The sequence below is a fragment of the Pseudonaja textilis genome, chromosome 4, assembly GCF_049901715.1.
Source record: "Pseudonaja textilis isolate UNSWEBS1 chromosome 4, rPseTex1.2, whole genome shotgun sequence".
Taxonomy (NCBI): Eukaryota; Metazoa; Chordata; class Lepidosauria; order Squamata; family Elapidae; genus Pseudonaja; species Pseudonaja textilis.
The window spans coordinates 15,675,404-15,727,452 of NC_141993.1; the positions used below are offsets into that span (position 1 = coordinate 15,675,404).

The 52,049-nt window shown below is 39.5% G+C and overlaps 1 protein-coding gene across 1 annotated transcript; it reads left to right on the forward strand.

Annotated features, from left to right (window-relative positions):
- The first annotated feature begins 6,287 nt into the window (after positions 1-6,287).
- Positions 6,288-49,587, forward strand: HK1 (hexokinase 1). Its single transcript, XM_026713547.2, has 18 exons — positions 6,288-7,061; positions 17,529-17,691; positions 23,205-23,353; positions 27,635-27,754; positions 28,906-29,001; positions 30,051-30,150; positions 30,235-30,418; positions 31,364-31,519; positions 32,943-33,176; positions 35,388-35,692; positions 37,008-37,156; positions 37,261-37,380; positions 39,618-39,713; positions 40,195-40,294; positions 40,914-41,097; positions 42,747-42,902; positions 45,276-45,509; positions 47,148-49,587. The coding sequence occupies exons 1-18, from the start codon at positions 6,999-7,001 to the stop codon at positions 47,290-47,292; spliced, it is 2,754 nt and encodes a 917-aa protein (XP_026569332.1). The 5' UTR covers positions 6,288-6,998; the 3' UTR covers positions 47,293-49,587.
- Positions 49,588-52,049: the final 2,462 nt, after the last annotated feature.

Here is a 52,049-nt window from a genome sequence, read left to right on the forward strand (position 1 = left end):
TGGCTGATGGGGCAAGAAGACCACACTCTTATCCTAACTGTCTCTTGGATCTCTTAGCTGCAGTTATAGTACAGTTTTTAATAATATTTTAATTTCTGCAGCTTTAATGTTTCAATATTCTATCGTGTTTCTCATATAATAAGGCCGGGTCTTTTTTTTTTTTTTTTTTTGAGCCCTGAGAAAATGGCTAGGCTGTCTTTTCGGGGGTGACTTAATTCCCCCCCCCCTTGCATCTTTGGGCAGGCGGGCAGCGACGGCTTGGATGTTGACCTCGGTGTTGGTGGGGTACTTCATATTGGGGTCAACGCAGGCAGCACCATAACCGGGTGTGCAACAAAAGTACTTCCTAACGGCAAGCCCCCCCATCACTCACCCCCATTTCCCATGTTTTAATATAGGCCTTAATTTGTGGGGAGGGGCTTAATTTCATTTCATGCCTATAAAACATGCTGGGACTTCCTATTGGGGGAGGCCGTATTGCTGGAGAAACAGGGTAATTGTGTTTTACTTGCTTTATAACTGTGAGCCACCCAGAGTCGCTGTATAGGGGAGATGGGTGGCATAAAAATTTAATGAATAAAATAAATAAATATTCTCCCAATGCTTTAGGGACTGCAGACTTGGAATCTGAGATCTCGTAATTCCAAGTCGATCTATTCTAAAAGACGCTAGGATGAGTAAGGCTGGAGTAAAGAGGTCCCTGAATAAAGAGATATAGTTCCTGCTTTCTTAGTAATGATCGCATTTGGCTGACTTTTTAGTGGAGCCATTTGTTGCCCAGACAGACTGAGTGGTGATGTGAATTAATTTTTGGACAGGTGCCAATTTCGCCTGGTTTAGCTCAAGGGCCTTCAACCTCCACTTTTGTGCTGGCATAAAGCCTAAAAGTTTAATCTTGCACTGCGTCTGTGGTGTCTAACACATCCTTGCTCAAAGAACAGCAACAGTTTTGAAGAGGAGTCTGTGCAAAGGAAAAAAAAAACCCACCACAAGCTACCCCCTGCTTATAGTTAGGCAATTTGACATTTGGGAGATGCATATACTGGGTTCCCCTAAATGTTGCAAGTCTTAAATTTGCTTTCCCCAAAAGACCGTTGCAGACCTGCCAACTGTCAGGGTGATGGCCCTCTCCTCTGGTGTCACATTTCTGAAAAGAACTCCTTGTCCTTCTCACTAATATCACCAAAATAGTTTTTCCCATGATTGCCATTCCAGTTTGGATGGGTGTGATCTTTCTACCCACTGAAAGAACCCTTCAAGAGTTGCACTGCCGATAAAAATCTCCTTACGGGAAATGTGAATAAAGTACCGAAATCTGTCTCACGGTGGATTCTTACATTTTCCCCTCCATCTACTCTGGTGCCTTTCAATAAAGTTATTGTATTTTTTTTTCCAGGCATATGCTAACAGAGGGTATGGGTGAACTTGCTGTCACTTTTTCAAATTGCTTATGATTCTTCCATTTTAAAAGTACAAATAAATATGGGGCCTCTTTCTTCCACATACAGTTACTCTGACAATAATTTTACACCACATTTTATGCATTCCATCAACATAAAGATCATCTCACCCCTGGAGCATATGACATAGGTTCCAACGTATCCACCTGGTTTTATTTCCCCTAAAATAAAGGATTTCTCATTCCCCCTTGGTTGGTTTTATCATGGTCTTTTCTCGAATCTGCAACTGTCATAATCTGCAGAGAATCACCAAACTGGGAAGTTATCCATCTTATCTGTGGAATGCCACTAAAAGGAGGAGCACAGAGAAACAGAGAAAGTGAGAGAGGTTTTCTAATTGCACTGTGAAATTGGGGTAAATAACTGTAGCAATGGCTACCTTAAGTCCTCTGATAAGGGGTGAAATTTAGGAGAGAATGCTTTCCTCCAAGGGATTGTTAGCAGAAGATTTACATCTACATTTACAACTCAGAAAGAAAGGCTTTATAGTTCAAATCTGGGCATGCTCCCAGGCAGAAAAATAGATTAAAAAATAAAAACTGAAGACAAACAACAGCATGGCTTTGTGATTACAGTGCTGTTGACCACCTAAAATCCACCCACCCAATGGCTTTGCAATAGCTTTGGTTTCTTCTTCATGCTTACATTATAAACACAGTAGTTTCTCACTTAACTGATGACCAGGAAGTGCATTTTTGAAAAGGAGGTTTATGAGTTTAAAGAGCTCTAGAAGTGATTGTTCAGGCTTTGTCTGCCTGAAACTTTGCCAGCTTTAATATTATGTTCTATACAAAATGGGCTCATTTATAAGCTTAAATGAAGCTGCCAAAGGTTTAAGTCAGGGATCCCCAAATTCTTCACTCATAGACCCCTTCATGAAGGTTCACATTGTTAAACCCTAGAAAAACTGTATTATGCAACGGATAAGAGGAAACATTGATATATGGAAAAGATACTCCCAGTATATCACCTCTGGGAGGAATGGTTTCCAACTGGGTTCCAGGCAAAGACGATTTCCCAAAATTGATTGCAAGAGACCATGTAAGTTGTAATACCATTTCATGGAGCAAACAGATCAATACCATTTTTAATCAGGAAATGGGAGGCCTATTCAGACATAGGTTATTGCTGAGGCTTTCAATTGGTGTAAAAAGGTTGAAAGCCTGTGATTAAATACTGGAATTTCCATACCATGCTGGCTGGGGAATTGGAATTCCACAGATCTTAAACTTTCCCAGACTGAAAAACACATGTCTGATGGATACAGAATAATATTGTGCTTGAATGCTGCTTTCAAAACTCTATATTTATCAGACCATATGAACATGTGAGTACAGCTGAGCCGTTAAGGACGTCTAGAGACTGCAAATAATTACAATTCTATATAAGTTACCTAAAAACATTATTTATCAATATTAACTATTTACAGCTGAAACAATGTATCTTTTTCATTTGTTGTATTTTTTTTCTCTTTTTAAAAGATAATTTCAATGTGTTTTTTTTCCCTTTTCGTTGACAATGTGTGCATTTTCATTTTTGTGTTTTAGTTTTTCTGTCACCATTTTAAAAGCAATAAAAGAATAGAATCATAGGGCTAGTTTTCCAGTCTCTGCCCACGTAGAAGACCTTAGTGCATTCCGGACAAATGGATGTCCAATATGTCCTTAAAAAACCTTCGGTGATGAAGCACTTACTTCTGGAAGCAAGCTGTTTCAATGATTACCATAATTGTTCTCATTGATAGGATTCCCCCCCCCCCTTAATTCTAGGTTGGATCTTTCTTTGATCAGCTTCCATCCATTACTTCTTCTCGTGTCCACAGGTGCTTTGGAGAATAAGTGAATCCCCTCCTGCCTGTGACAGCTTGAGTACTGGAAGACAGTTACCATGTCACCCCAATCCAAGAATAAATAAAGTTTAAAAAAGAAATCCATGATATCGAACCTAGAATTTTACTCAAGTTCATCCAAAATACTGCGAGTAAGAAATGACTGCCTAATCTAAACTATATTTAAGCCTAGAGTGTATTCCCATATTTAGTAAGTGCTCTAAGTGCTTTGTCACTCACTTTTATCTATGTGGGAACGTGCACATTGTCACATACTGTCAAAATCTTATGACCTTAAGAACCATAAATGCCTCAAGCCAGTGTTTATCTATGTTTCTGAAAGTAGGAACCCTTTGGGCCAAATTACACAAGGATGGTAGACATCAGCGATTGGATTTTTTTGATACTTTTACTTCATTTCTTTAAAGCACCTGCAATGAGGCTTCTGAGTTGGCTTAAAATATGGGGCAATGAAGGGAGAGCTTAAAAAAAAAATTAAGCATGCTTTTTTTTCTTTTTCAGAACTACCTTACCAGCCTAGGAAGCTGCTATTTTGTTCCATGACAAAAGAAAGCATGTAGCTAAAAGAAGGGCCCAAGACATCATTCAAAACGATGTTTTTCAAACTTGCCAACTTTGGAATGTGGGGACCGGCTCCCAGAATTCCACATCCCGCTTGATTTAAAACAAAAGAGGAAAACAGTTCTAAAGAAATCTTCTTCCAATCCACTTCAGTGATGACTAAAATAATCAATCATGGATATTCACATTCCACATCATTCAAAGTTTGGTCCTAAAGTAATTTTACTTTTAGTCCCACCCTTCCTTCCTACCCAGTTGACTGAATCCACAGCTGGAAATCCTAAATACTTCATCTGAATGAGGTTCTGTGGCTGAAAACCCAAGACTTTCACCCAAGTATTTTTCAGAATATACTTTTCTACCAGATGTTTTCTGAATGTGTGGAAATCCAATATTCCTAAATAATTCCTACCTGCAATCATGGGAACTAATGCCCTTTTAGCTTTACATTTGGAGAACATCGGATTGGGGGGAAAAATAATTTTTGGGTACAGATCTACAGTCAAAATGCCAAAAACTTGCCTATGTGCCTGTGAAGGAAAATAGCTTCAGCAGAAGATGTAGGGTGTGACCAGAGTTTAGCTTAAGATAGGCAGCCATATAAATGTTTAAATAAGTAAAAAATAAAACAACAGCAGGAGAAATTTTGGGTGAAGGTTTGAATTTGTAAAAAAAAGATGCAAGTTCGTTTTTTTTCCTCCTCTGATTTCCCTACATTTGCAGTTAAAGGCAAGGCAGAATGCAGAGTATTAGCGAGATCTCCCATTACATGACTTCTCCTGCAGTTATAACCTTGTGCTGGGCTGTCTCAAATATCTAGGAAATGTGTTAAGAGGCCACCAATCTGGGGAGGGTGCCTCTCTTATTCATATGGGGAATGTTTTTTGTCATCTGAGCAATTGTTTTCTCTCTCTCATGATCAGGCTTTCTTTTTTCCCTCGTTCTTTAGAGCCCGAATGGCAATTCCCTCATTCTTTCTTTTCACTAAGGCCATCAAAGGCTGGAAGTTGGTCCTCTTAGAAGAGGAGGGAGCACAGGAATGTGGTCCAGCAGCTATTAAACATTAACTACATAATTAAATACTTGAGTTGGGCAACACTGACTGTTGCCTGAGAAATAAGGAGTGCTACTTTTGAATGTATTTCCATAGAGAAATTTGAATAGAAACTTTATTGATTTAGTCATTTGATCATATCAAAAGTGATCTATACAAATATATGTTATTCCAAGGAAAAAAATTAGGACAAGTCACTCCTACACTTAAATGTTCTAGCCTTAAAGCTAGTCTTTTATACAGTAGCAACAAAAGCCAGAAACAGAAAACTCTTGACTAATGTAATTTCTGCAACTCAGTCCTAAACGCAGTTGCATAGACGTAAGGACAGAAAATTCAACTATAGCGCATGCTCATGCCACTAAATGCTTAGATGTCTTCAGTGTCTTTTTAAAAAGTGTTCAAATCCTGCACAGTAGTGTTAAAGCAAAATAGAGAGCAATGATCATGGCAGAAATGGCGGCTCTTTGGTACACACCAATCCACGCTCATTTGACAGCAGATTGTGTGATTTTTCTCCGGCAGCAGTGGCAGCGAGGATGATCAAAGCAAAAATGCATTTCTTCAGAAGCCCTTTCTTGGGATTCAAAACCAAATCAAATTGGGAAATGATGATCCTCAAGCAAACACTCCGGAAAGTCAATCTTAAGTTGGAGTGCGAAAACGAATGCAAAAATCACAAAACTCATTTTGTTTAGCTCAGGGCTAAGAAATCCTCTCTGGAGGAACAGGTAGAGATGTTAGTCTGTGGTGGTTAAAAAAAAAAAAAAAAAAAAAACCAGGCTCCCGGGGGTACCTTTTCTGACTAACATCTTTTGTTAAAAGACATAAGCTATCCCAAGTTGCTGCTGGTGAAAGCTCAAGCCTTTCAATAAATCACGTTAGCCAGAAAAGATGCTTTGCTAGACTTCTACAAACACACAGCTCAGTATCGAGCATCGCTGCTATGACACAGCAGATTGTGTCGGAATCAAAACACTGGTGGGTTGAAAATCTGTGCATGCGTGCCTCAAAAAGTGGGGGTGCAAAAACGGGATAGGGAGCGGATAGGCCCGCACCTTTACAGGGCTAGCTATTTATCCGTGGGCAACGTTTTTAGATTTTTACTCCGCCTTTCCTCCAGGCTCTCGAGGGATCTCACGTAGCGGATTTCCCCAGGGACCGAAAGCGCGATCCCCACCCAAAGCCCCCCTGGCAAGAGGAGGACACCTCAAGGCAACCCCCCCCCCCCGAGTCGGGGAGGGCCCGTTTTGGCGCCATTTTCCACCTTCTCAAAGGCGTCCCCGTATTCCCCCCCTTCCCCCCCTCAACCGGGTCGGTCCAACGGTCTAGAAAAGGCGCCAGGGTGTGTTGTTTCCCGGCCGCCTTTTCCTCGGCGAGCTCAAGGAGGAGCGTTATTTTTTTTACGCGCCGGCCTGGCTTCTTCCGGAGCGGGGGAAAAAAAAAAGGGCGCAGGAGGAGAAGCGAGAAAACGCCTCTGCTTGTGGCGGCTCAGCTCCCTTTCCCCAGGGGATCGCCGTGGAAGCAACCTCTCCGGCTGGCTCGGGAAGGACGTGGGGGACGTGCGGGAGAGGAGATCCCTTTTTCGGGGATGGCCGGAGGGCCCTCCTCCCCTTCCTGCTGAGAGAAGGAGGCGACGAGGGTCCGCCAGCCGGAGAGGCTTCTTTTTTTTTTTCTTTTTTGCCAGCCCTGCCGCCTGGCCATCTCGCCCGGCTCAGCCAATGGCAGCGCAGGAAGGGGGCAGGTTTTCGACTTAGTCACTCTCGCGTGGAGGAAAAGGCAGAGAGAAAGGAGCATCCTTTTTTATTTTTTTATTTTTTATTTTTTTAAATTCTCCTTCCCCGGCGGGGTCGAGGACACAGGACCGCTGGGGTCTTTTTTTTTTTTCTTTTTCTTCTTCTTCTTCCTCCTCTTCCTCTTCCCCACCCCACCCTTTCTGGTGGTCAGAGAGCCGGGAAGCGGCGCGCCTCCTTCTCCATCCTCCCGGGCCAGCTTTTTTTGGGGGTGGGGGGTGGGGGTTGCCTTCTTCTCGGGGCTGCTGTCCGGCGAAGCCGCCTTCCCTCTCATTTGCAGGATGATCGCCGCTCAGCTGCTGGCCTATTACTTCACCGAGTTAAAGGATGACCAGGTCAAAAAGGTAAAAAAAGGCGCCGGGTCGCAGCTCCGCGGCCTGGCGCGGGAAAGGCGCTTTTTGGGGGGGGTCAGGCTCCCTCGTGCGCACCTGCCCTTGGCCGTTGGTTTTTTTTTTAATGCACCTGGGGAAAATGAGCTCCGTCGCTTTTCGGGGCGGGGAGGGGAAGGCGCGACGGAGCAAGCCGAAAGAACCGGCCGGCTGGCAGCCCCGCTGCAGTGTCCTTGAACGGGGGATGTAGGTGTCAGAGCGGCGATGAGTAACGCCGCCGCCGCCGCCGTCATGGTTCGCCTCCTTCCCTCCCTCCCTCCCTTCCCGCTCAGGGCGGAACTTTTCGAGCGGCTCGTCCACGAGGGACGGGAGGATTCAGGGCCTAAAGGTTGCCTCCTCGCGTGCAAAAATCAAGTGTCCGGGCAAGGAGGCTGGCCGGCGAGGCTGATTTTAGCGAGTCCCTCAAGATAATCCCCTCCGATACTGAGCGGGAGCGAGGCTCGGCGCCGCCGCCGTCCCCGTCCCCCCCACCCCCCAAGTGTGGCTCGGCGCCTGCCTCAAATTTTGGTCACCTCCTTACGGTTCTGTGGTGAATACTAGTGGTATTAAAAGTGGCGACCCCACAAAAAGGCTCCCCGAAATAAAGCGACCAAAGGCGGTGACATGACGCCCAGGTGGAGGTCGTTGGATACAAAAATAAAAGGGGTAAAATTGTAGACCCTCATCTGCAAAGCTGTGTCAATAATTACCTGAAGTTGCCTCGGAGAACTAAAATTTCGGTAGTCCTAAAATTTGCAAAATATTTCCAGACGCTTAGGGATTGATAGGCTTCGGTTCAGGTGTAGGGCCAAGCCTTTTTTTAATTTTTTTTTTAATGTTTTAAAAATTAAATTTTAATTTTTTTCTCAGGGTTGAGGCACACTGCAGGCTTGGCAGAAAATAACTACTGTATTCTATTAGGAATGGGAGGTGAGCAGTTCTGTATTGGAAGAAAGTGCCACCGATTCCTTAAGGGAGGAAGTGATCCTGTGCTATATTGTGACTTGCAAAAAAAGGTCCTATATGAACTCAGAGCAAGTTTTATTAATTACCAGTGGCTTTCATTTGATGATATTTAGGGTATTTTGTGGCAATCACTTTCTTAATGGTTTTTAATATGAAATTGAGATCCACTTTGGAGTTCTTAAACGATTTTTTTCTCCTAAATGATAACTTGTAGCTCTTGCAATAAGGAAAATATACACAGACAGCAATGGCAGGAACAGAGGAAATAGTTTATGGCCAGGGTGGGGAGCCACTGTGTTCTGCCTGTATTTGTACCTTGTACAGTAAATACCTTCTTCCTGGTTCTTTTGTAGGAGGAGAGTCTATGGTAGCAAACAGTCAAGACGAAGGTTATGACCTTACGCCTTTTAGTAAAACTTGCTAGTTAGAAAAGAAGCTACCAGATTCCTTTGGATTCCATTTCCTTTTTGCTTTATTAAAAATATCTGTATCACCTTTTTCATGCTTCTGCCCCTGCCATCTCACAAATCTGCAAAAAACAAAATAAAGGCAATACTTTAAAATAAAGTAAGTGAAGCAGAAACAATGATTTCATCTGCTGTTGTAAAATATTGGTGGATTTTTTTGGTAGGAGAATGAACATATTTCATCTTAGTACTAAGAAAAATAATTGGTATTAGTACTAAAAATAATAGGTAAATACTCCGCATTTAGCTGTTTTGAATTGAAAACTATACTTTATAATAGACATAGTACTATAAAAGTAGTAGTAATAAAGTAATACTAATTGAAAATAAATCATCTGTCTTCTTGCAAAGAATATTGAAAAGAACCACGATTCTTCATAAAATATAAAGCAGGTCTTAGTTATTAGAGGTCCTGTGCATATTCAGAATTCCTACATTTTGCTGCCTTGTTGGAAAAGCGAACTCATATTCTAGATGGAGAAGTTTTAGATGATCAATACTAGATGACTGTGATAACTTGTGACTCTAGTGCGTTGTATGTGTAAGAAAGACAGAAGTTGAGATTATACGTTATATTAAACAATGGTTTGTTTTGTTTTGATAATGATTTTCTGAATACATTAGACTGATTTATATGTCAATGCTAAGCCATAAACTATGGTTTTCAAATGTAATATTTGTTTAGACAGAAATTAGAAACATGAAGAACTTCACTGAAACAAAGAAAGATGGAAGCAAGTCCAATTTTGATGGTTGATGTTAAGACAACCCCTTAATGTTCCAGAATTCTTCATAAGAAAAAGAATTTGCTATGTATGACATTGTGGGAAGCCCCTCCCCTTCTAGAAGACTAAAATATTTTGGAAAATATTAAAAGAGGCAGAGTATTATATTTCCCCAAAGGAGAAATGAAGAAACATGTTCTTAGAGGCAGAAAGCACCCCTAATTTCCTGCATAGTAAAACAGCCTCCAGCAGAAATCTTTAGAGTTGGTGATTTTGGGCTCATTAAGAAATCCTGGGCCAGCCTGTTGACAAACAAAACACCTTCACCTCCAGCAGTGGGATTAAAATGTACATCCTTATTATGTCCTAAAAGAAGGTAACCTTTTAGGACATAATAAGATTAACCCACCACTATTAAAATAGCAAAAGACACCAGGCTCACTATATTGCACAATCCCTGCAGCATTTCAGAAATGGTATAAAAGTCCTTGCATTCATCAAGCTAATTTGTCAGCTGTCCCTGAACTGCACACCGTGGTTTTTGCTTATCAATAAACTTTCTTTCCAGTCAGCCTCCCATTTTATTTCCAGTGCCTTTCTCCCAGCTTGGAACTGAACCAGATGGATTTTTCTTCCTACAACATGATTTTATTTTATTTTTTTATCTTGCACAGAATTATATGGTTGATAAAAAAATACAGACAAATGAGAACATTGATGTTTTAAGCAACTATAATAAGAAAGCCACTTGAATTAGGCATTCATAGAGGAGCCCAGATGAGATGGATGTGGGATACAAATTGGAAAAACAATTTCTTGAGCACTAATATTTGCTTAAATTCTGATAGTCGCTAGCCATAGTTCCATTGTGGATGGAAGAATTGTCAGTATGCTATTCTCCTGCCAAATTGTAAAGGTTAACAAAATAGTTACCTGCTGCTTTAAAATCATTGTCTTTGTTCTCAATTCCTCAATCACAAAAGTCTGCCTGTAAATCTAAGTGAAATAAGGACTTTAAAACTTTTACAAGATCTAGATTGAGCATGTACAAGTTGTAGCTGGCCTGTAGTAAATTCCACTTTGTCATTAAGGAGAAACTTCCTAACAGTGAGGACAATTAACCAGTGGAACAGCTTGCCTTCAGGAATGTGGGCGCTCCATCACTGGATGTTTTTAAGAAGAGTATAGACAATCACTTATTTGAAGTAGTATAGGTTCTCCTGCTGGAGCAGCGGGCTGGACTAGAAGACCTCCAAGGTCCCTTCCAGCTATTCTGTTCTGTTCTATTGACTGAAGATGGTAGAAGTTGGTTAAAACTACCTTCTTGAGTCTTTCAGCTGTTTGGGCAATCTGGTTGCAGTAGATGAAGCATTCTTCCATTTTTGTTGGAATCTCATCAGAACCAGATGTCCAGGTTTTATTTAGGATAAACAAATACTGATTCTTTTGGGATGGTTGAGGGTTTTGGGGTATAGTTTTCTTTTCCAGATGACAGCTGAAGGATTTTCCTTTGCTGTCCATCTTGGGGGAGATTGAAAGAGCTGGAACATCCCAGCAGTTTGATACTCTCAGAATACTTCGCTGTGTTCATGTTTCATGTGGCAGCTGAAGTGGATCAAGGCGTAACCTACAGTTCGTTCCAAGATTGCCTTAAAACTTGGCAGCACCATGTAGACTATTCGAGTCAGTAGATGCTATAGATCGATAGAATCATAATTTTTCCCTGTTGTATTTAGAAAAGTTGTAATGTCCGCAAAGAGATGGACCAAATGGAATTCCAGTTTCTGTATGGATTTCAGTGCTGTCACTTTCATGCATTTGGATGGCCAACTGATACTTCATGGTGTGGATGTTGATTGCTTGGTGCAACAAGGAAATGCTGTTCAGTTGAGTGCTGTAAATAAATAAAGGCTACACCAATGCAAGTCATTGACTTTATGTTACTACATGTGTATGTTTTTGGACTTCCCCAGATAGCTTCTTCAGACAAGGAAATAAAGAGCATACACAGATATTCTACATTAAGTTCATTTGACCATATAGCTAAAGCAACAAAGTACAAGGGGCAAACTATGGAGCAATAAGGTATAGCTAGTCCTTGACTTAACAACCATAACTGAACTCAAAATTTTCAGTGCTAAGCAAGGCAGTTATTAAGTGAGTTTCCCCCACTCCCCACTTTTTTTTTTGATTCCATGGGAATGCTGCAGTGGTCATAGGTGTGAAAATCAGCCATAAGTCACTTTTTTCAGTGCAGTTGTAATTTTGAACTGTTGCTAAACATATGGTTGTAAATCAACTACTGCTTGTAACACATACAGTGACCTTAGGTTTAGTCCATGTAATTATAGATTGTCTTCCCCTTCTATGTTTCTTCATCTTGCCCAAGTACTATTTTTTTTCTAATCCATCATCTGTTTATATCACATGGTGACCTGATACTGTATGAATTTTTGCTTGTTGATCGTCATCTCTAGGGAACAAACAACCTTTATTAGTTCCAGGATAGATTCTTGTAGTCCATGGTGCTTTAATACCCATCTCTAGATCCATAATTCGGTCTGTCTTCCTTCTCTTGTTCTTTTTTAGTATCTTCACAGCTGATCAAAGGGAAACCATTGCTTTAATTACACTGATCCTTCCCTTCCCCCTACAAATGTCTTTTCCTTTATGACCTCATCTAAATTTGTTGTTGCCTTCTAGGTTTAAACTCCTTTTTATTTCTCCAGCACGTTTTCTTTTTTATTCATCAACTGAGTTTACTAAGCAAGTTGGTTGATATGTTTTTGCCTTGAGTTAAACCAGTTTGGGTTCAGCCATCATAAAATTCTTCTTGTTGCCTAAAGCTTTTATGTCCTATCTTTGGCTTTCAAGATAACTTGTTCTATAAGACTTTCATCTTTTCTTCTTTGAAATTTGTGGAATATTTTCCCACTCCAGTTTTAATGTCTCTTTTATTTCCCCAAGCTCTTGGACTCTTTTTTTACGTGAGTTAAGAATACTGAATTTGGTTCCTTACATTATCCTGCCTGTGTTTCCTTAGGTCAAATCTTGCTCCTGTCCTTAACTTTTGAAGTTTAACCCTGTATATTTGACACCACAAAATAACGTAAGATAAAATCTATTTTGAACTCATTCTACTGAGTGCTCCTTCAAGATTTTCAGCAATGGGTGTGACATTCAAATAAATAAAATTATCCTAGATATGCCCTTGATTTAATTAAGAGTTGCTGTAAGAAGAATTTTACATTTTCAGGATTCTTTTCTGTGAGAACTGTAGATCCTGCTGCATCTAGACAATTATTTGAATTTTACTTGTGCTAATAAACTCTTCCAAGCTGGAGCAAAAATATGTGCCTTTGCAAAGCAAATAGTATTTCTTCAAACCGATTATATTTAGAAATTCATGCATCAGTGCACAACAAAAATCCTGCAAGTTAGTGTTCCATTTCTTCCTGCATTCAGGGATGGTAGAACACGGTATGTAAGCTGATACACAACAGACTTCGAGAACTTTTTGTGTGAACTACAAATAGCCAAGTCACTGCCTTATCTGGTGCTTTCACCTGTACAGGTAAGGCCATTAAGGCTCCTAAGGCTAAATAAAGACAATTAAGTCATACAGCCTTCTCTAATTTTAGTTAGCTGTGCAACAAGTTACTTAAATTCCAAATGACTAAATGTATTTTTCAGGAAAGCTGAAAAATGATCCTGTTGACTATTTATGTAGCACATGTAAACTCTCGGGAGTTGACTTCAATTCCTAGTCACATCATGGACATACCCTTGTTTTCTTGGCAACAATATGGAAGAAAGTTTACCATAGGCTTGTTTTTTAAAGAACATTACTTTCCAATCTAGTTTATAGCTTTGGAATTTTCTCCCATCTTAAGTAATTGTTTGCATCAAATATTAGAAATAGTTGACAATATTGCAAACCTGGATATTGTTTTCTCTTATTTTTGCTTTTCTTGCTTTCTCAGATTTCTTAAGTTTGAAGTTTCTCATCAATTTTCAGAATTTGCTCTGGACAATTTAAATTTCTGAAATTCTAAATTCTCACACTGAACATCAAACAAAACTCTTTCTGGTTCTCAAATTCCAATTCCTAGGACATCTAAGATTTTTTTTCTGTCCTGCTTGAGCTGGTGCAATATGTCCAACCCTATCATCTCAGCGGCAGTGCTGAAATGTTACAGAGATGCCATTTCATTAAAAAGAAAAGTCAAGGGTTGTTTTTTTCTAGTTTGGATACCTTCTCAGTTGTCATGATTTAGTTAGAAAGGTGTCTTCATTTAAAGCAAGCACTCATTTACTTATTAGTTTTGCTTCTTAATTGGATTAAAAGAGAATCATTTGACAATTGATGCTTGGTGTTCACTGTGAACAGAAGGAAAAAAATTGCACTTTCTTTGGTAGAAGAGTACTACAGTTTCAGACCAAATATAAAACATTTGGCAAGGTGATGTTTTGGGCATGAGGTAGTGAGCCAAATAGATTCCTAAAATAAATTCTAAAAACTGGCATTCCAAACACTTAGTGTGTAGTATATTGGAAATACATGAATTATTTTCCCTGCAGCAAAGACAGTTAATTGCACAGTTACGTTTTGATTTGATTCCACTGTTGCAACACAAATCAGTGGTTACACACTTGGATTCCAGGATTTTAATCTTTATTGATGTAATATAATAATAGGCAAGCTACAATCAGCCAACATCCTATGTAATTTGGTTTTAAAGTTTAATGTAAGGAATAAAAAGCAAAAACAGATATGTGGACCATGCAAAAAAATAATTCACAGGAAGGCAGTTTTTTTGTTAAGTTAACAAACTGTTAATTTAACAGTATGTAAACTTTCAGTCTCTAAGAAGTCTTTCTTAAGGATATAGAAATCCTGGAAAGGAGAAAAAGAAGAAAAATGTGTATTTGGTCTACTCTAAGATGTAGTTAATGCAGATAATTGCAAAATGCCAAGCTTGCTGCCATGTAAAATATGCTTCCATGGATGCTTCTATAATTTTGCATTCCTCAAGATTAAAACTGGGCTGGTTGTGCAAAAAATTGCATAATGCTTTCAATTGTGTCCCAGATAAATTACAACAGAGATTTCCCTTTTTTTATACAGTATATTTGTGGTGAACAGGGAACAAAATTCTTCTCTTGTGAACTCAGAAACCTGGTAGGACCTCTTGAATTTAACATGAAATAGCTAAGGGTCTGTGTGCCATCCCTTGCGCTCTCTTCCAAAACACAGTCCAAGACAGATTTATTTCAGATCTATTTATTTAATCTGTTGTGAATGACATCACTATTAAAGGCATGAGTCTAGTTAGCTTAAACCTTCCCTGTCTTTCATGCCAGCAGATGGCCTCTAGTCCTTTCTGGGAGGGATGCCAGGTACTGCATTTGGGGTACAGTGCTGTGATAGCACAATCTTTTCTCTGAAGGCAGGTAATTCTGCTAAAGTACAGTTCTGCTAGTGGGCCTTTGAATCTTGATCTCTGCATGCATTGTAATGAAAATCATTTTGCTAATGCCTTCAAAGCAACTACTTAGCCCAGTGTTTCTCAGCTGTAGCCACCTTCAGATGGTGGACTTCAGCTTCCAGAATTCTCCAGCCTCCAAGGGAATTTGTATTAGCTTAATATAAATAGGATTATAGGGAAGCAAACTACATTAGTTGAGCAAGCATGGAAAAGTATTTCTGACTTTGCTTTCCAATTGCTCCCTCCAAATCATTGGAGTATGGCCCAGATTTAGGATAGATACTTAAACTCCTGGTCCATTTTTAAATAATATTAATTATTGCAAATTACAGCTTCAGTTTCTCAAGAACTATCTTATCCTCTTGCTGGAGTATGTTTAGAGATTTCTTTACGATATTGAAAGTAGGGGCTTCTCTGTGAGAGTGTTCTCAATTTCTTCTCCACCAGGTTTCCTTTTTCAGTCTATTTACATTTTCAAAGGAGTTACATAACTCTTTATTTTAGTTCTCCTTTTATTGATTTTGCTGTTTGCTCTGTGTGTCATGGGCCTGAAAGCACTAGAAGAGAGAATCTGTTTAAGTGGGTCTGTATTTGATTTGGTAGTCTGATGGCAGACTACTTAAGCATTTGGAATACATGGGAGAAAGTACTACAAAGTAAATGCTTAAATACAAACATTTTAAAAGCACATTGTTGAATGGGAATGTTGGACTGAACACGAGGCATCAAATGTCTAAAACAAGATATTGCTTGTAGAAAGTTGGTAGGGGATTAACGTTCTTTCATATGAACCTTTTTTCATCCAGATGTGGATTTTTATTGTTTGAAATACTGGTTAGATTTAGTAGGTTTTATCTATGTCTACCCAAACAGTTAAGGAGAGCAATTTAAAGTTCTTTGGAAGATGCAACATCAGGACCAATTTTGTTCCTCTGGATCATGATCATGCATAGAAAAAAGTTTTTTAAAATGCTGATAAATGTCGGCTGAAGCCTTTAGAGAGATTAAAAACATTAAGGAAAACTTGATCATTAATATGCTTTGTCAAGATTAAAATGGAATCTAGAATTACTATGTTTCAGAGAACTGCTGCAAATAGCATTAATAGGGCTTTCTTCATTTCTAGCTGTTGGATTACACAGAATGCTACCTTTTATTATTTCTACCTGCTTAATAATATCTGTGAAAGATGAGCTGTTTGGTTCCCTCCAGATATTTTGGGTCATACTGTATTCTGCCCAACTTGTCATCTCTTTTGCTACTTGAGATTGATTTGAGTTGAAGTCCAAAATGCTTGAGAGGAATTAAGTATAAATCATTTAGGGAGAACTGCTTCTCATCATGTAATTTATAATTCCAAATCTCTCCATGAATCAGGATAGTTCTATGCGTGAGTGTAGGAGATGATAATTTTCACACTTGTCCATTGCCCAGGAAACACCTGTTCTTGGAGTTACAACTGCTCCCTCCCTATGATCTCATTTCAGGTGCTTGACAAGCCGTCCACATTTATAATGGATTGCTGCATCCCACAATCACAATGATTGTGATTTGCATTTTTGTTATTGGTTTTCAGCAAAAAAAAAAAAATGTCCGTTTGGAAGAATGGATTTGCTTAACAACCATGTGCTTCACTTTACAACTGTGATGATTTGTTTCATGACCATTGTAAAAGGATTATAAAATTGAGTGTGGTCATGTGTAGGAAGTCAGCCCTCCCCACCCCAAAAGAAAAAAAAAGAAAGATTTCCTAGGATGAAATCCTTCACTTCTCTCCACTACTAGGAAAACACTCCAGGCAGTATGTTTTATGAATGAGATACTTTTGTATTTATTGACAAAACTGGAGTATTCCATTCAGTATCCATTTAGAGAAATCCAGGCCACAAACAAACCACTTTTAGCCACAGCTCCCCCAGGCTGGAGCTGATAGGATTAAGAATGAGCCCAAATTCTAAGGACAAGATATGAACTTTAGGACATAATAGGATTTACCCACACCATTAGAATAACAAAAGACACAAGGCTCACTACATTGCACAACCCCCTGGAGCATCTCAATCACAAAACCTCAGAACCCTATAAAGATCCATCCACTTGCTCAGCCATTTGGTCAGCCACCCCAGAAACACACTGCTGTCATTGAAGTTTCTGGAAACCAAAGAAACAGAGACCACCTTTCCTTGCAGCCAGCATCCATTTTATTTCCAGCGTTTTTCTCCAGGCTTGTAACTGGATTGGATTTTGCTTTCGACACTGATATCAGCCCCTGGTCTTCTTTACTCTGTGAAATGTCTGTAAAGAAATTTCAGCTAGATCGTTTTCAATTTTGTTTTCTGATTGAGGGTTACACTGATGGCCATGTGTATGTTTTGCCTATTTATTTTTTTCTGGACTCAGTTTAAGGTGGTCTTGATAGTGAAATCTGAACTTCTTAGAACCAACCAATACAGAGATGCCTTCTTTTGTTTACATTTAGCTGAGAACCTCACTGTTTTGTCATTCCTCTATCATTAGGATAAATCTACATTACAAAGAGAATAATTTTGAGCTGCTGCTTTTCAGCTCAGGAATTTCCTGAAAAGCAAGGGGGTCTTATTTGTATATTGTGTTTATTTTCCTGGGGTGGGGCATAAGTGTTTTAATTGATGGAATTGGAGATTTGCAATGAATATTACCTGCTCTAAGCATTTCGTCTACAGCATGCCATACTTCAGCATTTTAAAAAGATTTAAGTTCAGAAACAAAATCACACAAGGTTTGAATCTTCTGTGTTTTTCTCTGCCTCCTATATAGATTGATAAATATTTATATGCCATGCGGCTGTCAGATGAAACTTTGCTGGATGTTATGGGTCGCTTCAGGACTGAAATGAAGAATGGCCTCTCTAGGGATTTTAACCCAACGGCCAGTGTAAAGATGCTGCCTACCTTTGTAAGATCTATTCCTGATGGCTCAGGTAAGGGTTATCACTCTTGGGATGTGGCTGCTAAAATTCTTCATGAAGATGGCTTCTTAAAACAAATCCAATATTGTTCCTTCCCATATAGTGAGATCTGACTTGCGGCCATAGTGGTCCTAATGCAAATAAAACTAAGAAAAAAAGTAATACTAGTAGCATGATAAAAAAGTTTCCAGTCTAATAGAACATGTTATTTACCAAAACATAAGTTACAACTATTTGTATAAGTTACGACTATTCATTTGAAGTTAGAGTCACCAAAAAAAATGATTTGTGACTGGTCCTCACACTTACGACCCTTGCAGCGTCCTCAGGGACATATGATCAGAATTCAGGTGCTTAGTAATGTGCACGTATTGACAATAGCTGCAGAATCAGATTGGAGGAAGCTAACATGAATAATAGTTACATTAATAATAAATACAGAATTTGATAGTAAGGTTGAAACATTATAGCGTATTCATTCACAGGTGCAAAGAATGTCACATTTGCCACGATGTCATGAATAATATAATTTGCAAGATGGCAGGATGATCACACATCTTATACGGCTTTTATGAGATGTTTGAGTATATCAGCCATTAATTGATATCATGTGCATAGACAATCTGCGGTTTTAGCATCCTTCCTCTCTTCTTACTTATCACATGATGTAAACTCTCACTTCTGAGATATTGGCAGACCACACTTTCTATTAAATCATTGTGCATACAGTGCACAATGGATAGTTCAAATTACAATTTGCTTGCATTTTAAGATCACAAGACAAGAGCAGGTGGGAAGAGGAGAAAAACAAATTTCGGGTTATAGGCAGATAATACAAATTAATTCCTTAACACCTGATCATGATTTGCCTTTACATTGGAATGTCCTTTCAAGTGTTTTGCTAACTGGGCATCTGATTTCCATTTTCAGGCCGCAGGTTAATTTACTAGCTATTACAGAATCCCCGTTTGTTTAAATTGTACTGGGACTTGTTTACATTTGCTGAAAAAAAGGCACCATCTGTTCCACTATTTATCTTTGAGGGCTTTTTTTTTGTGATAATGGCTTGTTTTTAAGCAATCAATGGACTACAGTGATAAAGTCTATTTGTGCACTTGGCATAATGTGAAGTACTTGTCCCTGGCAGTGTCATTTCACGTCGTTTGATCTCCAGAAGTGCAATACGATGCATTGGCACCTGGAAGAATTGTGGTGATGTCACATATGTTATGTTGGCATCACAGAAATGAGGGCGGGTCATACAATTTTCATCAGTTGCAATTTGTATGACGATGTCATGACTCACATGACATTCTCCCTGTGACATCACTCATTCTCCCTGTGAATGTTCAGCTTGGAAGTGATGCTGATCCGACAAACATTGTGTTATTGCTTGGGAAGGTGTGCTTTGCACTCCTTGTTGAGTTTGAGAGAGTGCTTGGCGTCAGACCTCCCAAACAGATGGCAGCATTGTGGCGTTACATGAATTCCTTGTTGGCTTTCAGATTTTGCACAGCTTGCATTGCTCCTTCACTATGGCTGGGGGTTAAACAGCACAATTAACTACTCTACTGAATAACCCCACTTTCTGGATTTGCATAATAGATTGACCTGTAAATAAATTGGGTTTGCAATGCACACTAGGAGATAGAAAAAAAAATCTGAGATGAACATTGATCATGTTTAGCTGCCTGTTCGAGTGTATCTTGAAGTGTCTTGTTTAAGCGAATGTGTGCAAATTTTGTTTGTAAGTCAGGCTTGCTTTGAAATGAGGGTAAGATAGGACTTGTTTGAAAACTGGGTAGGGCAAGATAAAAGATTTTTCCAGGTCAGGCTGTACAGTTTTGTGTTTCCTGTTGAAAGTAGCAGGAACTACAATGTCAGAAGGGCTTCTGAAGGTCACAGAATAAAAATTTGGGAGTTGTTTATAACTTTCTGATCTCAGGTTGGGTACATCTGTGAGAATGTCTACATTCTTCGAAAAGGGAAATTTAAATGCAGGGGAGTACATATGAAACACCTATTCTTGAATCATTAAAGCAGACTCATCTTTTGCCAAGTTCACCCGGTTGCTTTTGAAGCTATTCCCTGCTGTCTCTGGAGGTGATCATATCCATTTGAAGCACTTGTGCGATTGCCTTAATGATGAACAAATCTCACTACTGTCTTTTCGGAACACCTCTTTTGAAGGATATACGCAACCATAACCTGTTATGTGGGTGGTTCCGATGTTTTGGAGATTGCTAATAGAAAGTTGTGGCATTCTGTGCATTTTGGCCCTAATATAGGGGGTCTTTTCTAGAATTAGGCAGGAAGATTTAGATAAGGCACAGCCCCTCCTTGCTGGGAAGCAGGATGATGTCCTCTTAGAAGTGTGAGAAGTTTCTTCAATTCTAATTTGATTAGAAAAGAGGAAGAGGACCTCAAGAGTGATAGAGACCAACGGCTTTCATTTGAATGAATGAATGAATTAATGAATGAATTCTTTATTGGCCAAGTGTGATTAGGCACACAAGGAATTTGTCTTGGTGCATATGCTCTCAGTGTACATAAAAAGAAAAGATACATTCGTCAAGAATCATAAGGTACAATACTTAATGATAGTCATAGGGTACAATAAGCAATCCAATCATACTAGGAAACAGTCAATATAAATCGTAAGGATACAAGTGACAAAAGTTACAGTCATACAGTCACAAGTGGGAGCGGATGGGTGATAAGGTGTGATGAGCAGTTTAATAGTGATAGTAGTGCAGACCTAGTAAATAGTGGGACAGTGTTGAGGGAATTGTTTGTTTAGTAGAGTGATGGTGTTTGGAAAAAAAATGCTCTTGTGTCTAGTTGTTCTGGTGTGCAGTCCCCTATAGGGTCGTTTTGAGGGAAGGAGTTGAAACAGTTTATGTCCAAGATGTAAGGGGTATGTAAATATTTTCACAGCCCTCTTTGACTCCTGCAGTATATGGAATGGAAGGCAGGACGATAGCAATTGTTTTTTTTTAAGTCTGTCTTGTTGGGTTGCAGAACCAAACCAGACAGTTATAGAGGTGCAGATATAGACTCAATAATTCCTCTGTAGAACTGGATCAGCAACTCTTCTTCTGCTACTCATCAATGCTGCCTACAAGGGAATCCAAACCCAGAATTCCTACCACATTTTTCAAGACTGCAGGGCAGGGAATATTAGCTGGTCCAGTTCAAGCTGTATCATGCTGGCTCATGTTTTGAGTCTATATTTCAACTCCCTAATCTTGACTATTCCAAAGCAATATAAAACAGTTTTTTGGCAGACTGACATTCTCCCTGCATAAATCATGGTTTCTTTTGGGAGGAAGGAATTACTTGGAATCTTTCAGTCTATTTTTGGCAATTTGTTTAATTTCAGTCACTTAGTAGGTTGGGATGAAGAATTTTTGAATCTTTGGGCAAGATGTAGCAAGTATTGACATCCTTTTTTGTGGGGAAACAGTTTCAATAGTTTTACAGGTAGTCCTCAACTTACAGTCACAATTTAGCCCAATATTTCTGTTGCTAAGTGAGACATTTGTTAAGTTAATTTTTCTGTTGCTAAGTGAGACATTTGTTAAGTTAATTTTCCCTCATTTTACGACCTTACTTGCCACGGCTTTTAAGCAAATTGTTACAATTGCAGTTGCAAAGTTAGTGACACGGTTGTTGAGTGAATCTGGCTTCCCCATTGACTTTGCTTGTCAGAAGGTTGCAAAAGATGATCACAGGACCTTGGGACACTACAGTCATCATAAATATGAGTCAACTGCCAAGCATCTGAATTTTGATCACATGACCTTGGGGGAATGCTGCAACAGTCGTAAATGTGAAAAACGATTGTAAGTCACTTTTCATGTCATTGTAACTTCAAAACTCACTAAACAAACTTAAATTGATACTTAATGCTCTTTCCTACATTGGATTTATAAATAAAACTGGTTGATGTTTTAATAATTGAAAGGAATATACAGATAACAGACCTAGAAAGTGATTTGGATAGTTTTCATATTTTGATTTACAAAGATGTTTTGTTCAGGTTTTGAAAGGTTTTGTGAAAAGGGCCCAAAAGTGAAAAGGAATCAAGGTCTAGGACAGTATTTGAATGGATTAATGATCAAAATTGTTAAAAGTAAAAGGAAGGAATATAAACTTGGTTTATTTAATTAGGGTTAAAAGTAGATACATTGTTATCCCTGGTAACACTTAATGGATTTTGGCTGACCAAGGACTGGATGATGATGCTTTAAAGATTTGTTTATAGACAAGAGAGAGGGAAAAGAGTTTATTTATTGTATTTTAAGAGAAAGTGAAAAGTTTCTAAAATTGTTTAAATTTATTATGAAGGGGGAAATAATTTCTTCAGACCAGCGGCCCCCAACCTTTACGGCATGGTGGCCTGGCAAGGGGAAGGAAACTGGCCAGGTGCAAGTGATGGGCTGGCACGCATGTGCATGGGCGCTCTGAACGGCGTGCGCAATTTGAGCTGCATGCATGCGTGTGTGCTAGCCAACAGCTCACATGGCCCAATAATGAGACTCCTCCTCCTCCTCCTCCTCTTTTTCCTCTTCCTCCTCCTCCTCTTCCTGTATTATTTTTTTCTCTTTCCTTTCTATTTTTTTAATTAGTATTGTTGTAATTGTAATCCTTAATAAAAGTATTGTTAAATCCTGATATAGTGCTATTCCTGGAAATATTAAATGTGGTTCCTCATTTGGTAACTTCATAAAATGTTGTCCACCAGCAAAATTGATTCTGATTAAATTATGCAGTCTTTGGAATAACAGTTGAATATGTTTTTTTATTACTATATTTTCTTCTATCTCTTTTATCTTGGAATTAGATACTTTATTTTATTTTTTTATATGGTTATAAGATTAAACAATTAACTATCCATTTATTTTGTTGTTGTAAAATGATAGCAGGTTATTTTAAAACTGGGAAACTAGTCTTTAATATTAAAACATGCTTAATATAATGGAACACTTTATTTCATATGCATTGGAGACCTCTGAGAATATAATCTTAGTTAAAATTTCCAGGTGGTTGAAGATGCTGGCTTATCAAAAGAAAATAGTTAAAGGAGTTTGTACTTAAAAGGGGATTATACTTAAAAAAGAATTACAAGTCTTTCCCAGCTGGATTGACATATTAGCTGGAAATTGTATTCCCATCATATCTGTGCTTCTTGTGAGCTGGTGAAGAGCCTGAAAATTTCTGGGGGAAGCTGAAATACATTGAGTGTATAATCTTTTGTATTTGTCTATCTTGTTACAATAATTATGTTAATTGGTAATCTTAACTTCAAAATGATTCAAGATTGCCTATTTCGGTCCTATTAGATAGGCTTGAGGGAAATGTTCTCAGTTGATATATCAAGATCAAAAAATGATAATTTCCTAGGTTAGAAAAGATAAGTAGATCTGCTTGTGTAGCCCACTAATGGTATTTTACTTTAAGGGGTGGGAAAATTTAAATGCCTACTTCTAATGGCTAAAGTGACACCTGTTTCTTCCCAACAGAGAAAGGAGATTTCATTGCTCTGGATCTTGGTGGGTCTTTCTTCCGAATTTTGAGAGTGAAAGTCTCGCGTGAGAAAAAGCAGATGGTGCAAATGGAAACGGAGATTTATGAAACGCCTGAAGATATTATGCACGGCAGTGGAACACGGGTAGATTCTTCTTTAAGTATATAATTAACATTCTGAATACTTCCCATGTTGCTTGTTATGTTGAGTTCATCTCTTGGATTTTCTGATACTTAATTTTGAAAGGAAAAACAAAATTAATTTGTTATTTTAATATTCAAGGAAATGGAATATTAAAAATCCTAAAACATGTTTCTTGACAACTTAAAAAATATATTTTGGGATAAATTTCCTCTCATCATTTTCTTGTTGAAAAAAATGTGCTGAACTCCAGATTTTATTACAAAAAATGTCCTTTTATAGTAATTTCCTATTACAAATATGGCTGTTTAGCATAGAAAAGTGGAATGTACATCAAATATGCAGTGAAAGCTAGCTGAACTAGCAGACAGACATGTCTCTATGATGAGTGTGGATATATTGGCATAGCTGTGAGTTAAAATATATATTTTTTATTCTGTTTCTTCATATGTTTTTATATCCATCTTTATTTTTCTTTACTATATCCTGGGATGGGTGAGTATGATTAAACATTTTAAAGATGTGACTGTTTAGAAGAAAATGTTTCACTACAGTGCTACAGGTAGCAATCCTTTGATGCTTACTTGAGAATAAAAAATTAAATATTTTCTAAAGTTGAACTTGATTCCAATAACTTCATGGATACATCCATGTGAATTTTGGGGGCAACAGAGTAGAAATACCTATACTGGTTGCAGAATTCTGCAGTCACATCATTGCAATTTGTGCTGGTTGTTTGGTGGTTTCTGTCAAAAAGATCTGTTTGTAAGAACGGGTTCGCAGTTAGGAAAGCTGAGTTGCTTAAAGACCATGGACTCACTTAATGACTGCTGGATTCAGTCAACTTATAACCATAATGACTTACAACCAAAAATGTATATTGTAACTGACCAATTGTGGTCATAAGTTGAAAACTATCTGTATTCCAACTTATAACATTACTTGAAAGGAATAAGAGAGATCTAACGTATTTATTAAAAGTATTGGCTGCTCAAATATTGTAATAAATATATTTGATCTGATTTGATTAAAAATAATAATAAGCAAAATATAAACAAGGTTAGAGGCGCCTGAACATATTGCTTTGGTTCAGATGGTATAAGTAATAGAACAACCATAGGCAAATGGGTGTGTTTGCACTAACCAACTTTTGTGTTTAAGCATGCTGTGTGAACCCAGTCAGTGGGTGTTACAAGGGAGTTTCTACAAGAGGGCCAAAGCAGTCTGTTTTAGGGAAAGAGGTCAGCAAGGAGTAAACTTTATTTTCATATCTAATTCACCTTTGCCTGATTGCCATATGGTAGATCTTCTCTGTTTATTTTTATTTTTTTTACCAAAGGACTTTTCTGTCTTGATCCCTATGTATACATTTTGCAGCCAGCAGCTCAAGCTGCGGACATTATATGGATGGTTGGTGAAGCCAAGGAAGGCAGGAGAATTCCTCCTACTTCCTCCACTTAAATCTCTTATGTAAGTTAAAGAATTGGTATCTGCTATCACTGATGCTGCTTTTTTTTTGAAACCTACATGACACCATCCATTGCCATTTCTCTTCCTTTTCCCAAGATGTACATTCATGATTGGGGTTCTGAGCCCTGGCAGCATGGCTGTTGAGCCTAAAGAACGATGATTTGGCCTCTGGCATTCTTTGGCATTGCTAATGCAAAAAATTCTTCGTTTGAGACGATTGATGCCAAGATTATTTCTGTGTTTGTTGCTGACTGGTTGCTTCCAGCATGATCGTGGCAGAATGAGAAAGCATCTTCGATGGTACTATGATCGAAGATTCTGATTTGCGTCATGGGTTGTTGGCATCACGCAATTTGTTAGTTAGCAAGTGCAACAGCTAAATTTTCAGCAGTGACTTAAAAGCTATGTTAGCGGATGAACTATAATAGTGATGAAAACCCCTTTGGACTTGGTATATTAAAAAGTGCCTAACTTGACATCACAGCTTCCCCCCTGAATAAAAGAGAGACAATTCTCTATCTTCCTACCCCTACTATACAATAGTATATGGCGCACTGTCTTGGACATTGACACTAGGTTACCATGAAGCAGTGGCAAGGTTGGTCCCAAAGTAAAAAAAGTCCTCAATTTCAGCCATAGTACCACTGCTGTCACCAAAAAGGCTGCCTTGTTCTGACCAAGGCTTATTGAGACACTAACAAACACACGTTAGTCCCCAAACTCTTTTTTCTTTATTTCAACGGCTGTGAATTTATTCATTCACAGCTCATAATGAGTCTCAAACAGTTTGTAAATAGTCCTATGGAAGTCTGCCAAAGTCCTTCAGGATAAGTCTGATAAGCACCCACCTTTATCTTCCTTGAAATGCTGCCAACGACTAAATTTCCAATTAGTTATACAAGGCCAAACGGAGCACAAATTCAACAAAGCTTCAGGTTTTGAACCGACCATTTACAAACAAAATTGCTTCCTGCAAAGTTTCATGTCCCTTTGCACTTCCTTTATACCTTATGGAAGAGGCAGTGACCTCCAAGCCTGACTCCTGAGTCGCCCCTTTCGTCTTAACTGCTCTTGACTTCTGGCAGCTCTGCGCATGCGTGCACTGGGAAAAGCCCCCCGGTTCCTCTGGCTCGCTGCTGTCAGATTCTGGAGTCTCTGGAGTCAGCACATAACTCCCTGGCCCCATCTCTATATCGGTCTGGCCCATGTTCCTCCCCACTGTCCAGCTGTGCTCTCGTCTCCACAGGCTGCCGGCAGACCACAACGTGTCTTGTGCCATTCTCCAAGGCGTGAATGCCTTGTGGAACTGTGCTGTTTCCCCCACAAGCCCAGTGCTGTGTACTGCTTACCTTCAGGTGGTGTTCTCTTTCTGTTGATAGACCTCTAGGGGTACCCGAGGCTGCTGTGGTCACAAAAGGTCTTCATTCTTGGTGCAGCAGCTTTGGAGAATGCTCTTCCATGACGCCTGCAGTCTCCGGAAAACTTGTGAAAGCACACTATGTTTTCACATGATTTTCAGAGGCTCTGGAAGCCACACAATTTCTCAAGGGACTAGACTGAGGCTGCATGAGAATGGGGCATGCTTTTGAGTGTAGTCATTAGGCGTTGGTGAACATTGGCATAAATGCTACTGTAGTATTCCATACAGAACATTGTGATGTGTCAGTTTTGACACACATGTATTAGGTTTGTCATCAAAGATATATCAGTTCCCAGGTTGGATATTCTATTCTTTTTTTTTTCTTCCCATGAACGAAGGTCAAACCATTTAAATTAATGCATTATGACTTGCCATTATTTTCAGGTTTGATTCTATTTGTCAAATGACATTTGATTCCCTGTGACTTTAAATTACACATAACAATTTGGGAGACGTAACAGATCAAATCACATGAAGACCATCATGTTGTTGTTGTTGTTTGAAAAAAAATCAGAACAGGAAACATTATATTGGTCTTCCCTATCAGGCACTATTAGGGTCACAGCTGTTCTGGAATTTTGAAGTCTTGGTGCATCTGGAAGATGAGATGGCTGTATTACATCTTTGACTTTGCTGAAAATGTACAAAAAAGGATTTTTTTTCCTGAACGTCGAGGGAAAATAAATGAGAAGAATGTGGTTAAAGAGCTTTGTAAAAAATGAAGTAATTTGTGTTTTGCTTAATGAAGAAGATAGTTCAGCCATATTATTGTACTAGTTCCTATTTCCCTATTGTAGCGCTTGTTGTCCTGTCCAGCCTTTTTCATAGCATGGGAAGAAACACAGCCTTGAAATCATGTTCTAGTCAAACTCTACATCATTTGCCTGCATTATGCTGCATTAAATACACACCCATTTTGCATGTTAAATATTCAGCAATTTCTGGGTGTACTTTTGAAAAATATCAGATTTTTTGCATGGGATCGATATTCTGGGTAAATAGAAAAATGCATTGTTGAAATGCCATAGCCTAGGAAACATTGGACTTGGCCTCCTTAATAAAGAAGATCACACAATTACTTACCAATACCACAATATTTATAAGTGGATCAGGAATACTGTATCAGATTTGGTTTACTTTTTTCAGGGAGGTGCCGCTTTCTAAATTCCATGATGATGATTATTTTTTGTTAAAATGTAATATATATAAAAAAGAAATTATCTGGAGTTGTGGTCTCCCAACAACAATGAAATAATCAACTGTTGTCATGAAAGTAATGGTTCTTTAATTATTTTTCTCATTTTATATTAAGGCTTGTAATACATTTCTATTAGTATAATTAATATTATTAGATTACTTAACATTCTTTTGTCTTTATTTTCCTTCCTTCTCAGCTTTTTGATCATGTTGCTGAATGCCTGGGAGACTTTATGGAGAAACAAGAAATTAAGGACAAGAAATTACCTGTTGGGTTCACATTTTCATTCCCATGTAGGCAATCTAAACTAGATGAGGTATGTCTAATCACAGGTTTGCAAAACCTATGTCATGGGTAGAAACTGCTTTGATAAATTGGATGCACTCACTTGAACTCACAGACTTAGCTTTCTAATATTGCTTGGGAACTCTGTATCAAGCCAATAACTGTTATTGCGGCCTATCACAGCTTTACAGAGTGATTTCATGGTTCTTCTTAGATTAGTAGGATTAAGCTTATAATAGAGGATGATTTATAAGCAGCCTTTGGAATCAACAGTTGTATGAAATCCTAGAAAGGTGTTCTTAATGTATTATGTGATAGTCAATGAGTACCTTCTGAACTATTTAGAACTACAGAAGAAGCCATTAAAGTTGTAATAGCTTTGTATCAACAAATTTGGAGTGAAATGGTATGATCTACAATTTGAAAAAAGTTGTGAACACCAAAGAAATAGATACCCAATTACAAAATCATTAAGTTCATTCTTAATGCTAGCCAAGTGGGACTTGGAGTCCACACAACTTCAAGTTGTCAAAGTTGAGAAATACTGGTGTAAATGATGCTAGGATATGTGTGTGTATGTAATTGGGAATTATGAAGGATAAAATTGTATAAGAATGAGGAAAATGAGAGAGGGATTTCCCTGACATTTGTACAATTTAAACACACAGCAAATATAAAGAATGGCAAAATGGAAAAAGATGGGAAAACTTAACAATTTGAGATTGTTAAGGAATCCAGCCTGATTTGGTGCCACTAACCACTTATTATGTAAATATGGCCAAGTTTGCTTATTTGCATTTGAGGATTTTCAAAAAGGTGCTTGCTGGATGTATCAGAAGATGGTTGAGGTTTTATTGGGGCAGAGGCATCCAAACTTGGCAACTTTAAGGCTTGTGGACTTCAACTCCCAGAATTCTGGGAGTTGAAGTCCACAAGTCTTAAAGTTGTCAAGTTTGGAGACCCCTGTTAATTAGGGCTTTCTACTGAACTTTTACACTTTCTTAGCTGGAAGAATCTGACAATATAATCAGTAAGTGGACATGCAGTAGATTTACTGATATTTGAACAGATTTTCCATTATTTTAAACTATTCCAGCCCACCTCCCAAAAATAAGCAATGTGTTGGTGGAAAGAAGGGCCACGAATGTCTTGGCTAGTGTGGTAATAGTTTAATTTTTCTAGGGTGTTCTGATTACCTGGACAAAACGTTTCAAAGCAAGTGGTGTTGAAGGAGCTGATGTAGTGAACCTCTTAAACAAAGCCATTAAGAAACGTGGGGTAAGAATGTATTTCGGCTATCTATATAAAGCATATATGTGTTGGCTGATTTCAGACATACATTGTTAGATGAATTAGATCTCTTTTGCTGTTGTTTCTCAGTGTCATTGGAAAATAGCAATAGCACTTAGACTTATATACCGCTTCACAGTGCTTTTACAGCCCTCTCTAAGCAGTTTACAGTGTCACTATTTTGCCTCCAACAATCTGGGTCCTCATTTTACTGACCTCGGGAGGATGGAAGGTTGAGACAACCTTGAGCCGGTGGGACTTGAACTGCTAAACTGCTGGCAGATGGGAGCTAGCAGAAGTAGCCTGCAGTACTGCATTGTACTCACTGTGCCACTTGTTTATTTAAGAGCATTTTTATTCCCAGTGAAATTATTCAATGAGTCAATATAATTGTCGGGCTGATTTCTATGTTAAATATATTCAAATGGGCAAAACTGCCATTGCTTTAAAGCAGGGTGGCCAACCTTCACCACTTTAAGACTTGTGGACTTCAACTCCCAGAATTCCCCAGCCAGAATTCTGGGAATTGAAGTCCATAAGTTTTAAAATGGCCAAGGTTGGACACCCCTGCCTCAAACAATCCACCCTGAAGTAACATAAATTATTGCATGATAACTCCATTGACCCATTTTATGTAGAAACAAGTCCATAGATAATCTCCATTGAATGAGAAATATTCTCAAGTCATTGTGGGAAGAACATACATTCATGTTAGAATGTTCTTTTAACAAAGCTACAAATCACAGTAGGCTTTTTTTTTATTGGTCTCAAATTGGCTACAACTAGGACTGAGTCACAAAGGGGAGGAGAGTTTTTGATGAAGGACTTTTTTGAGAAGAAAATAAGTCTACATTTCAAGGAGACAATCTGTCTTGTGTGTAAGAATAAGAAAAAAATACAAAGCCATAATCTGTTGCCTGACCTAATGATATGCTTGGCATGCCAAAGTTTATGGGGTTTGACATTTAGAATATCCAGATCAACATTGATAATTAAATTGTCTGATGTATAAGAAAATACTCTGTTTCATTCTAAAGGATTATGATGCGGACATCATGGCAGTGGTTAATGACACTGTTGGGACAATGATGACCTGCGGATTTGATGACCAGCGTTGCGAAGTTGGCTTAATTATCGGTACTAATTCTTTGTTCAGAATCACTCATAGTAGAATTTTGGCTTTGCATTTGTGATGACACAATCCCATTTGCTTCTTTTAAGGTACTGGTACAAATGCCTGTTATATGGAGGAAATGAGGCATATTGATCTGGTGGAAGGGGATGAAGGCCGCATGTGCATCAACACAGAATGGGGTGCATTTGGAGATGATGGTTCATTAGAAGACATCCGGACTGAATTTGACAGAGAGATTGATCGAGGTTCCCTTAATCCCGGGAAGCAACTGTAATTGAAGCGATTATATCTTACATGGCCTGATCCTGTGTTTCTCTTTAAGAAGGGGCAGCTTTTAAGATGTGTGGACTTCAACTCCCAGAATTCCTTGGCCAGCTATGTTGGCTAGGGAATTCTGGGAGTTGAAGTCCACACATCGTAAAGTAGTCAAGGTTGCAAAACGTTGGTCTAATCTAAAAGAGTTCCTTTCAGATTCTTAGCTGTGGGCACCTTTGGACAGTTTCTTGGCTAGTTGCATTAGTCCAGGGCTGTCCAACTTGTGGCCCGTGGGCTGAATGCGTCACGTGCTGACCACGTCCATATCCGGTTTAGTGAAGGTGGGAAAAGTCTGAATATGTCATGTGATACCACCGTGACGAGATGAGTTTGACAGCCCTGCATTAGACCATCAGCATTTAATTTATTAATTACTTACACCCACTGTAATTTGCACAGAACCAATAATTATTGGGATTCCTTTCAGTGTTCATATTGTTAGTCTTCCCTACTCTTTTGCCCCAAAGATAGTGTCACTGAAACCCTGTGATGTAATCTAGCAGAAAAGTAACAAAATTATGTAAGTTTTCAGACAAGGTTAATAAAGACGCAAAATGTCTTAAAGGAACTGTCTTATTTTCGAGCATAATGTCATGATATCAGCATCGTGCATTTCTAAAGCTTTGGGCTGTTTGAAATAACGCCTCAAAAAGTGAAAACAGATTGCTGTGGTGTAAAAAAAGTTTACATGTAACCCTCAATTTTCAACTGGTTGCCTAGCAAACATTGCAGTTACAATACACCCCCCCCCCCCATACTTGCAATCCAAAATATGGAACTTTTTACATGAATAAGATTTTATATATAAAACTGCAACCTTATAGATTCTGAGTAGGATGCACTTCTGTGTATTAGTTTGAATGACTGAACACCATTTTATTTTGTGAAACCTCTTTTCAGATTTGAGAAGATGGTCAGTGGAATGTACATGGGTGAACTTGTCAGGCTAATCCTTGTCAAAATGGCCAAAGAAGGTCTCCTTTTTGAGGGGCAAATCACTCCTGAACTTTTGACCAAAGGGAAATTGGAAACTAAGGATGTTTCTGCCATAGAGAAGTAAGTGCTTTAGAAGCTTCCTCTAGGTTTTGAAATGGATTTGATCCACCAGTGGCTTTTAAGAATAATTATTGGCTAACTTAATAGTGCTGTAGATTTGTGCTTAGTTGTAAGTACAGTGAATCCATTGAAATAAATGAGATAATATTAATCACGATTCACTTTAATAACCATTTATTTCATTAGTCAGTTGAATACAATCAAACTTGCATTTAATCCATGTTTAAAAAATTATAATATTAGCCAGTGTTAATTTTACAGCACTCAAAGATCATTCGAGATGAATCAAGAGTTGAAGATGGTCAACAATTGCTTATCATTTTAATGAACCTGCAAGATTCTAAATGACAGAAATTGTAAATATTTATTTTGTATTTTTTTTTTCTGGAAGAGTTGCCGTTGTTTTCAGATTGCACACTGTTAAACCTCATTGATGTATATCTGTGAAGTCTGTATCTGAATCTGCTTTTGACTTTACCTTTTGAATGTGTTTCAGGGGGCTTGAGAATTAGACCTGTTTGTTCTAATAATTAGAATTCAGAAGTGTTGATCATATTTGTAGGCCATATTCCAATTATTAGAAGCTCAGATATGGCTCAGTAGTTTGCCAATAACTTCAGGAGCAGGCCACAGATTCAAGCATTGAGTTTGCATTTATGGAAGTATTTTCTCCTTGTTAAGTCTTTTAAATCTGTTTGCTTCCACAACAGTTTGGGCACTGTAACATCTTTTAATTCATATTGTTACTGACATCCATCCATCCATCCATATCCCTATGTTTTTTGCACAAACACTGTGTCATAGGGTTATTACAGCTGTCATGGTATATATTTACATTACTGCATTGTATCTGAAAATTTTCAGTCTGTGCAGAATTGTGTTGGGAGGGGGAGGGGAGGACATGTATGGATTGAAGAAAATAATAATAAACATGGATACTAATGCCATTAATAGCAAAATAGTGCAATGTATCAGTGCAGCAAGGAAGAAATAAAATTTCAATGTATGCCTCAACATTTGATTTTTTTTAAAAAAGTTTCTTCCCGTCTGTGTAGCTTATTTAAAGGAAAGACATCACAAATAATGTTCCTGATTGATTGCTTTGTTGCATAATAATGCATAATCAATGCCCTCTTTCCAATTCATTGCAGTATTGCAGAACTGAACACTCTTTGAGAAGGTCATTGTCCTTTATAGGAGTTAATATCCAGTTGTGTCCATCCGGGCTCCCCATCTCTCCCTCTCTCCCTCTCCCTCCCTCCCTCATGGAATTCCCACGGCACCTTCTGGGAGAGATTATTATAACCCATTCTCAGATTCTTCCAAGTTCTCCTGCAACCTGAATGAGTAACTTGCTGTCAGATTGCTGTGTCATTAAATTATGAATTTTAGAACCTCATATCGTGTTCGCTTCTGGTTTTAGGAGCAAGGAAGGTTTGCATAAAGCCAAAGACATACTGACACGTCTTGGGGTCGAGCCCTCCCACGAGGACTGCATCGCTGTCCAGCATGTGTGCACCATTGTGTCGTTCCGCTCTGCGAACTTGGTGGCAAGTACTCTGGGTGCTATCCTGAATCAGCTGCGGGACAATAAAGGAGTTGGCCGGTTGCGCACCACGGTGGGAGTGGACGGATCCCTTTACAAGATGCATCCGCAGTAAGATCTTGTGCCGTTTCCATAATTATATCTTGGCACCTGTTAAGAGCCATCTCTAGTAAAGGTCAGCCATGCAGCACATCATGCTGGCATCTGATACTCTGAACTTTAGCTAAATAAACAGAACTCTTCATAGAGAGCAACGTGCAGGCTGGAATCTGAAAACAGTTAAATAGAGTCATTTTTTATGAGATGGTGGGTATATAAATTTGTTAAACAAATAAAGTGTTTATGAGGATGCTCCATACCCTTTACACCCTAACAGGGATATCTACTTATACAGTAATTTGTAAACTGTTTGCCACTTAGGGCCATAAGCATCTCTGTAACATGTAAAACTCCATGGCTTCTATTTTGCCGAGTATTTGTAGAAGAACAGGTAGAATTGGGGGACTCTAAACTTAAAACGTTTACAATCCTTGCGTTACCACAAGAGATCCCAATCCAGCCTCCTTTGAATTCTGTTGATTCTTACCTGGCACCTGTTCAGTGCTGACTCTTAGCTGATCGGGTTTTTGTGCCTTAGTTTGCACAAATCTTCTATGCTGCAACTTTACGAACGATCCTGATTCTTCGTGCCTGACATTATTCCATGAGTGCACGTGCGTGAAGGAATGGGGAAGACGGCTTCCCATGCTTTCCCCCCCTCTTATCTATTCAGGATCTAATTAATCATTGTACGGAAGATGTTCAGGAAATCCTAGGGGTTCTAAGTAATAATAAGGAACTGAAAAATATCTGGAAGAAAACCGTGTGGTCTGTCTATCTGTTTACTCTCCCTCCCATCTATCTGTTCTATTTAGGCACTCACCCAACTTCAAACATTGGATTTGGTTGGCACACAATATAATAAACAATAAAACCACAATACAAAACCAAAGAAGAGGGGATCTGGTTGATCTACCTAAAAATATAGACCCAAAGGGCATTCAGCAGGGGGCTCCAGCCCTCTTAAGTCAAGGCCCAGGAGACATCCAGGTTTTCAAGGCCCTTATAGAAAGCCAACAGAGTAGGAGTCCTATGGATACTAAGAGGCCCAAGTCATTCCAAAGGGCAGGCATAGTGCAACAGAGAAGGTATGCTTCCAGTAGATGGCCCTGTTTTATCAAAGGCATCCCGAGCATGTCAACTCCGCTGGCCTGTATTCGCTGGGCATAAACAATGGTACGTAGGCAGTTCTTCAAATAATCTGGACCTGTTCCATGCAGGGCTTTGCAGATGATGACTAGCATAGCTGGCTGGAAAATTCTGGAAGTTGAAGCCCACAAGTCTTAAAGTTGCCAAGGTTGGAGACCTCTGATTTAGGCGATCTTTTCGTCATAATGTATTGTTTGAAAGCTGTAAAAAAAAATCATGGTCTGAACCTTTGGAAAGGAACACTTTTATTAACTTGTAACAAACCTTGATTCCACTCCTGCCTGAATGCTTAAAAATTGCATTTTGAAGGCGTTATCTCGATTTTCAGCCCTTGGGAGATAACTCTAATTATTTTTAATTGTTTTGCTACAGAGGGATTTCTTTCCCCTGAAGAAGTTGCTCGTACCTTCTCTTGTACCTGTTACTCCATAATTCATGCCGAGGCATTTCTCACAACATACGGGATTTTAGAGATAAGGTTTTCTCAGTTTTCTTGAGGGAAAAGCGATGTTAATCAGTTGAACAAAACAGGCAGAGATGACTTTGGCAGGTCTCAATTCCATTGATTTATCCTCAGTTTCTCTGTACAAGTTATGTTGTTGTTCTGTGGGACTAGATAATCTCCTGGAGTTCTCAAATAGCAGTTTTTATTTATTAATTCATTAGATTTTTGTCTTGCCTTTATTACTTTATAAGTAACTCAAGGTGGAAAGGACGCACAATGCTCCTTCCTCCTAATTTCCCCACAATAATCATCCTGTCAGGTGGGTGGGACTGAGAGAGGGTGATTGGGCCAAAGTTACCCAGCCAGTTTTCATATCTAGGGCAGGACTAGAACTCGTGGTCTCTCGGTTTCTAGGCCGGCACTTTAACCACTACACCAAATTGGCTTAGTTACTCCTCGATAGCGTATGAATTGCTTCCATGCCTTTGTACGAGGAGAGAGGCTGGTTAGCACGACGGGAGGATTGCTGAAGATGGCACAAGGGTGATCCAGGCCTCCGCTGTGAGCTATGGATGTGGTTGTGTTGTGCATTAAACAAAATGATGATTTCACCCCTTCTTGTTCTTTAGATACGCCAGGCGCCTGCACAAAACGATGCGACGCTTAGTGCCTGATTCCGATGTGCGTTTCTTGCTCTCTGAGAGTGGCAGCGGGAAGGGGGCGGCCTTCGTGACCGCAGTGGCTTATCGGCTAGCGGAGCAGCACCGGTTGATTGCCGAGACCCTGGCAGAATTCAAGCTCACCAACGAACAGCTTCTTCAGGTGAAGAAGCGGATGAGGATTGAGATGGAGGCCGGCCTCAAGAAGAAGTCCCATGACCACGCCAAGGTCAAGATGCTGCCCACCTTCGTCCGCAGCACCCCTGACGGGACAGGTAGCTCTCTCACGGCCTTTAGGGGAGATGGCTGATCTGATGCCGACGAGGTATTTCAGAATGCAGCCTCCACAAATCCCAACAAGTATATGATCATGGTCTGGAATTAGAGGTATGGAAATAAAAAAATCTAAAAGAGCCCCAGATTGATGCAGAACGAAGATTTGTTTTTGTTTTTTTAAAAAAATAAGGCTGGAACTCACCAATCAAAGATCTGCTGTTGGTTGGCAATCCACATTCTGTAATTTTCTGAATATTGATACACCTACTTCGATATGCATGCTGGCTAACTGGGGAATTCTAGGATAGTCAGTGGAATGGCTTGCTTCCAAGAGGTCGTGGGTGCTCCACCATTGGAGGTTTATAAGAGTAGGAGGTTAGACTAGAACAGGGGTCTCCAACCTTGGCAACTTCAAGCCTGGAGGACTTCAACTCCCAGAATTCCCCAGCCGGCAAAGCTCCAAGGTCCTTTCTCTGTTATTCTGTGTTCTATTCTGTATCCCTTTCGATTGTAATTGGAGCTGAAGCGCCACCTAATGGTAAACCTTCATATCCGATGCACCTCAGTCATATTCAGCATTGTTCGGCAACCCAAATTTTGTTGGTGTGAGGTGTTAATATTAAAATACTATGTATGTGCCTCAACTTTTCTGCATTTTCAAAACATTTTAGGCTGATTAACCATTTGGGAAGATCCATGTTTGATTTTGTTATTTTAAAGCCAGTGAAGTTTTCAAAATGGCTCTCTATATAGTATAGACAGTCTAGTCTAGTCTAGTGAAAAGGACTAGGCACTCCTATGATGGCAGTCTTTCAATATTTGAGAGGCTGCCACAAAGAAGAGGAGATCTACTTATTTTCTAAAGTACCTGAGGGTAGGATAAGAAGCAATGGATGGAAATTAATCAAGGAGAGAAGCAACCTAGAACTAAGGAGAACTTTTCCAACAGTGAGAACAATTAACCAGTAGAACAGTTTGCCTTCAGAAGTTGTAGATGCTCCAATCACTGGAAGTTTTTAAGAAAACATTGGATAATCATTAGTCTGAAGTGGTATAGGGTTTCCTGCCTCCAAGGTCCCTTCCAACTCTTGTTATTCTGTTATATTAATTATCTGTATTAATAACTAATATTATTTAATAATCCAGTATCTATTCTTAAGATGACTTATACAGAGAAAGGCAAGGGTAGTACAGTATTTTCTTCCTCCAATGGCCAGCCTGATGTTTATGAGATACTTACCAGCAGGCCACATCACCATCTCCAACAGAATTTAAGGGCCTTATTCCTAATGTTTAAAACTCCTTCGTTTGCAGAGAATGGAGACTTCCTGGCTCTGGATCTTGGTGGGACAAACTTCCGTGTTTTGCTGGTGAAGATCCGAAGTGGTAAAAGAAGGATGGTGGAGATGCACAATAAAATATATTCAATCCCTGTAGAGGTTATGCAGGGGACGGGAGAAGAGGTGAGCAGTACGGGAAGAAAATAAGTAATGCTACTATTTGTTAAATGCAATTTAGAAAACAAGAACCAATTATTTCACGACAGGAATTTCCTTTCTCTTTTTAGCTGTTCGATCACATTGTCACCTGCATTTCGGACTTCTTGGATTACATGGGAATAAAAGGAGCTCGCCTTCCTCTGGGCTTTACCTTTTCTTTTCCCTGCAAACAGAACAGCCTAGATTGTGTAAGTGGCTCTTGTTGTTCACAAACGTCAGTTTTCATCACCTGCTCCTGGGGATCCGTTTCCTTTGGCATTTGAGGAATGGAAAAGCAATATAGATGAAGACGGTGCGAAATCCTACTGTTGCTGGCTGAACCAGAAACATGGGCTTGGAGCAAGAGAAGCTTAAATCTGCCCTTGGGAAGAAAACCTGGGTGGGAGTTCTTGTCCACAGGTACCAAACATGGGTGGAAATGTCTGTGCGTCTTATGGACCTGGGCTTCCCCCCAACAGCAGGAAGCTGTGAGTCCTCGTCCCAATAAACCCCTTTTATTTGATTTGCAATGAATTTCCTCTCCAACAAAGTCCTGGCCAACAGTCTTTCATGATAGTTCCCAATTACAAACCTTCATCAGGCTTGGAGAGAGACACTGGCAATCTTTCAGTCACTGGCGATACTTGGCAAGCATGTCGGAATGAACTAATTGTTCCCTGCAAAGCCCCACTCCCCTTTCGCTCCTCTTTTATACTCTAGGGGAGGGGCCATTCATCCACCTGTGGCTTTATTCCCAAGGTCGGCCCTTATTCCTCAGCTGTTCCCTTCGTCTGGCAACTCTGTGCCTGTGCACATTAGGAACAGGCTCCAGCTGTTCTTCTGCCTCACTGAGGTTTGACTCCGAAGGCAGCTGATAACTGTCAGACGGCCCTGGCCCCATCTCTGCCTTTGACGCAGAGCACCGGTCAGAGCCTTTCCCAGTCTCCAGGACTGGCCCAGGCTCCTCCCCAACCTCCTCCCTGTCCTAATCTGCTGTCAGCTCCGCTGGCTGCTGTCGGGCCGCAACAAATATAGGCCGTGGCGGCAGGGTCCTTCTACAGTGCTGAGCCCTGCCTCTTCTGTCTTTTGTCATTGCCCATGTTCTTCCTCTGAACCTAGGTGTGTCTTATGGTCAGGTGCGTCTTACAGTGCAAAAAATACGGTAGTCCTTGACGCACAACGGTTTGTTTTATGATGCTTCAAAGTTATAGTGGCACTGAGAAAAATGACTTATAATTGGTCCTTGCACTTACAACTGCTGCAGCATCCCTGTGGTCGTGTGATCAAAATCCCAGCACTTGTTAACTGGTCCTTTACGGATGATTGCAGCATCCCAGGGTCACGTGACTTTCCCGGTCGACTTCCGGCAAGCGAGGTCAATGGTGGAAAGTAGGATTCATTTAAGAACCCTATGGATCGGCTTAATGGTTGCAGTGATGCATTTAACATGCATGTAACCGTGGCAAAAAAAGGTTGTAAAATCAACTGCAACTCACTCAGTTACCTGCCTTGCTTAGCAGTGGGAATTCTGGTCCCAGTTGTGGTCCTAAGTCGAGAACCTCTACATGGGTTTCTCTGTTTCAGGCCTAGCAGAGAAGTTCTTCATTTTGAATTCCGATCATTCGATCCGTATTGCTTAGTATTGCCTGGCCTTGAAGTGGTAGCTTCTCTGGACGGCGTTTCAAATGGAAGCATTTCCCAGCTTGTCTGAAAATGCCAAATGTCAACCTGGGACTTCTTGCAGGTGGCACTGATGCTATGTTCATTGCAGGGATCGAAAACCTGTCCCCAGGTTAATTTCTGGCTGTGTATGGCTGTAGGCTGTGCTTTGACAGTGATCTATTTCGAAATAGATACTTCCAGGAATAATGGTTACCATTTACATTGCTGATTTATAACGCAGAGCAGTGATTTTAACCTGAGCACCTTTAGGATGTATGGCTGAGGAATTCTGGGAGTTGGAGTCCATACATCTTAAAAGATGCTGAATTTGAGAAATACTGGCATAGGAAGAAAAGAGAGTGTCATATCACTTCAGCCGTTGCTTCTTCTTGTTTCACTTGGCTTTTCTGGATGGCAGATTTAGCATAGTTAACACTGAACATTAAATAATCTTTCATGAGATTTAGCTGAGGAAATGTAGGTTATTGTCCCCTTCTAACCCCAAGTTGCTTAGTCTAACATTCCACAGGTGTGGTATGGATGTCATGGATGTCTTAATGCCAGTTTTCCCCATCTAATGCCAACCAGATCAGTTGGAACTACAGGGTCAAAGACATTTTAGAAGTTGTAATCCCAATCTGTATTGGGCACGCAATAATAAATGGCTGTCATAAGTGTTCCATTAGTTGTTTAGGTCCAGTATTGCTTTTAGTGGCTATTTCTGGTTTGTTCTGATAACACTTGCTTAGGATCAGATGTGGACTTTACTTACTTTGTTTTTCAGGGTATCCTTTTGAATTGGACCAAGGGTTTTAAGGCTACTGACTGCGAAGGAGAGGATGTTGTTAGTTTGCTAAGAGATGGAATTAAAAGAAGAGAGGTGAGTTATACGTCTGTTTTTGGTTCAAGATTGAAAGATTGTGATCATTTTAAAATTAATATATTGTTGGTTGAATCACTGATGTATCATCACATTCTCTACATTGCTTAGCTTAGAATATAGTGCATACTTGTCTATAAAGTGAAGGATATGTAAAAAAAAAATGCTGGTGAAACTAAGGCCGATTTTAACATCTGTTGCCAGCCCTTGGTGGAGTACTGGCCTTTGATGGTGATTTAATACATATCTGGTGTACCCAAAAATTATGTAAGGGAGCTTCCTATTATTCCTAACATTTTAAGAATATGTTGCTTTTTCAAAACAGTATAAACAGAAGTATTCATTGAAGGGTATTAAAAGATAAAAGCTAGATGTAGTCATAAGGAAGTGGCAAAAATCAGAGAATAGATAATAAATGCTGGGTTGTCTTTTTTAATTTTTGCAAATAAAATAATGGTGTTATAATGTTGTCTCTTTTAAGGAATTTGAACTGGACGTTGTGGCTGTAGTGAATGATACAGTTGGAACTATGATGACTTGTGCCTACGAAGATCCAAATTGTGAAATAGGACTCATTGTGGGTATGTTTGAGGCCTGCTTTAATATTTTGCTGTGAGGAGCTTAGTGGTGCTTACAAAACAGATTCTGTTTTCAACCATGCCACACCTTCAACTTTTTATTTTAATAATTCTACTTTACTTTCTACTGTAGATTGGTCTGACGTTTACATTTCTCAAACCAGAAGCTTTTCTAGAAGCAATTATATGCTTTCCAGTCCTTAATAAATTCCCCTGGAAAGTGGGATTCCCCCACCCCACCCCAATCTGTGATTTCAGAAGGCAGATAAGAGTAGATCTTCACAAGGACCACATTCAGCTATGCTGAGGAGAAGCTGTTTGACTTGGTTTCTCATCAAACCAAAGCATTTCCTTCTTCTCTTCACCTTTCTATCCAATTATATTCCTTGCTTTCTATTTCCCTTTCCAATTGCTGCTACCCTTTCCCTTGACCACACTGAATTCCATTCAATTATGTTTTTGTTGTTTTGTGTTGGAAGGCAGTATGTGTGCTATATAATAAGAGAGAGGGTCACGCACTGTATATGAGAGAGAATGGTAGTTTTTTTTTACTTAAGACCACATTCGGGCTTGTAATTTCAGTTAAAAGGCAATGAAAGGCTTGTGTATTTCCTAATGCCAGGAACTGGGAGCAACGCCTGCTACATGGAGGAAGCCAGAAATATTGAAATGGTGGAAGGAGACCAGGGCAGGATGTGTGTGAACATGGAATGGGGTGCCTTTGGGGACAACGGATGCCTAGATGACATCAGGACGATCTATGACAAAGCTGTGGATGAGTTTTCGTTAAATAGTGGCAAGCAAAGGTAGGTCCTGATGAGAACTGTGAAGTTGCGTGGCTTTCTTTTGAGGTAGAGGTGGTTACCCCCAGTTGTGTGCAGTACTGTTGGAGAACAGAAGGGTGTACAACTCAGCCAGAGACTGAATGCTTACAGTCAGAATGTAGACGTGTGGGTCAGTACAATTATTGTGGTTTCTTTTACAAGATCCTGATGATAACATCAAGAAGACAAACATCCACGGAAAGAAGGTTTTATGTTTTGTGTTTATGTTTATGCTTGTTCTTAAAAAAAAAATTTTTTTTTAAAAAAGAAGACAAACATCCAATGTGAAGTCAGAAATATTTTTATCCACCACTATGAAAGATGGGTAATAACCATCCTTCAGTTGAGATGGGCTAGGACTTTCCAAAGTCAACAATGGAGACTGAGCATGCTCAGGATTCTTTACGGTGGAATGAGAAATAACAGCTGTTGGTCCGGGAAATAACAGGTTTTGATTCCTGATAAATGAGGAAGAATAGCTAACAAAAATTGCTATAATCCCCCCCCCCCACCCCAAAAAAAAACATCAGGAGAAAAGCATGCTTTCTCTCTTTCCTCCCTTCCTTTGGCCTGTACTTTGCCAATTCATTGGTCATTTAGTGACCATTTGCAGTTATGGCAGTGATTAAAATGTACCTTCACAAGGTATCCTTGCATCTAAGACACTGACAGGTCTGCAAACCAAAGGAAAGCTGAAGTAATACTGTTAAGCATGGCCGTGGTTTCCCTCACAGAGCACTTGAGCATTTAATGCTCAAGTTGCTGGTTCCTGCTGTGGTTGCGAAATGAGAACTACCCGTTCAGGAAAAATAAGAGGGGATTGGAAATGTGTGAAATGGAACGATTGTCATATTCATCAACAGGTGTGAAAGGCGCATGGGATGTGGCTTCTCGGGTCACATGGATTTCTGAATCAGGGCTTAACAGTTCGTTTAGTGACGGGTCAAAATTACAACAACACTGAAAGTGACTCGGGACCATTTTTCACGTGACCCTTGGAGCATCCCCATGGTCATGTGATCAAAATTCAGATGCTTGGCCACTGACTCATATTTGTGACAGTTGCAGTGTTCCTGGGGTTATGGGATCCCATTTTGTGACCTTCTGACAAGCAAAGTCAATGGAGAAGTCTGATTCACTTAACAACTGTGTTGCTAACTTAACCACTGCACTGATTCGCTTAACTAATGGCAAGAAAGGTTGTAAAAGGGGGCAAAATTCACTTAACAAATGGTTTACTGAGAAACATAAAATTTTGGGCTCGGTTGCGGTTGAAACTCAAGGACTGCCAGTAGTTTACTGACTATGCATTGGTTTTACATTTTTGCTTCATGTAAATGAAGCAGTGTAAAAATTCTTCTGCTCAGTCTGCTTGTGAAAAATGCAGTAGATTTTAAAAACTTTTTTTTACAACAGAGGAAAAAGAAGCTTGTGTGTTACCTTTTCAGGACATTCCTTGGTTTTTCTAGGGACAGACTGTTGCCATCAAGCCGAATGGCCCATGTTTTCTTAAGTCATTCAATGTTTATAAGTTTATGCCTAAAGAAATCTTGTTCTCTATAAAAAATAGTTAATTTCTGTCATTCTGGCTAACAGTGTTTCTGAACTAGTATTTTTGTCCATGATTGTAGGTATGAGAAGATGATCAGTGGAATGTATTTAGGGGAAATTGTCCGTAATATTTTGATTGACTTCACAAAAAGAGGATTCCTTTTCAGAGGTCAAATTTCGGAAACACTGAAAACTAGGGGCATTTTTGAAACCAAGTTTCTTTCACAGATTGAGAGGTAAGTGCGCACAATATATCTGGAATGGAGCTTGTCATTATCTCAGTATATTAGCAGTTATTTAGGTATCTAATTTAACATTTTCTTCACAAACTCACATCAATACTTTGTCCTCATCATCTAGCTTAGGGGGTTGGGAACAACGGCCTTTTATGGCTTCAAATTCTGAGAGTTGAAGTCCACACGTCATAAAGGGGTTGTTTCCCCACCTCTGATCTAGCTGAGTTTTTGACTGATTTTTGCCAAAGCTAACCAGTATCAGGGCTACTTAGTACTTAGAAAGAAATTACAGGAAGATCCCAATTGAGCAAAATCAAGAAACAAGTAGAGGCAAGAAGTGTCCATGTTAATCTGGGGTTAATTTGGATTTGAAGGAAACTATCCACTTTCTTTCTTGGAGTGTTGATCTAGGATATAACGGGTAACAGGTTTTTGCCACACCAATGTTCCGGTATCAGAAGGAACGTATTTTGCTTCAGCTTCAGCTCGGGAAAAAAAAAACAGTTTGGTAGCAGTACAGGTTTGTTTTCTCTCTCTTTTGGCAGGTTCTTTTGAGTCAGTGTTGACCCCAATGTTGACTTTCTGGATTAGTCCCTACAGTTTTCTTGGCAAGAATTTTTGGAAGCTGGTGGCACTGTTTCCTTCCAAAGGCTGAGAGAATGTGATTATTCCCAAGGTTGCTTAGCTGACTTTATTAAAGCAGGATTAGAACTCACAGTCTCTTGGTTTCTAGCCTGGTGCCTCAATTACCACACCAACCAATCTCAAGCATAATGTAGGAACATATTAATATAAAAACTGAGGAGTAATGCTGACCATCTCCAGAGTGTCTTATTCTTCAATGATACTGTCTCGGAGAGTGGGCAGTTCTCTCCTGTTTTCTGTGACTAGGCCTTTTAAAAACCAGGCAAGTTAATGAGGGGTGCACTTAAAAAGGATGTTTATGTTTGGCGGGAGACTATAATTTTACCTCGCGAAAGGTATTTATTGGGAAAAAAATCTTTATTTTGAAACATAAAAACATTAGATGAGAGCTAAAATTGAAAGAAGCGGGCTTGGGTTCAGAATTCATCATATTTGTAATATTTCCACTAAAAACAGTGATACTTCAGTTCATCTAGAACTAGGTTTGTGTAAAATCTCGTGTCCCGGGAATAAAATGTTCTGGAGAACTTTGAAACAATTCCATTTCCTCTTTGGACCAAGTTAGCCAGACTGTTTGCAGGTGGTCCCATTATGGTGATCCAGAGGTTCATGAGAGTGGATCATTTTTTTTTAAAGGATTCTGACTCAAAGAAGTTTACACCACGATAACATTCTCATAGCCTATTACTGATATTTCATTGGAGTCAGATTTTGAAATGATGCTGGTCAAATAAAAACATCTTGCTTGTGTAGAATTACATGAAACCTGATTTATGTTTTTGGTAAATTGGCCTTAGCTGTTAGCCCTGTGAGTTAGTCCAGATCAGAAGTACAACCCGGAGCATTAGCTCTGTCCATTGAAAGATTATATTAACAGAATTATATTAATAGAAAATGGAAAGTTTTTCTCCCCTTTTTCCTTTTCCTTAAGAAAACCAGGGAGGGGCCTTTTTAAAACATCCCTGCATCCTCCCTCCTTCTGTAGGCAGAGATACCTTTTACACTTTACCTGTCCAGTCTGCAGTTCTCCCTCCTGTCTCCCAAGGTCATCCCCGCACACCATTACATTAGCTGAATATATAATGCCGTGATGGCGAATCTATGGCACACGTGCCACAGGTAGCAGGCAGAGCCATTTGTGCCAGCACGCGAATTGCAGGCAAACTTACCCCACTGTGCATGCGCATGCCTCACAACTAATTTTCAGAGTTTGAGGCCTGTTTTGGCCTCCCAGAGGCTTCAGAAAGGCTTCTGTAGGCTTTTCAGGATGAAAACTAGGCCCGCTTCGTCACTTCCTGTTTTTCCAGAAATACCAGAAGTGATGAAAGAAGCTTAATTTTCGGCCTGAAAAGCCTTCCTGAAGCCTCTGGGAGGCCGAAAAAGACCTCAAACTGGGCAAAAATCAGCTGTGAGGTATGCAGGTAAGGGGGGGGCATGCGGGGGGGGGGGAGGGATTGCACTCGCATGCATAGGGGGTGGGGGGGGGGGCACGCATTACCTTCTGGGTGCTGGCACGCACAATTTTGGGCACAGGAGCCCCAAAAGGTTAGCTACCACTGATATAGTTGGTAGGGTCTGCATGTTGTCTGCAAAGATACTCCAGAGGTGAAATCTGTGTGGTCTGTGGGGCAGTGGTCCCTGAGCTAGTTTTTCCCTCAAATGAGATGCTTCGCTTTGGAAAATCATTCACGTACGTGACTCTGCCCCCTTCATGCTCTTTCTCAACAGCGATAGGTTAGCGTTGCTTCAGGTCCGTACTATTCTCCAGCAGCTTGGCCTGAACAGCACTTGCGATGACAGTATAATTGTGAAGACAGTATGTGGAGCCGTGTCGCGGAGGGCAGCTCAGCTGTGTGGCGCTGGAATGGCTGCTGTTGTAGACAAAATAAGGGAGAACAGAGGCTTGGAGCATCTGGATATAACCGTGGGCGTAGATGGCACGCTATACAAACTTCATCCACAGTAAGTATTTTGTGTGAATGTATCTGGGTAGGAGCAAATGCTGGATTATGAATGGTTTAAATCTCATTCCCCCTCCCAGTCCATGCGTGGGAAATGTAGTCATTCAGTCTCAAGTACCTTTATCACCACCCTCATGTAGGTTAATGCAAACATGGGATGATGTTCTTCTGATGGTTCATTGTAAGTGTTGTGGTTTTCAGAAGATGGAAAAGTTGAAAAGATGGGACTCTTTCCTGGAGGTTCAGGGTTGGCACACTAAATTGAAGCCATCACAGATTAGTTTTTCTTCCCGTGTTGTCCATCTTTTATTATTATTTTATTATCTATTAAATTTATTTGGTGTCCATCTCACCACAAGGTGACTCTTCATGTGTGCAGTGTACACATATGTGTGTATAAATTATAATTAAATTATATCTACATACTATAAGTTAAGATAAATATATAATTTTTATATAATATATAAAATTTATAATCTCCTCCTCCCTTGCTCTTTACTCTTCACCCATTCATCTTTTGGTCATCATATTGATATTCTTGTTGTATTCCTTTTTCATTGTTTATGGGTTGTGTTATTTTACTTCTGATTACATTCCTTCCATTTTCTTCCTTTTTATTATTATAAGCTGCCTAGACTGGCCCCAAGGCGAGATAGGCGGCAAATAAATTTAATAAATAAAATAATAAATTCCTTTCCAAGTACAAAAATATGGTACATGTGACCACCATATACTTTGTTCCTCCAGCATTATTTTCTGAGTAATAAATGAAGGGCAGAGGATGTTTGTAATCTGACAGGATGTTCATTTTTGTTTCTATGTGAGTGAAAATAAGTGCCTGCCTATTCCATCCACATCCTTGACTCTGTGTAGAGCACATGCCAATCTGTGCCTCTGGCTTTCCATGGACAGTTGCTAGCAGGCATTTCTGTGTTAACAGCCTTCCTCAACATCGTTGTTGGCAGTTCTAGGAAAAGCAGTCTCAACACATCTTGAGAACACAGGTTGAAGAAGGCTGTTGTATAAAATGTATACGGTATTATTCTACATCAGAGGTCCCCAAACTTGGCAAGTTTAAGACTTGTGGACTTCGACTCCCAAAATTCTCCAGCCAGCTATTCTATGCTAGCTGGAGAATTCTGGGAGTAGAAGTCCACAAGTCTTAAACTTGCCAAGTTTGGAGACCTCTGTTCTGTATAATATCCATGGCCATTCTTTTGCACAACCATCCCATTTTAGTCGTAATGTAGGAAAAACATCTCCATGTTTTGGTCATTCCCATAAGAGTCGCTTAAGTAAGATGGGTGGTGTAGAAATGTGATACGTAAGCAAATAAAATTAAAATTCCTGCCTACCTGCGCATAACAACAGTAGATCTGAAATCAGCAAGATGGAGTGTGTGTGTATGTGTGTGTTGTGTTGCAATAGATCCCCTGCTGCTTTTGTTCATGAGTGACATGGTCACACTTTGGAAATGGCAGGAATTCTCATGCCCCACTGCACCTGCAGAGGCCAACCTTCCTGCCACCTGCAAGTTAGGTGAAGCCCACCCATCCCCTCCCGGCATATCTGGGTGATGGTGCCATTTTCAGTTGGGCAGAAGGAGGCCTTTTCATCCCCTTTCTCTGCTTTCCTGCAGCTTTTCAAAGGTCATGCACCAAACGGTAAAGGAGCTGGCGCCCAAATGCAACGTGACATTCCTGCTTTCGGAAGACGGCAGCGGCAAAGGAGCCGCCCTCATCACTGCGGTGGGATGCCGACTGCGCGACGCTGAGCACAACTGAACTCTGCTCAGCCCTGGGCTGCTTATGACTTCCAAGCACTTTCTTGACAAGCCAGCAGTTCTGTAGCCTGAACTGGCAGGGAAGAGCCCAGAACTCGCTGCTTGGTGGAAGGGTTGGGGTTTAAGGAGAAAAAAAAAGAAAGAGTAAAATAAAAATAGAATGCTGATTAAGTATGCTGTTGCTGATAATATCTTCCACTTTGGGTCCCTCTGTCTGCATGTGTCTTTTTCTGCCCTATTTAGTACATTCCCCATCTGTAGATCATGGAAAAAAAAAATGGATAATTTAAGCAAAATGTCAGAAACTAATTTATGATTTGAGGTTCTAAAATTACAGCCAAAAAATTGACGTGAGCGAGAGCAGGCGGTGGTCCCATGTCAAGTGTATTCTTTGCAGCTGCTACTATGTCCACATTAAATAAATATACCACCAACCGTGCTGAATATGAGGCAAATGCTTATGCAGAGGGAAGTTAGCAATTCCCACCTGAACTTTTCACCTAGTATTGTTTTATTCCCTCATCTTGAAGTTTACACTGCACTCTGGTGGCATTTGAATCTTCTGCACTTAAGACTCCCTTTAATGACCTGAATGTTCTTCTGTTTGCACTGAACCAAAGGAGGTGCAGATCAATTAATGAGTCAACCAATATCTCTTCCCCTACTTGTCAATTATCGCTGCCATTTCTTTTGGCTTTGGTAATCAGTGTCAAAATTCCAAGCACCGTTTCAAAAGGCAAGTTTTTACGAATACCATCCAATGCCCTAAGGCGATTCAGATCTCCAGTTTTGAGAAATACTTTTTGCCTTTATATTAGCTTTGCTATTTTCCGGGTTTCTCCTTTCCCCCGCCCCCTTTAATAAAAGAGTTTGGAATTCCCTTGTTATCTTACGTCCTGCTGAGAGCCATTTCCAATTTACTAAGGTCGTGAATTCTGGGGGAAAACTTGCATGGGAGACTATAATGGGTTGGGGGGCAGAGACTTGAGTTTCTGTCGGATCCGTATCACAGATGCACATCCAGAAGAACCAAATCGGTGTAAGGGGTACAGTATTCCCATCCAACAACCAAAGCTATAGGAATCTGCAGAACTGAAGCCTCATCTTTTTGCATATACTTGTATATTGAGGCAGGGCTCTGTGTAGTCCCGTCTATCATCTTCACTTTTTAAAAAACAAAATCCCTCTCCTGAACAATCCTATCCAGCCTTTGCTCTAGAGCAGAGCAGTATTTCTCAACCTCAGTAACTTTAATGCCTCAGCTTGGTTGGCTGAGGAATTCTGGGAGCTGAAGTTCACACACCTTAAAAGTTTCCAGGTTGAGAAACATTGCTCTACCGGGGACGACAGACCTGGCCTCCATTTTGATTTTCTCTTACAGCCTAGGGCGTCTGATAAATTATTCTAAAAATTGGAGGAAACTCAATAGGTAGGAATGGCTTCCTACTTTGGATGTTTCTGTAGGACATTTACACAATTACAAAGCATTAAAATAGTCTTGACTTTGCTATAGCCAAAGAATCGGAGGGGAAAATATGATACGCTGTACCTTCTGTGGTGATTACGGTAGAATTCCTAGTGAAATCGCATTGGTTTTTATGGAGTTGAATTGCACCAATTATACTTCTGAAAATGTACACTTGGAGATAGGTAGGCATGTGGGGAATTAGTACGCTAAAAATTCTTGGAGCATTATTCTATGGTTGGATTTGGTGATGCGATTTACCAAGATACTTGAAAAATACTATTACAGGTAGCACCAGTGAAGATAATGTGCAAACAAACCATGGATATCCCAAGTTACAAGATCTCTCAGTTTGATCTAGACTTGAAATTTAAACTAGAGCATGATTATAGAGACTGAAGTCTGTTCTTTCGTTAATAATCACCCAAGTAGCAAAGGGGTCAGCTGGGCTTTTTAAAGACTCTCCAGCTATCTCCATTCCAATAAATGATATTGATCACATCATTGGCAACAAGAAACAGCAAAACGAAAATAAAGCAAAGCAAGCTTAGTATTATTACTCTGAATCTCAAAATCCGGATTGCCCTCTCTCTTAATAAGCATTTTCAGTACGCATTTTGGTGCATTGTGATCGAATGTTGTGGTAAAATGAGTCTCGCCTAGTATTGCAGCTTTTAGTGTGTGCGCGTGTGTACGTCTTCCTGAAGGATCGCATGATTCCCGTGGTTTTCCTATGCTGGAAAGTCTTTTTATATTGCCTACTAGTAGTGATGATACTACATAGTGCAAAGTGGATATTTGTGACATAATTAAACTTTATTTTGAAGTGTGTTTATTGGTGTCCGTTGATTCTTTCTGACAAGAATGAAAGAGGTATTTATGTTGTAAAAATGCAAGAGAAACCAAGGAGGAATAATTTTCTTCAAATTTTTAGACTAGAGCCTTCCTGAAGAATTCAGAAATCTAGCCAATTTTGAGTTTTGATAAACATGTTTAGAAGAACTCTCTATATTTCAGATCCTGAACATGTGGGTTTCAAAACTCAAGTGTTCTTGTTAAGTCAGCAAACCTGCCTGGGGCTTAATCTTCATGGATCCCAGAGTGAATTTTGACACGCAGATATGTCCTTCCAGGATTAAACTTTGGGTATGAATTTAAGGTTAGCTGATTTTTATATAGTTGTTACAGTTTGCAGCTTCAGTGTTGAAGAAACAAAAATCAAAAGTGGGCAGGAGCTTGGTTGGCATAAACATGGCCTCAGCTGTTCATTGTGTAATGCTAGAAAACTCACAGCCTTCATTCCTTATAAGCAAGAATTCTGTGTTCAAAACAAGATAAAAACTTTGCATGTTAAGGGCTTTAATGTTGACAGACGCTAACGAATGTCCAGTTTAAATTGCAAAATCTGCCCATCTGGAAATTTTTTGTAAGTTTGGCAATGTTTACACACACTTACTCAATAGGGTGCTTATTTTTTAGGCTGTAAATTGGTCTAATTTCGGGAAACATTCATATACATACTGATGCCTCTATTCCTTGTAATCTTCTGAAGTGTTTTTTTTTTTTTTTTGGCAGATGTTTTAAGTGGGTTTAAAAAAACCTCCCAGCATTAAAAAAAAATTTTTTTTTTCCCTAAAAAATAAATCTTGATCCATGATTTTATTCTGTGCTGCTTTTCAGTTTGCTGGAATCTTTGATATGGAAGTTTATTTCCAAAATTATTTAAAAACAATTTGGGGTATTTTATAGTATATAAATCACTTTAATAAATTTATATAAATCAATATTTTCCCTTTCTTCAGTGAAATATTCTTACCTCATAAATTATAATAAATATTTAAAGCATGCCTCACAGTACACTGTCTTATTGCTATGTTTATTGAGCTATAATAATGAGTGTTAAATCTGATATTCTTTCCAAGAGACTTCAGGGATTTTTCAAATTATGGGGAAATACAAGGAAGATTTTTTTTCTCACTTTGCCCAGTTTTTAGAACTTTCCAACATTTAATTTACACTCGTGGAGTTCTTGTTGGGGATTGAAGGAGGGCTGAACCAGTTATAACTTCAATGGGAAAGAAAAAAGGGTCTGAAGTAACATTTTTTCCAAGCAATAAAAGCCTTTTAATAAAAGTCATTTCCCTTATATGCTTCGCAGTGAAAGATAGAAAGCTCTGTTGGAAATTATAGCTTGGATTTGATCCCTCTAATCTTCCTAGGACAACTCATGATGTTCAAGGTAGTTAGGTAGAAGGACCATAACACAGACCTCAACTTACAACTAGTTGAGCCCACAATTAGTTGTAAGTTATGGTCGCTAAGTGGATCATCATGCGACTATGCCTGATTTTATGATCTATTTTGTGGTGGTCATTAAGTGAACCCTTGCTTGCTATGGAGGTACTCTTGAAACAAACAAATGCTGGTTTCCACCAAAAACATCACAAACCATGATCCCGGTACTCCAGGATGCTTCAAATGGCCATAATGCAGGCCAGTTGCCGACTGCTCAATATGTGGTCTTATGGCGGCCATTAGACTTTCAGATCCAGGTCATACCTTTTGATGGTTCCATCATAACTTTGAACTGAGTTGAAGGATATCTTTATTACTTTCATGAATTCCTCGTTCTCAAAATCCCAGTTTTCAGGACTTCCAGCCCCGCCCCTAATTTCTGTTATAATTTGGTTTGATGTTCTTGAGGAAAGGTGATGAACGACTTTGATTTTCCATAAGTACATTCTCCACAGCCTGCAAAACGCAGTTTTGATCATTGCAATGTGTGTGTAGAGGTAATTTTGCATATATGTGGGCTTTTTAAAAAAGTGCAGTTTCCCTAAAGAGGACATTTGTCTGGAACAAAGCATTTTAAGCATCAGCCCCAGGATGGTGAATGGAATCAAAAGAAAATATTTTAGGGAGAAAATGCACTTTAGATTACCAGTAGATTTATATCTAATGTCTAGGAGTACATGGTGGACGCTTAACTTTTGATCTCTTATTAGTTCCTGAATCGGGCTCACCAATTGTTCTTGTTCTGACCCAAACCCTTTTCCAATAAAACAAACACAAGAGGCTGCTGCAAACTAGTTAATTTTGATAAGCACAAGCCTCGCCAAAACTGCGAAGCTACCAAGAATAAGGTTACCTAGAAAAATTATACAACACAAGAGTCTTCAAATACCAACTAAGATACTGCAATGTCCACGAGGCTGGAGTTTCAAAACGTCTTTGCTTCCTGCAAAGAACTTACGATTCACAGCTGGCTTTTATCTTCTTGAAGGAGGGGCCAT

Coding starts and splice junctions, on each gene's coding strand:
- HK1 (XM_026713547.2), top strand. CDS start 6,999: ATGATCGCCGCTCAGCTGCTGGCCTATTACTTCACCGAGTTAAAGGAT. Junction 33,177..35,387: donor CTTTACAAGATGCATCCGCA/GTAAGATCTTGT, acceptor CTTGTTCTTTAG/ATACGCCAGGCGCCTGCACA. Junction 45,510..47,147: donor CTATACAAACTTCATCCACA/GTAAGTATTTTG, acceptor GCTTTCCTGCAG/CTTTTCAAAGGTCATGCACC.